This window comes from Euphorbia lathyris, chromosome 2 (genome assembly GCF_963576675.1).
Source record: "Euphorbia lathyris chromosome 2, ddEupLath1.1, whole genome shotgun sequence".
Lineage (NCBI taxonomy): Eukaryota > Viridiplantae > Streptophyta > Magnoliopsida > Malpighiales > Euphorbiaceae > Euphorbia > Euphorbia lathyris.
Genome location: NC_088911.1, coordinates 42,535,043 through 42,607,131, shown reverse-complemented (window position 1 = coordinate 42,607,131; position 72,089 = coordinate 42,535,043). Strand labels below are relative to the sequence as shown.

The 72,089-nt window shown below is 37.0% G+C and overlaps 1 protein-coding gene across 1 annotated transcript; it reads left to right on the top strand.

Annotated features, from left to right (window-relative positions):
• Positions 1-51,087: 51,087 nt before the first annotated feature.
• LOC136217937 (carbon catabolite repressor protein 4 homolog 5) lies at positions 51,088-61,621 on the top strand. Its single transcript, XM_066004642.1, has 14 exons — positions 51,088-51,481; positions 51,818-51,981; positions 53,398-53,463; positions 53,588-53,640; positions 54,357-54,438; positions 58,183-58,229; positions 58,836-58,923; positions 59,195-59,287; positions 59,397-59,429; positions 59,551-59,648; positions 60,027-60,159; positions 60,433-60,518; positions 60,608-60,692; positions 61,206-61,621. Exons 1-14 carry the CDS (start codon positions 51,160-51,162, stop codon positions 61,272-61,274), a joined length of 1,419 nt encoding a protein of 472 aa, XP_065860714.1. The 5' UTR covers positions 51,088-51,159; the 3' UTR covers positions 61,275-61,621.
• The last annotated feature ends 10,468 nt before the right edge of the window (positions 61,622-72,089 follow it).

Here is a 72,089-nt window from a genome sequence, read left to right as displayed (position 1 = left end):
AAAGATATCGAACCCACAGGGAACACTTTTTAACTAAAACTTTATTTAATTCGGTTTTAATCACGTGTTTAAGTTTAATAAAAGAAATACGTTTAATTGATGGAATTGGTTTTGGTAAATTAGGATTAGATAGAAGTATTATATCGAGTTTAGAGAACAGTTCTGTCTTGGGATTTTGATTACAAGACAGATACTTCCGTAATTGGAATAAATAGAAGGTATAAAACTTATTTTCATAAAGCAAAGAAAGCAACTTTAACTTTGTAAAGATTATAGACATGTAATAATATAAGAATTTATTCAATTAAATGGCTTTGAACCGTAGAAATTCCCCTGATGTTGAGGTGATTTCTACCTTAATCAAACTAGTATTTTATGTCTGATAAGCCGCGATCAGCGATCATGTCATCCATAAAAACTAAATCTGTCAAGTGTTCAACAAAGTTCTTATATGAATAAGATGGAATAGAACGTTTTAATAAAAACACCAATTTATCATTTTGAAAATCATTTTGTCAGAACAATATCAAAATAACAACAGTAAGAATGTGTTGAATAAATGAGTATATCATTAATGAAATGTGAATTTTCACAAGTTAACAGAGAAGTAGAAACTTGGATAGCATTTTCGCGAAACCTTTGAGATCCGGGTTGACAATCTTTCTCTCAAACTCCGCAGGTGCGTCAAACCTCATGCGCTTCAGCCGTCACTTCTTCTCGCTGGATCTTCGGAATAGAGACTGCTAGGTCCACTACCAGAATGAAAACTTGTCTCTGATCTACCTTAGAAACTAAACTAATACTGTGTTTATAACTAATCTAATAACAACTTGTGTATAGCAAGTTTGTTTACAGAAATGTAATCTAACTTTCTGACTCATTTCTGAGTCAGAGTTTCTTCAACATAACAACTCTCATAACCCTTAATCCACAACATAGATTTCTTGAAATGGATCACTTATTTATAGTTGGTGAAGGGTTGTAATTGATGGGTCGTGTCCGTTGGTGAAGGGTCGCTTTTATCCAAACGAACAAACGCATTTCTTGGATTAAAACATGTGTTTTGTGTGCAGAATAGTTCGCTGTCTCATATGAGATTCTGAAAATCTCAGTCGCGACAGGGAACGCAGAAAAAGGCTGAAAACTTCGACTTTGGCGTTTGAGATTTAGAAAGTCGTGACTGAGATTTTGAGAATCTCAGTCGCGACAGGGGCTTTTCTCCCCGTCTCTCGACTGCTTCTTGTCCTCCTTGTGCGTTCTTCTGACTGATATGCATTCTTGGTAAGTTTTTTAGGTTTTTCCTCCATTTTAGCTCCTTTTTAGCTCCGTTTTCGCTCCTATTTGGATTTAACCAAATAATTAAGTACCTTGCATCAAAGAAGTAGATAAAGACGTAAAAGTATTCCAAATGAATATAATTAGCACGATTTCAATGTAAATTTAACGTATTTATATATGATATTTTAGGTATATTTTGGGCTTAACAAACTCCCACACTTAAGCTTTTGCTAGTCCCGAGCAAAATTTCACTGACTTTATTCTTTAATCAATCTCTTTATAAATAGAACATATATCCATATATTCCTCTTTAAATTAGTTAAACCGAAAGATAAACTTTTTTATGGTAAATTTATACGCAAAGTATCAAACTAGCTAGTATAAAAGAGATATATTACTCGTCTTGTATCTCAATTTTTATATTGAAGTATTCGGGACGGTGTAAGCACGCATGTTTCCGAATCTTTTGTCTCAAGGAATTTCTAAGCACAAAATTTCCTTTCCCAAACCTAAACTATTACAATTGTAGATTTATTAAGGACTTAGGTTTAATATATTTGCTTAGTTACGCCCAAGATAAGGGTGGTCTCGATCGTAACTTTATACGCATTTTATTTGCTTTCGTGTTCGTTTAAGAGGTACCGACCATACCATGGGTGGACGCAATCGTTACTTAAAACTTTAAACACGTTTAATTTTGCTTTAATTTCTAACGTTCCTTTCATACCTCGACCGTGATAAGGGTGGTCGCAATCATGGCCAAAAGTAAACGGTACTTAATGTTCTTCCCTTTCATACCTCGATTGTGATAAGGTTGGTCTCAATCGTGGCCAAAAGTTAAGAATACGACTACTTGATTTAATTAACACAAAAATAAAATTGGGAAAGAAAAATAGCATATTCATCCTATATTGACTTGAAATTCAACATGTATTATGGCTAAAGTTTCCTTAAAAACTTCAATTGGTTTTTAATGTAAGACGAAAAATCATATCGAGCTAAAAAGCTAAAGTTGTTAGTTCGATTTATGCCTATAAACCTAATTGAAAATTGAAAATAAGATTTATATTTATCATGAATTCATGATATAAAATAGAGATTTGAAACTAAAGAAATTTTACTTATATAATTTACTCGAGACGTTTTTGATAAAATCGTATCGGAGATTTGTAAAAATATTGCCCGTATAGAAATATTATTTCTACCAATAATGATAACCTTAAAATATGCTTAACATTATTTTGAAAGTTAAAGTGTTTGAAACATGTGAAATATATACTTAACAAAAATATATGTTTATGAGAAATAGCTATTATTTTTGAAAAATGTTGCACTTTATATAACAACATGCATTTATACTTAAATAAATAGCATTCATTCTCATTCGTTGCATTCATTCGTACTTAAGATTAAAATGAATATGAAATATCTCCTCCCACACTTAATTTGGACCATGTCCTCATTGGTGCAAAAAGCGATAAAACACGAAAAATAGTACGAAATAAACCATACGAATTAGAATTGAAAATATAGTACGATAACATTCAAACATAATAATAAAGAGAATTGTACCAAACATAATTAAAAATATTGTACCAAATTGAACAAGACATAATAATAAGAACGAAAATGAGTTAAAGAAAGGAAGGATAAAACCTATCAAGGTGAACTCGTTGGAGAAGGCGTAGTCTCAACTCCTTGGCGTCGGAAGAAAGATAGCAACCGGCGACGAGTAGATTTGTGCTCACGTCTCAAAGTAGTGATATTGGCATCCACCGTGTTTATCCTCGAACTCATTTCGGCATTGTTGGCAACGACTTCATCTAACCGCAAATTCATGTGACGGTTATGCTCGTTCATTTGTGTCAAAACACGTTGCCAACCAACTTGTTCTTCAACAATCGGTTCCACATTTGCTTGCTTGGTGGCATTAACATCAACATGCTCCTCCTCCTCGTCCTCTTCATCAAATTCCTCTTCATCATCCTCTTCATCATCTTGGGCACCCAAACCTTGAGAACTCGAGGCTTCACTACCCATGGTAGTAAAAACACGTCTTGTGCGATCCGCATAAGATATAAAGGCGGGGGGTCCCATTTTTTTCAATAAATTTGCCCTTTGAAGTGCCGTGAGGTCCAATGAAGGTAAACCAACATGGGGCATATTTTGATAATCTACTAATTCACCCCGAGCACCCAAAACAATGCCGGTATTAAATTACCCATTGGCACTTGCTTATTGCGGGACTTGGAAGCTCGAACTAAATTAGTAAATATCATCTCAATACTATCAATGGTCAAACCCTTAAAAATAGCATCTAACACAACCAAATCACGAACTTGCACTTTTGAACTTTCAACCCGACCAAATAAAGAAAATGATAAAAACTTGTGAAAAAAGAAGATACAATCATCCTTAAGTAGCTTACTAGATGTATTCTTTGGACTAAAAACATCTAAACCGGTTAAAGATTGCCAAACCGTGTGTGAATCAAAAGGCTTTGGTTTGGAATAAAAATTCCGAGTAGGAAAGCCAAACCATTGGGTCATGGCCGCATACCCAACATCATAACGAACTCCATCATTCCGAAAAGAGATAACTCATTTCTTCTTGTCATAGGTTAGAGTAACCAAAAACTCAATAATATGCGATTTAAGACTTGGAAAACGCATACTAGAAAATCGTTTCCAACCAAGAACGGAAAGAAATTCATCAATACGCTCGGTAAAAGAAAGTGTGTTTACTGTATCGGTGTCAAGAAAAAGCATGTCGACGAACTCTATTTGGCTATTAGAAAATCGACGATATTTGTGTCCTTCGGCTTCTGTCGTAATATCGAACGGTGCTCCATATTGAACCCGTAATCTATTGACTTCGGTGGCCTTAGCTTTGTTAGCAATGGTCTTTTGTCTAGGCATTCTATTTGTTTGTGAAATTTGGGTGAATGAGATGAAGAAAATATGAAAGGATGAAAGTAAGAGTAAAAGATAATGGTGGTGAATTGGGGAAGAAGAAGATGAATAGGGTAAAGATTTATGGGGAAGATGAGTGAATCTTGGTATTGGGAAGAGAAAAGATGATTGATTGGTGTAAAAATAGGTGTTATAAATAGGTGTAAGTAATAGGTATTGATTAGGATAGATGAAAAGGTAAGTATATCGAGTAGGAATAGGAAAAGAATGAAAAATCCGCCCAAATCCCGTTCCTGTAAGTCGCAAGTCGCGACTGAGATTTTCAAAATCTCAGTCGCGACAGCAAGTACGTAGGGGGGTCGAAATTTCGCTGAAAGTTGTCCTCTTGCTGTCTCAACTGAGAATTCAGAATCTCAACTGAGATTCTGGAATTTTTGGGTATTTATTGGATATTTTTGACAATTTGAACATGACTAATTCAATTCCTCTTGTAAATTAAGTGACATTAATATTAAAATTAATCCCTGAAACTGAGATAAACAAAACTGAAACATTAAATTAAAGGAAAACCAAAGGTTGTTCCTTAAAGAAAACAAATTAAGGAAAGAATTAATGCATTTTTATTAATCATAATCACCTATTAATTACTTATCAAACATATGTACACAAAAACAGAAATAAATCTATATACATGAACATCAAACATATGTACAGAATTACAATCAAACATTATAAATTTAAATAGTATCCCTATGAATTAGAATATGTTTTATGCTGGCCCTTGCTAATTGTTCTTGAACAAAAACTTCTCTTTATGTGAGAGAAAGAAACTGTGGACCGACATGAAAAACTCGTTTTACGATTCCCTCACTTTCTGAGAACTCGTAATCAAGTATGGGAAAAGTCTCTTTATTAGTCCAAGAAATAGAAACTGATCCTTTGGTTCCTAGGATTATTCCACATATAATATTCTCAAACCCTATTCTCCAATTCGTCGAACGGGAAGCGGCAGCTAATCCCTCCATCAAAATTTTTGAGGAATTAACTGTGTTACCTTGGAAAATATCACCTAGCACATATAAATCAGTATTCTGGACAACACTGCTTCTGACTCGACCAAACAAACTATGACAGAGAAATTTGTGCAAAAACAGCATGGAGTTAAAAGTTATTGATTTGTTGTAGGCAAGACTTGGATTGAATCTCCAAAATCCTGTCAACATTCTCCATATATCAGTAGAAGTCATATCTCTGCCAGGATGATGCGGAGTGGTGTCCCGTGGTGGAAAACCAAACCAATTATGAAGTTCAGGATATCCAAAAGTGAATATCTTACCCTCACAACGAAAACTGAGATGAACACGCCTCTTATTGACGAAACGAACAGTAGACAGAAACTCTAATACCCAGTTTCCGATAATAGGAAACTTTACTGATGCAAACTTGGTCCATCCCAAATTTGTCAGATAGCGATTCATATCATCGCTTATCCCGAGTTCATCGTTCAGGAACTCATATACAGCATTCCACAAAACTGTGCATATCTAAACTATAAATAACGTTTCCCCTCATCATGATTGTAGATTGGAAACCATGCTCTATAGCGTGAAGAAATGTCAACACGCTTGCTATGAGCAGAAGTGTGTTTTCGAATATTTTTCAAAGACTTAGTCATGTCTGTGAGAGAGAAGAAAATGATGTCTGTAGGATTGAGAATTTGAGAAAGAAATTCAGAAAGATGAAATGAAATGTAAGAATTCTAATCCTACAGGAATATATAAGACCTATAAGTGAAACGTTGTGTCTGTTAAAAAGAAAAAGGTGCCAAAGTGATACCTCTTTGATTCAACTGACAGAAATTTTAAAATAAGAAGACTGTAATCCCTTACAGTTATTTAAATTGTAAAAGACAGAAAATCTCAACTGAGATTTTCAGAATCTCAACTGAGATTTCCAAATCCTGAAACATGGAAAATCTCAACTGAGATTTTTGCATTTTGTAATTCCTCAAGATCACTTAACACTTAATGAAATCATTTTCAAAACATGACTAGATTAAAAAATTTAATGTTGACAAACTTATTTGTACACAAAATAAAAATGAAAATAAAAACAAAAATAAAAATATATAAATTAAAAAGAAAAATAAAAATAAAAATTATGAACATAAGACAAGAAAAATTAAAAATAAAAAATATGAAAACTAAATAAATTAATTTTCATAGAACAAAAGACATCTTATTGAAAATTATGCGTGTCATGAATATCGATAGAGAATTGTAAAATCTCAGTTGAGGATTAAAAATTCTCAGTAAGTTCAGAAATTTATAAAACTTCAAATAAAAATCACTGTAGAGATTTGTTTAAAAATCTCTATACAATCAGAAAATTAAATTATGTGTGATTTTAATTCAATTGAGATTTCTTTAAATCTAAAGACACTTTCCTCATTGAGTACAAATATTTAATATACATAGCATATTTTCAATATCTTTCAAAAAAAAAAAATTATTTCTAATCTAATCATTATTGTTAAACTAAAGATGAATATAAAAATTAAACTAAAATATAATGTAAAAATTAGAATATGAAATACTAAAAACTAAAAATGTGATAAACCTTAAGAATTCTCAAGGAGAATCAAAATTATGGACAGAGTCAATTACCTAGACCGGTTCTAAATAATGGTTCTGTTTACTTACTTGGGAATGATTTCAAGCAGGAATAAAAGAAAGTAGAACTGTATCCCAAACTTTGAAATTATTATTATTATTCCTTCTATTTTTTTTCTTTTTTTTAAGCGCTTTTTTTAGCGTTTTCTCAATTTAAGGATCTACTGATTTCGGTTGAATGTCCGAACTTCTGGTTCTGGCCTCGAACAAAAACTACGCACATTAACTGAAACTTTCAAAACAATATTAAAAGTATACAATTCCTTCCTGGTGGATAAGGTAATTTCATCCTACTTCTGATATATCTTTCTTTGATTAGCTATTTCTTAGAGAGATAAATGTAGGTATTTATAAGGAAATGATAAAAAGGGAAATTATTTGGGTTTAATTAGTGTAGGAATTGAATAAATTTCTTAACAAAGAGATATGATGTTTTGGTAAAGGGCTAAGTGTATAGAAAAAAGGTAAAGGTTTCTGGGAAAAATTATATGTCATGTTCCTGATACTGTAGTTGCGGAACCCGATATGCAATTTGAAAAATTTCCATTCCCTTCTGATGTATTTGCTAGCCGAATTTCTTTTCTGTAGACTCCTTCTGTGAATTTCATTGATAATCAAATCTCCAGTCTATCTTTGAAAAAACTTGAATTTTTTTATCTGCAAACATCTAATTGCAAACATTAAATAACAACGAGGATTTAGTCCTAATGACCATCCTCAAAAATAATAAAACTATAAAATAAATAAATACATATATTATAAACCAAGGTTCAGAATTAAACACGAAAAATATAAATTTTTGTTAAAAATTTGGCGTTCCCCGGCAACGGCGCCAAAAACTTATTGATCGATTTCCGCAAGTGCACGGTATACGCTTGTAGTAATAAAAGATATCGAACCCACAGGGAACGCTTTTTAACTAAAACTTTATTTAATTCGGTTTTAATCACGTGTTTAGGTTTAATAAAAGAAATACGTTTAATTGATGGAATTGGTTTTGGTAAATTAGGATTAGATAGAAGTATTATATCGAGTTTAGAGAACAGTTCTGTCTTGGGATTTTGATTACAAGACAGATACTACCGTAATTGGAATAAATAGAAGGTATAAAACTTATTTTCATAAAGCAAAGAAAGCAACTTTAACTTTGTAAAGATTATAGACATGTAATAATATAAGGATTTATTCAATTAAATGGCTTTGAACCATAGAAATCCCCCTGATGTTGAGGTGATTTCTACCTTAATCAAACTAGTATTTTATGTCTGATAAGCCGCGATCAGCGATCATGTCATCCATAAAAACTAAATCTGTCAAGTGTTCAACAAAGTTCTTATATAATAATATGGAATAGAACGTTTTAATAAAAACACAAATTTATCATTTTGAAAATCATTTTGTCAGAACAATATCAAAATAACAACAGTAAGAATGTATTGAATAAATGAGTATATCATTAATGAAATGTGAATTTTCACAAGTTAACAGAGAAGTAGAAACTTGGATAGCATTTTAGCGAAACCTTTGAGATCCGGGTTGACAATCTTTCTCTCAAACTCCGCAGGTGCGTCAAACCTCATGCGCTTCAACCGTCATTTCTTCTCGCTGGATCTTCGGAATAGCGACTGCTAGGTCCACTACCAGAATGAAAACTTGTCTCTGATCTACCTTAGAAACTAAACTAATACTGTGTTTATAACTAATCTAATAACAACTTGTGTATAGCAAGTTTGTTTACAGAAATGTAATCTAACTTTCTGACTCATTTCTGAGTCAGAGTTTCTTCAACATAACAACTCTCATAACCCTTAATCCACAACATAGATTTCTTGAAATGGATCACTTATTTATAGTTGGTGAAGGGTTGTAATTGATGGGTCGTGTCCGTTGGTGAAGGGTCGCTTTTATCCAAACGAACGGATGCGTTTCTTGGATTAAAACATGTGTTTTGTGTGCAGAATAGTTCGCTGTCTCATATGAGATTCTGAAAATCTCATTCGCGACAGGGGGCGCAGAAAAAGGCTGAAAACTTCGACTTTGGCGTTTGAGATTTAGAAAGTCGCGACTGAGATTTTGAGAATCTCAGTCGCGACAGGGGCTTTTCTCCCCGTCTCTCGACTGCTTCTTGTCCTCCTTGTGCGTTCTTCTGACTGATATGCATTCTTGGTACGTTTTTTAGGTTTTTCCTCCATTTTAGCTCCTTTTTAGCTCTGTTTTCGCTCCTATTTGGATTTAACCAAATAATTAAGTACCTTGCATCAAAGAAGTAAATAAAGACGTAAAAGTATTCCAAATGAATATAATTAGCACGATTTCAATGTAAATTTAACGTATTTATATATGATATTTTAGGTATATTTTGGGCTTAACAACCGTATTTTTATTTTGGCCTTGGCGAGTTCGTAAAACATGACTCGAAATTGCTCGGGTGGAGCTTGAGAATGCCTTTTGCTCTTTATTATATTTTTTTATTTTTCGTTTGAGAGCGGCACAAAAACGTTTTCGAAAGCTTTTGGTGCTTACTTGTCAAGGCCTTTGGCTTATTTCGGATAATTTTGGTGCGATTTGATCTTGTTGGTATTTAATCAAGAGGAAAAAGGGTTAAATGTTAAAAAGGGTATTAACAACAAAAAGTCGGTTAATAGGCTCGAGGGGGTTTCCTAGAGGTTAATGAAAGCGAGAAAAATAATTTAAGAAAATAATAGCCTAAGTGGGTTCGTTTTGTCATCTATTGCCATTTATACCAAAATAAGTGTACTAAACCCGGTATTAGGTGCAAACTCTATGAGTCGAGTGAAGTCAAAACTCTCGAAAATTGTGAAAGAAATAAAGTTCTCATACGAACTCTTTTAGGCTCAAAAATATCTCACAAAAGATTCGGGTTATATTGTGTACTATCGAGTCTTCGCTAAATTTTCAAACATCCCGTTTTTATTGCATGATTAAGTTTCATTATGGAGATGACATGTGGGTTAGGACTCAATGCTCTTGTTTAGTATCACCTAGGCTTTGCATAAATTCTACAACTTCAAAATTAAGACTACAATTTCTTACTAAAACCGATTCTTTGTGTCGACGTCTTTTTATTTTAACGACAAATAATGGAACTTTAGATAATTTCCGAGGGAGGTAGTGTGTCGGAAAAATTTAAGAATTGATAAATTAGTTTAATTATTTTGTTGTTTATTTGATTTTTATTTTTGTTTTGTTTTTGTTAGTGCAAAACAAACTGAAAGTGTGGGGTTGCATGACCCTCCGCGTTATTAAAATAACGCCTATTCCAAGGGCGTCGCAAAAGAAAACAAAAACAAAAACAAAAATAAAGATGGAAGAATAGACCCTTGAAGGTCAGGTCCTACGCGAGGCGTGTCCAGGGGGGCGCCCTGCGTAGGAGGTGCACTTTTAGCCATTTTTGGCCAGAGACTCAAATACGCGGGGCGCACGTAGAGGGACGCCCCGCGTGTTCTGAGCTCTGGGCCATTTTATCTGGGATAAGGTGGGGCACGTGGGGCGTAAAAGGGATACACCCTGCGTGAACGTTATTAACTCACGCAAAAACAGAAATAACGAGCATGGAAATGGAAAAGAAACGCAGCTGCGCGGAGCGTACTAGTGTGTACGCTCCGCGTGCCCCCCCCCCCTTTTTTTGGATTAAAATGGGATTTGTTTTTCCAGTGGTTTTTATTTAAAAGAAACGAAATTGGAAAAGAAAATGCGGGAAATAAAAATTGGGGAAGAAAACTCCCTTATTCGAGCTTGGGTTGCCTCCCAAGAAGCGCTACGTTATAGTCGGTGAGCTCGACTTAGCATTTACTCCTAGGTGTATGCTTCCATTCGCGTTAGAAATGCAAATTCTTGACTAAACAATCCGTACCTACAAAACGGATTGTTAGCTTCAAAACAAATTAACAAAAACCTAAAACTATATTTACAGAAATTATTGAAGAGTTTAGTTTGCTCCCTCTTTGACTCCTTGGGTAGCTCAAAAAGAACGAAATAACCCGAGGTAGAAGGAACCTCAAACTCTTCTAGTTGTGGATTCATTCCCATGGGCCCGCACACAACCGGCTCATCGATTAGGACTTCCGGTTCCTCGCAGTTGAGACAACTTACACAAGTTAGGGGCTCCTCTTGAGAGAACTCAATTAATTCGAGCTCTACATTTTGATCAACCGGATTGGCGTCTCTAATCGATTCGCCCGCAGTTGAATCGATACGAGACGTCAATCTAGCGACTTGATTTCCCAAATCCCTGCAATATGCCTGATGGGCGTCGAATCCACCAAATAAATATTTATTTACTGACTGACTACTGATTCGTAGATATGGTAAATAGAGATCGTACCCTAAGGATTAATACTGATCGTCTCGTATAGTAATTAAATCGAAATGAATGTAAATGGGGGGTGAGTGATTGATTGATTGATTATCTTTAGATTAACTTTGTAAAGTTGAAATTGCAATTAAGAAAAGGGGTGTACACTTATCAGGTTAAAAACCGATTAAGGGATAACCGCAGACTTGTTAATTATTTCCTTTTGATCACTGAAAGTGCGAAAATATCATAATTAACATAACCCGGGTTGGTTATAGTCGTTCCTTATTCATTCCCGACCTAATCCTTCCTTAATTGTAAAGCAAATCCTAGAGCGCCTAAAGATAAGCTCCTATTTGACAGACAGTTCTAGCTTAGCGCTTAGAATTCAATCTGTCAAAAGCATTAGGAATTAGAAGGACCCAACCTAAGTTAACCGGATTCTCAGCGATTCCGATTCAAACCAAATTACATATTCATACGCTTGATATGAGTTAGGATTTCAGATGATTACGAATCCTAAGCCCTAACATTGTTTCAACGAATGAGGAGACCGAAGCCCGACCGAACTAAAGTCTAAACTTCCGTTGAAGGTCTGATTTTATAGATCGATGAACATGTAAACGGATAATAAAATTAGATTACTGAACTTAAGAGTGACAATCTCACAATTGGAAATAATACTAGCCTTTGATTAATCCCTTAATCGATAAAGGAAATTAGCTACTCATAGCCATGAATCGACTACGATAGCTTACAAAGACAAAAATTGATCAAAGTAAAATGAGAATGAGAAATTGTATCAGAAGCTAAAAACCCTAACAATGAAAAACTAAGCTATTCAAAAATCAAAAGTATCCTCCCAAAAGTAATGGTGGGTTTCTTTTATAGTGTTGATTCAAGAATCTTCATTCTCCTGAGTTCCCTCCTTGATTTCAGGGATTTCCTTCGTTCAAAACATGTTGTTGAAACTGTGGAGATACGTTAGTTTCTGATTCTGCTGACTTGGCGATCTGAATAAGTCGACCCTCTTAGTCTTGGGCAAGACTAAGCCTGTTACGTCCGCAAAGCTGAACTTGAGTGAAAAAGGTCCAAAACAGCCTTCCAAGCCTTCTTTTCTCCAATTTGATCCCTGAAATCACTTATGCAACAAAACAAGTAAAAAGGTCCTAAAACGACACAATTAAGAGCGGAATATTCACAAAATGAACATAATAAACTTGTCGTTTTGGACACTTATCAAATTACCTCACACTTGCCAAATGCTTGTCCCTAAGCATGTCTATGTCTAAGTCAATATCCCTCCTTTTCAAATGAGACGCTCTTACTAATTTTTCCAATCCCCCTAGCGTTATGAAGATCACAAACCATCGACTCTAGTAGAATGGGACTTTTGCTATCCCAAACATGCTTGCTTTATGTATGATAAGGAATAAAGTAGTCAACCCTTATTGAAAAACAGTTTGAAAAACGTACCACTCTCGCCGGATTTCACTCATGTCGCTCAAGTGTTTGGGCAATGATTTTTGGGAATCACTCGATTCACAATTCTAGAATGAAATTACCATAAGCTTGCCAATATATCAAATCTTCACCACTTAGCATGAACTCAAGACACTAAATCAAAAGGACTTAAAACAGGGTGTAATGTTGGCTTGGGGTAAGGTTTGGAAAGGAATCGAGAAGGGTAATTGACGAAAACTGAAATGGCCAAAAATGAAAACCAAAGCACAAATATATATGAATTACTCACAATTCTCAGACTTCAGAGAACGGATGAATGAATGAGTGAGGAAGATTTCATTGACTATGAACAAACTGAAGTGAACAGGCAAAAATATGTTCTGTTCTTTTGATTTTTTTTTTTTTTTTTTTTGGAAATAGAATAAGAAGGCTACTGCTTTCCAAGCTAATATTCACTTAGACATCTTTGAAGCACAACCACCTATATATATCTAAAGGATCACACATTTGAATCCTCATACTTTGACGAACTTGTGGTTGATTCGAGTGTGGAGATTGCTCGAAGCAATAACTAAACACTAAGATAAATAATGCACCAAGATGAATGAGAGAATGTACAGACTCTGATGGCTAGTATATCCCTGGCCAAGGGACTTGAATATGGGTATGTCAAGAAGGGGGAAAGGCTCGAATGTGGCTAACTAAGGGCTGGTACTGTTGTTTTCGTTAGTCTTGGGCAAGACTAGGGGTTCAAAATTTATTTGGGGTGGCTGAAAGAAAGAAAACCTAATGCTTTTATCATGTTTAATACTTGGATTCATCAATGTGGTCTCGAAATGCATAACATGGCAAGTTCTAGAATTTCAAACTAGAATTGGACAACACTCAGAAAAATAGAGCAAAGTGTAATGTTTTTGCTCTGGCAATTCGGCTCAAAAACTTTCCATAAATTGGGGTAAAAGTAGTGGTACAGGTTTCAAAACGTTTTTCAGGTCCGGGTTAAAAGACTTCATAAGCTATTAAACAATTTAAACAAGGCATGATGGGTTATCTACTCATCCTCGACCTTTTCAAACCAAAAGTTGTGAATTTTCATAAAACAAGGGGGGCCTGTACTAAACTAGCTTCGGTTGTCAACAATTCCAAGTGTAGAATAGGGACTACAGAGACACTTAGGAACATGCATTTGGGTGCCCACCTCCCACTTAGTCAATACTCTACTTATGCACAAAATTTGGTGGGCACCTCACACTTAGTCAAAAACAAAAATCTGCACAAGTTTAGCACATGAAATTCACAAGACTCAGTAAAGGACAAAAATAAAATGAGACTCCTAATGACTAGCCAACCCTTCCAATAAGACTCAATTGTCCCTCCCCCACTATTAAGATGCATCGTCTCGATGTAGAAAACGGAATAATGAAAACAGAAGGCAGCAATGAAAATGGAAGGGAGAGAGGATAAGAACTACTGCCCTGTGGAGGAGTGAATCCAACTAACTCAAGGAGCGAAGGGGTGTGGAGGAGTGAATCCAACCTCCTTGAAATAAGCTGCCTGGTTCTGATTAATTTTCTGGATTATCTCAGCCATCGTGCCAACAGTGGCTGTCAAGGAAGTTAATTGCTCGGCTGGGTCATCAGGATGGGTAGGGGCTGAAGTTTGTCCCTGATCTGGATGAGGAGGTGCTGGAGTGGCAAACTTCCTGGGGATCTGTCCTGGGTGAGAGGGTAAGTCTCATGCAGGGATAAAAGAAACAGAACCTCCTTCCTCGGTCTGGATTAGCTTCATGGCTTTCAACAATTTTAAATCAAAAGGGAGCATACGACAGGCAACATTCAGAGAGCATTCATCCACATCAAGTTCACATAAGTTTACAGCTAAGCACGTGATGATATGCCCTAAGTGAAACTTAGCTACCTTTTTCATCATTTCGAAATTTTTTAAGGCTAGCCAATAGCCTAAATTGACTTTTCTTTCAGTTATCATGCACCATAGGAAAAATAACTCCTGTTTTGACACGACAGTGGGGTCCTCATTCCTAGCTGAGTAGTTAATAGCCAAAAATCGATGCATAAAACGTAAAGGTTCACTCAAAATTAAGTTGGCTTTGGACTTGGAGGGGCTAAAAATAGTGTTAGCCAACCCAGTTAGCTCGGAGTAGATTCTTATGGCATTAAACTCAGCAGGATAATCACATAGCATGTCAGAATATGCATCAGTGGAGCAAAATTCGTCATCAAACAGACCTAAAGCGACATTGAACTCAGCTACAGACAGGTTATGCATTTTATCACACAATTGAAATTGGATGCATGAAGCTTGTGATTTTTTCATTTTCTTCTTGTCTACAGTGAATGTGCTAAAGAACTCATGCATCAGACAGTTATAAACATGGTAATTTAACAGTAAAAACGGCTTCCAGCCAATGTTATCCATTAAATCACGCACATCAGACTTGATATTTAGAGCAACCAAGGTGGGTTCATGCAACCAACGACCCGCAACAAAAGTTTTAAGTTTCAGAGAATTATACCTCTGTTGATTTGCCGGTAAGTTGAAGGTCATCTCTGTGTCGACGACTACGGGCTTGGATCGTTGTGGTCCTTTCTCTAAGCGAGCCCGAGTCGTTTTCCTTGGTTGTACTGGAGGTTCGGATTGTCCGGCTTGATCACTGTGAGCTTCGGAGGACTCCGAATCTGCTTGCTCAAAGGAATTGTTGTGTGAGCTGGAATCTGTCTCAATCGAATCAGTTGAGCTTGATTCGGAGAGTTCAAGGGAGATGGTCTTCTTTGGGGGAGAAGCCAGTCGTCGGGACTTCCGGGTAGGGGCTGGCTTCTTTGACGGTGGTGGCTTTCTCTTCTTTTGTGTTTTTGGTGGTGGAGAGTGGTGATCGGACTCCTGAGGTGAGAGTGCCGGACCGGTAGAGATTGGGGGATCGTTACTCGCCATTGGTGCTGGGGAGTTCGACTTTCCAGGGATTGGTGAGTGATGTTCCACCGTTGGTGAGGAAGGTGTCGAACCGGTCAGGAGTGGAGAATGATGGCTCTCCGTTTGTGGCGACTCGTTCGGATTTTGCGGAACTAGAGAATGGTGGCTCACCGTTGGAGACGGAGGTGCTGGACTGATTGGGGATGGAGAACGGTGGCTCACCGGAGCTGGTGAGTTTTGGGAATCTGTTTCCTACATCCTTTTTAGCATTGCTTCTATCTCGGAAGCGGAGGGGGAGTGGAACCGGTATGGTGAAGGCGGCGAGGGTTCCGTTGGAGGCGGCGACTGGTTGTCGGAGGGTTCTTTTGGCTGAGGAGTTTCGGCTACCATCGGCTCCTTTGGTGAAGAAGTTTCGGCTGCCATCGGAGCCTTACCCTTCCTCTTTCTCGAGTAACTACGAAGGTCTGCCGGCGGTGACGGAGACTCGGTGTCTGTGCGGTACTGGCGGGGAGGAGACGGAGGTTGATGGTGGCGGCTGCGTCTGGGGATATCACTGAAGTAGCCGTCCATCGAGTTAGGGGGAGATGAGGGGTTTAGGGTTTTGGTCCTTTGGTGAAGATGAGGGGTTTAGGTAGAATGGGTTAAAAGGGGTTTAAATTGTAACGGGGTAAAAAAAGAAAAAGGGAAGAGCAAATGTATCCTTCTTTTTACCTCTCATTTAAATTTTTTTTAACCTTTTCAGGGCCCATTATGACTATCTTGCTCAATTCCTTAGCCCAACTCCATGGAAAGCCATTACTTCAACCTGCAAACATCAAAATGAAATCCAGAAATCATCCAATGAAGGGATGAAGTTAGTTAAGTTAGTTGAAGATTAAAAACAGTGACATAAAAACTGTAATGAAAGAGTGACTGGTCTTGGGCAAGACTAGTCTCAGGGCTGCCTCCCTGTAGCGCTGCTATTTTACGTCTGTAGCCAGACATAACTGAACGTCAGTATTCAGTTTATGGGAAGTTCAAGGCAAACTTCTTCAGTCCCATGAGCTTGGAATCCTTCGTAAAACGGCTTAAGGCGGTGTCCATTTACTTTGAAACGATTGTTATTCTTCACACTTTCAATTTCCACTGCACCATGTGGGAACACATGTTTTACTATGAAAGGGCCAATCCATTTAGCGCGTAATTTTCCTGCAAAAATCTTGAGTCGTGAATGGTACAAAAGGACTTTTTGCCCAACTTGGAACTGCTTTCGTGAGAGTAGGCTGTCGTGGTAATTTTTTGACTTCTGTTTATAGATCCTTGAACTCTCGTAGGCTTCGGTTCTGAGTTCCTCTAACTCCTGTAGCTGTAATTTCCTTTCTTCCCCTGCTTCATCGTAGGCCATGTTGCATTTTTTAACTGCCCAAAATGCTCTATGCTCCAATTCCATGGGAAGATGACATGGTTTTCCATAAATCATCCGGTAGGGAGACATCCCAATAGGAGTTTTGTACGCTGTCCTGTATGCCCATAGGGCATCCTCGAGCCTGACGCTCCAATCTTTTCTTGTGACGTTTACCGTTTTCTCCAGTATAGATTTGATTTCACTATTCGAGACTTCAGCCTGACCATTGGTCTATGGGTGATAAGCTGTGGATGTACGGTGGTTAACTCCATATTTTTTAAGCAGGGACACCATTATTCGGTTTCAGAAATGAGTTCCTCTATCACTGATTAATACCCTGGGCATGCCAAACCTGCTGAATATGTTTCCCTGCAAAAACTTAACAACTGTTTGGGCATCGTCAGTCTTGGTGGCAATGGCTTCCACCCATTTCGACACATAATCAACTGCCAATAAAATGTACAGGTAACCAAAAGAGCTTGGAAATGGGCCCATGAAGTCAATGCCCCATACGTCGAAAATTTCACAAGTTAAAATTGACGTAAGCGGCATTTGACTCCGCTGGCTTAAATTTCCAGTTCTCTGACAGTTGGCACAAGATTTGCAAAACAAATATGAATCACGAAAAATATTGGGCCAAAACAAACCACATTCGATTACTTTTCGTGCTGTTCGCTTGGGTCCAAAATGGCCTCCGTAGGCACTTGAGTGGCTGAACTGGAGTATGGACTCGACTTCGGTTTCTGGAACGCATCGCCGAATCATTTGATCAAAACAGTGTTTCCACAAATAGGGCTCATCCCAGACGTAATATTTGGCTTCCTTCCTCAATTTATCTTTTTCGTTCCTGGTGAAGTCTTCCGGCATTACCCCTGTAACCATATAATTAACCAAGTCAGCATACCAAGGCTCGATTGTATTGATGCTAAACAAGTGTTCATCGGGAAACTCGTCTTTGAGCTCTCCATTGTCACTGTCCGATGAGAGGAGCCGGCTAAGATGATCTGCCACTAAGTTTTCAGACCCTTTTTTGTCACGTATTTCAAGGTCGAATTCCTGTAGCAGAAGTATCCACCGAATTAAGCGAGGTTTCACGTCTTTCTTCTTCATTGGGTACCGCAACGCTGCATGGTCAGAAAACACAATGACTTTAGTACCGAGTAAATAGGAACGAAATTTTTCCAAAGCAAAAACAATAGCTAAAAGTTCTCTCTCAGTGGTCGAATAGTTGCTTTGTGCACTGTCAAGTGTTCTCGATGCATAATAGATAACGTGAGGTAGCTTATCCATTCGCTGTCCCAGAATAGCGTCGATTGCGTAGTTGCTGGCGTCACACATAATCTCGAAGGGGTGGTTCCAATTTGGTGGTTGGATGATGGGTGCTGATACTAGCTTCCCTTTTAATTCATCAAACGCATCTTTGCAAGTCTGATTGAACTCAAATACGACTTCTTTTTGCAGCAATTTACACATGGGCTGTGTTATCTTGGAGAAGTCTTTAATGAAACGCCGGTAAAAACCTGCATGGCCAAGAAAAGAACGAACTTCCCGGACACTTCCGGGGTAAGGTAAAGACTGAATTACATCTATCTTTGCTTTATCTACCTCAATTCCCCTAGCTGAAACCACATGTCCTAGAATTATACTCTGATTTACCATAAAATGACATTTTTCATAATTTAGGACCAGATTAAACTTTAAGCATCGTTTCAGTATTTTACCAAGGTTGATTAAGCATTCATCAAAGGAGTCACCGTAAACAGTGAAATCATCCATGAATACTTCGATAATTTGCTCGACATAATCAGAAAAAATACTTACCATACACCGTTGAAATGTCGCCGGTGCGTTGCATAATCCAAACGGCATTCGTCGGTAGGAAAATGTACCGAAGGGACATGTGAACGTCGTCTTTTCCTGATCTTCGGGTGCCACCGGGATTTGGTAAAAACCTGAATAACCATCCATGTTGCAATAAAATTTCTTCCCGGCCAATCTTTCCAACATTTGATCAATAAAGGGAAGTGGGAAATGGTCTTTCCTCGTAGAGGCATTTAGCTTCCTGTAGTCTATACAGACGCGCCATCCATTTTGCACACGAGTTGGAACCATCTCACCCTTCTCATTTTGAACTACCGTAATCCCGGTTTTCTTTGGTACCACATGGACCGGGCTTACCCATTTGCTGTCTGAAATTGCAATTATTATGTTGGCGTCTAACATCTTTTGGACTTCTTTCTTCACTACTTCCATCATGGGCGGATTCAGTCGTCGTTGAGCCTCACGTTTTGGTGTCGCTTGATAGGGGTATTTTACCCCTATCTTTTAGCATGATTTACGGGATGATTTCGGATAAAATAAATAAGTTTAATTGCAAAAATAAAGTGTTTTGAATAAATAAAGAAATAAAAATAAATCTCGTACTTTCAGTTTATTTCCCTCATTTTTTATTAAGTTTAGGGAATAAAAACGTCAAGCTAACTCGGCTCTCAAGTGTTGTATTTCAGGTACGAGAAAGGAGCAAAAACTCACTTCATACGCGGGGCGTGAAACATGATGCCAGAAATAATTGCCTTATCCACAGGCACCATGTGGAACTGACTCAGCATACGCGGGGCGTATGCCATTTTACGCGGGGCGTATGACACATGTCGGCAATAATGGGCCTAATCCTGAAAGTCAGACTGCATTGTCTCCTAGAGTCAACTATCCATACGCGGGGCGTATCATTATGTACGCGGGGCGTAAAAGGCAGTTCTTCAACGTAAAAAGATCAGAGACACATTTACGCGGGGCGTACTTCAGCTACGCACGGCGTAAATACTCCAATTCTAGCAATAAAACTTCAGAGATTCAAACACGCGGGGCGTACTTCAGCTACGCAGGGCGTGTTTGAGACAATTAAACACGTAATTGGTCCACATGTAGGAGATTTCTGACGGAATGGGCACTTACGCAGGGTGTGAACAACCTTACGCGGGGTGTATCATGGGTTTTCTGCACCAAATAATGTTGCTCCATGCTTGTGCTTGTGAATTTACAAACTTGCCCCTGCTTGATGTCTATAAATAGATAGCTTTTGAACTTCATTAGACACCAATTGCATACTAGAGAGCTATAATATACTCTTTTCTTTCTTTGTAATTTAGATTCAGATTTTGTAGTTAAACTCTCCCCCTCGAGAGCTCGTTCGGTTGTTCCGGCGTTCCATCGAAGTTCCGCTCCATCATTCATCACCAAGCTCGAGAGTTCCACCTCCACGACCTAGGAGACGGCTTTGAGTCCGGTTAGCTAGTTCCAAGGGCGGATTCTCCCTTTTTACTTGCTAATTAGCTTGTACTCTTCCTATGTACTAGGCTTGGTTGTATTTCATCTATACACTTTCCATATTTATAATTTATGATTCATAATCTCTATTTCCCTTTACGTGTTAATGTTTATTACTTGTTTTGATATTGATAATTGACTATTGTGTAGGAACACGCGATTACCGCCGCCATCCGGGCTATCTTTAGGGAATTATATAGGTGTTGCCTCACCGGAAGTGACAAACCGGAAACCGTAGGAATTGACAAGCCACGGAACTTACGGGCCCTAATTTCTAGTTCCCCCGCATTAGACACGCCTTGACTAGGAATCACGTAGTCTAAGTACTTCACGAGTCGGTCTTACTACACTTGGTCGTCTTTGCAAGAATAAACCATTATCCGTATACATTTAGAGTCGTTATTTATCGTGGTTATAACTTATCATACACGCCCCACTTCATAGAGTTTTTAGCTACACGATTCTGTGTCGCCAATAGTTAGGAATAGTGTGTAGTTGTGTCTTACTTTACCCCAAAGTAATCATCGCTTAAATAACATACGAAACCGAGTCGTCTAATACATGTAATTATAAATCCTGTGGATTCGATACCCGGTCTTAACCGGATTATTACTTGATACGACGGGGTACACTTGCCCCTAAGTAGTGACGTCTAGTGAATTTAGAGCAATTAGAAAGACCACATCCATAGTCTCATAGCACACTCATATCACACTACATCCGTAAACACACACCTAGACGAACCACGCACATCAAGTTTTTGGTGCCGTTGCCGGGGATTTATAATCTCCTACAATATTAGACAAAAACGTTTTATTGTTAGTTTAAGCATTCTTTTTGTATAAATTGTTTATATATACGTTTGCTAACATTATTCTTTTTTGTTGATAATTCTTTTATACTTGTTCTACTTTATGCACACCCGATCTAAAAGTGATTCTCTCGTACCTATTGATCTCGAAATTGAACGTACTCTTTGTAGGTTACGTAAAGAGGAAATGGCAAATCTCAACGATGAAGCTAACCAGCCCGAGCTCAACCAACGGGGGCCGGAACAACCCGTGAATAACGACCGTAATGGTGAAGGCAACGACACGCGTTCGATGTTGGAGATTCTTGCTCCACATCGTCCTCAAATCCGCCATGGAATCGTTGCCCCCACCATTCTGGCCGACACATTTGAAATAAAGCCTAGCATGATCCAATTAATCCAACAATTCGGTCAATTCGGAGGGGAACCCCATGAAAACCCTAACGAACACCTTGATAAATTTCTTATGTGTGCCGAAACTTCACGGCAAAATAATGTTCCGGTAGAGGCCGTCCAACTAAAACTTTTTCCTTTTTCCTTGACAGGACAAGCGTTGGAATGGTTGCGCTCATTAGAGGCGGGATCGATCACATCATGGAAGGAACTCGAGAAGGAATTCCTATCTTACTACTTCCCGCCCTCTAAAACGGTTAAATTGAGAAAAGATATCACTTCCTTTCGGCAACTTAGATACGAGGCCCTTCACTCATCTTGGGCTAGGTTCCGAAAGCTGCTCCGAAACTGTCCCCATCATGACATCCCTAAGCATGATTTAGTAAGTACCTTTTATCATGGTCTAACACCAACTAATCGTGCAACTGTTGATTCCGCCGCAGGTGGGGATTTGTTTTGCAAATCGGCAAGCGAGGCATATGAGCTCATTCACGAATTAGCTAGGAAAAGCGTCCAATGGCAAGAAGATCGGCTTGCCGGATCCTCGCAACACCAAACCTTTGCCGTAGAAGACGAGGCTCCCACCACCTTCATGATCGCAATGAACAAAAAACTGGACGCCTTAATGGCGCGAATGAGCCTCCAAAACTCAGCACAAGTCTTAATGTGCTCCCACTGTGGTGGTGGCCACCAAGGTAAGGATTGTCAAGCCGGTAGCCCTTTTGCCGGTGACTTCGAAAGCGTAAGCTATGTAGGGGGGCAACAAAGGTATAATTCTCATCATAACTCTTATCCTAACATGCACGCCTTTCACCACCATCACAATAACAATAACGGAAGGAGGCTTCAACACATGTCATCTTACGATAACGGGCGGAATGTGTTGAAGCCCCCGTCTGAACCCCATGGTAAATTTGTGGGACAAGGGTTGGGCCAATTCCCTCTTGACCAAGAAGAAAAAAATTCACATCCTCCCAGCAATGCGCAAGACACAATGGTAATTGATCTTCTTAAAGAAATATCTTCCCGTCTTGCTAACAACGAAGCATTTTGCAGGGACTTGGGACAGCAAGTGGCCCAATTAGGCCGCCAACAACAAGGGGGACAACATGGGTCTTCCCCGACTAGCACCAAACTAAACCCGAGACCAAAAGAATGGGAGACCGTACAAGCAATAACTCTCCATAGTGGTAAGGGTTTGGAACCACCGGTTCCAAAGGCGACCCCACAAGCTCCACAGGTAAGTAATGAACCGGAAGTGGTAAGCAACCCCGGTTCGGATCCAAAACACTCAACTTCCTCGGATAAGAATAAAAACATGTGTGACCTAATTAGAGCTTACGTACCAAAGCTCCCTTTTCCACAATGACTTAAAAAGGAAAAATTGGACCACCAATACGGCAAGTTTTTGGAAATCTTTAAGAAACTTCATATTAACATTCCCCTTGCGGAAGCATTGGAGCAAATGCCCACATATGCGAAGTTTCTTAAAGAGATCCTCGCCAAAAAGAGGAAGTTGGATTATAATGAAACGGTAGCGCTCACGGAGGAATGCTCCGCAATTATAACAAACAAACTCCCCCCTAAACTCAAGGATTTAGGTAGTTTTTCTATCCCTTGCACGATTGGAAATGTCGAGTTTAGAAGAGCTTTATGTGATTTAGGTGCTAGCATCAATCTAATGCCTTTATCTATATTCAGGAAGCTCGGTTTAGGAGAACCAAAGCCTACCAATATGACGCTCCAGTTGGCCGATAGATCCATTGCCTGGCCAAAAGGAATAGTGGAGGATGTCTTAGTGAAAGTGGACAAGTTCATTTTCCCCGCCGATTTCGTAGTGCTCGATATAACGGAAGACGACTCGGTACCAATCCTCCTAGGACGACCATTTCTTGCAACCGGTAGGACTCTCATTGATGTCCACGAAGGTAAGCTCATCCTACGGTTGCAAGACGAAGAGGTAGAATTTAACGTGTACAATTCCATGAAATTTCCATCTAATACCTTGGCGGATTGTAACTTTTTAAATTTCGTAGACTCTATTGATCTTTTTGTTGGAGAATTTTGTGGTAGGGCTTTTGCAGAAACCTGTTCGGGAATAGGTGATAATGAGCATTTGGATGAGGAGCCATTGAACAAGTCATTTGAGTACTCCTGTAATGTAGGGCATTCGTCCGTAGCATGTCCGGTCATCGTGCATATCCCGCATGCCTTTACATGCACTGCTTTCCCTAAAACCAAATTTTGTACAAGAGAGGTCAGAGAATTAAGCTTTTCTTCAATTGATGAAGTATTTACCTCATATGCTTTCCTTGAACTCTCTTGTTGTCTCCCGAATTGTTGCGATGTCGTTGCCATGCTCCGGATTAGCTCTTTAGCTGCTGCTGGAGTTTTATCTATGAGGTTTCCCCCACTAGCGGCATCTACCATTCTTCTTTCCATGCTCAACATTCCCTCATAAAAGTATTGAACGAGGGAGTGTTCAGTTATACCGTGTTGTAGACAGCTTGCACAAAGTCTTTTAAACCTCTCCCAATAATCATGGAGCGTCTCTATGTCCTTCTGTTTGATGCCGCTGATTTCTCTACGGATCATTGCCGCTCTAGAGGCTGGGAAATATTTTTCCAGAAATGCTTGGGTCATCTCTACCCATGTTGTGATAGATCCTGAAGGTAGATTTAGGAACCAGTCCTTGGCCGCATCCTGCAAAGAAAAAGGGAAGGCTCTCAATTTAACTTGTTCTTCAGTAATTCCTTGTGGGCTCATACCTGAACAAACATCATGGAATTCTTTCAGATGGTTGTGTGGATTTTCACTCTCCATCCCATGGAACTTCGGTAAATAATGAATCAGTCCCGATTTGAGCTCGAAGGCTGCGTCCAGATTTGGATATGTCACGCACAGAGGCTGTTGGTCAGCTTGAGGGGCGTGTAATTGCCTGAGGGTTGCCATGGTTTCTGTTTCAGTTGCAATTATCTCTACTTCCTCGTTTGAGATTTCCTCTTCTGCGCTGGAGCTAGGGATTCCAAATGCTTGTGATTTTTGTAGCCTTATCTCTTTGCGAATTCTTCTTGTCAACAACTCTATTTCTGATTCGAAAAGGAGTTCTTTAGACGGTTCAAACCTGGTCATATACGAAACAAAATCAAGTTAGATTAATCCCCGGCAACGGTGCCAAAATTTGATGGGCGTCGAATCCACCAAATAAATATTTATTTACTGACTGACTATTGATTCGTAGATATGGTAAATAGAGATCGTACCCTAAGGATTAATACTGATCGTTTCGTATAGTAATTAAATCGAAATGAATGTAAATGGGGGGTGAATGATTGATTGATTGATTATCTTTAGATTAACTTTGTAAAGTTGAAATTGCAATTAAGAAAAGGGGTGTACACTTATCAGGTTAAAAACCGATTAAGGGATAACCGCAGACTTGGTAATTATTTCCTTTTGATCACTGAAAGTGCGAAAATATCATAATTAACATAACCCGGGTTGGTTATAGTCGTTCCTTATTCATCCCCGACCTAATCCTTCCTTAATTGTAAAGCAAATCCTAGAGCGCCTAAAGATAAGCTCCTATTTGACAGACAGTTCTAGCTTAGCGCTTAGAATTCAATCTGTTAAAAGCATTAGGAATTAGAAGGACCCAACCTAAGTTAACCGGATTCTTAGCGATTCCGATTCAAACCAAATTACATATTCATACGCTTGATATGAGTTAGGATTTCAGATGATTACGAATCCTAAGCCCTAACATTGTTTCAACGAATGAGGAGACCGAAGCCCGGCCGAACTAAAGTCTAAACTTCCGTTGAAGGTCTGATTTTATAGATCGATGAACATGTAAACGGATAATAAAATTAGATTACTGAACTTAAGAGTGACAATCTCACAATTGGAAATAATACTAGCCTTTGATTAATCCCTTAATCGATAAAGGAAATTAGCTACTTATAGCCATGAATCGACTACGATAGCTTACAAAGACAAAAATTGATCAAAGTAAAATGAGAATGAGAAATTGTATCAGAAGCTAAAAACCCTAACAATGAAAAACTAAGCTATTCAAAAATCAAAAGTATCCTCCCAAAAGTAATGGTGGGTTTCTTTTATAGTGTTGATTCAATAATCTTCAATCTCCTGAGTTCCCTCCTTGATTTCAGGGATTTCCTTCGTTCAAAACATGTTGTTGAAACTGTGGAGATAAGTTAGTTTCTGATTCTGCTGACTTGGCGATCTGAATAAGTCGACCCTCTTAGTCTTGGGCAAGACTAAGCCTGTTACGTCCGCAAAGCTGAACTTGAGTGAAAAAGGTCCAAAACAGCTTTCCAAGCCTTCTTTTCTCCAATTTGATCCCTGAAATCACTTATGCAACAAAACAAGTAAAAAGGTCCTAAAACGACACAATTAAGAGCGGAATATTCATAAAATGAACATAATAAACTTGTCGTTTTGGACACTTATCAATGCCTCATTGTTAGATAATCCTTGAATATCTTTAAGCATAGAGATTACCACATTGAATTGCGAGGTTGAGTGTTGGTGCGAATATTCGTCCTCCATGTGGTCATCCCACATATGACGAATATGAGGCATCATACCATGGATAAAATCATTAGTAACAACAAGAAATAAAATAAATTATTCACAAAAAGAAAGTAATATCTACAAATGCTTAGACTAACAATAAAACGTTTTTGTCTAATATTGCAAGAAATTATAAATCCCCGGCAACGGCGCCAAAAACTTGATAGCGTGTCTTCTAGTAGTGTTTTCTACGACGAAATGTATATACGATGATTCTGCTATGACTATGGATGTGGTCTTTCTAAGTGCTTTGTATCTACTAGACGTCACTACTTAAGGGCAAGTGTACCCCGTCGTATCAAGTAATAATCCGGTTAAGACCGGGTATCGAATCCACTGGATTTATAATTGCAAGTATTAGACGACTCGGTTTTATACGTTATCTAAGCGGTGAATACTTTGAGGTTGATGTGGGAACTGACTACAAACTACTCCTAACTATTGGTGAGACAGATTTATGTAGCGAAACTCTACGAAGTGATATGGAATGCGATAAGTTATAAATATAATAGGCAATGACTCCGAATATATTCGGTTGACGATTTACTCTTGCAAAGACGACTATATGTAGTTCGACCGACCCGTGAAGTACTTAGACTACGTGGTTCCTAGTCAAGGCGTGTCTAATGTTGGGGATCAGAAACTAGGACCCGTAAGTTCCGTGGTGTGTCAATTCCTACGGTTTCCGGTTTGTCACTTCCGGTAAGGCAACACCTGTATGAATCCCTAAAGATAGCCCGAATGGCACCGGAAATCGCGTTCCCCTACACAACAGTCAATTATGAGTATCAAAACAAGCAATAAACATCAACACGTATATAGAAACGGAAATTGCAAATCATAAATTATAACTATGGAGAATAAAAATATAGAATACAACCAAACCTAGTACATAGGATGAGATCAAGCTAATTAGCGAGTAGAGAGGGAAGAATCGGCCCTCGGGACTAGCTAACCGGACTCAAGGCCGTCTCTTAGGACTTGGAGGTGGAACTTGTCGCACCCTGGGTATCTACAGAACTCTCGAGCTTGGTGGACAAGGATGGAACGGAACTTTGACGGAGTGACGGATCAAATGAACAAGCTCTCAAGGTGGTAGAGTTTTATTACATAAAAACTGAATCTAAAACTATATATCAAAATCTCTATCTACAAAAGTATATAAGAAGAAATATACAAGGTATGTTAAGTGATAGAAGGTTGAAGGTGTGAGCTCCTTAAATGAGTGCTAGTCACTCTTATTTATAGATCAAGCTAGGGCCAAGATTGTAATTCCATAAGGTGCAAGCATGGAGGAACATCATTTTATGCAGAAATCCCATAATACGCCCCGCGTATGGTGGTGTACGCCCTGCGTGTATGCCCATTCCGTCAGAAATCTCCTGCATGTGGACCAATTCGGATCTTGTTGTCTCAAACACGCCCCGCACATAGTGATATACACCGCGCGTGTTTGAGCTCTTGGCATTTTATTGCTTGAAATACATCATGTACGCCCTGCGTATCCCAAAACACACCTCACGTACCGATAGTTGACCTAGGAGACAATGCAGTCTGACTTTCAGGATTGGGCTGATCATTTCTGACATGTGTCATACGCCTCGCGTAGGATGGCATACGCCTCGCGTATGCTGACTAGATTCCACATGGTGCTCATGGATAGGACAATTATTTCTGACTCCATGTTTCACGCCTCGCGTGAAGGGAAATACGCCTTGCGTATTGAGTGGATTTTCACTCCTTGCTCGTACCTGAAATACAAATCTTAGGGGCCGAGTTAGATTGACGTTTTATTTCATAAATTCAACCAAAAACAAAGATAATTAACTAACACTACGAATTTTATTCTTACTACGTTATTTTATTAAAACACTCTTTTTTTTGTAATTAAACTTATTTATTTAGTCTCAAATTAAACCGTAAATCACGCTAAAAGATATGGGTAAAATACCCCTATCAGTAAACAGACCGCAGATTAGTTCCACGTCCCATCCTCCATCATCCTCAGTCCGTAACTCGTCGACTGTGTTTAACTCCACCCCTTGCATTTGTTGGCTTTCGATAAACAGATCCATAGTGTCGGGGAGCCAGGGATCTTCTTAGATTTGGACAGTTCTTCCCGGGCCAATTAGACGGCGCGCCCCCAAACATACTAGATCTTGAGCAGCCAGCACACTTCGCCAAATATAACTTAGGCAATGAGGCAGGTCTGCCTCAAGGAAGGAACAATCAGGGTAGTAGCAAGCTTTGTAGACCCGAGCCAAAAGCGAGTCCGGGTTAGTAAGCAGGCGCCAACCCTGCTTAGCCAACAAGGCCTTGTTAAAAGAGTGCAGCTTCCGGAACCCCATACCACCACACTTCTTAGGTACACATAGCTTGTCCCATGCTTGCCAATGGATACTACTCTTCCCTGCTCCCGGGGTTCCCCACCAGAAAGAGTTCATAGTTTTCTCTAATTCTGAACATAGACCACTTGGGATCAAAAATAAGCTCATTGCATACGCTGGTAGGGCCTGAATAACCGATTTAATCATCACTTCCTTACCCGCTCTCGAGAGAAAACGAGCCTTCCAACTTCTCACTTTATTCTGAACCATACCATTGATATAACCAAAAACCTGAGACTTGCTTCTTCCGATAAGAGAGGGGAGGCCTAAGTACTTATCTGGCAATTCCACAGAAGATACTCCAAGGATAGAACTAACCATCACGCTATCCCCAACTGGGCAATTCTTACTGAAAGATATAGATGATTTGGAGAAGTTTACCTGTTGACCCGAGGCTTGTTCGTATTCTGCCAGACACTGTTTTATTGCTTCTGCTTCCGCCCTGTTTCCCTTAAAAAATAAGTAACTGTCATCGGCAAAGAACAAGTGGGAGATGGATGGAGCGGAGCGTGCAACAGACCAGCCATGTATGACTCCATCATCCTCCAGCTGTGTTAATGCAAGGGACAGCCCTTCGGTGCAAAGAATAAACAGATAAGGTGAAATAGGGTCTCCTTGTCTCAGTCCCCGCTGTGGGATAATAGGCCCAACTGAATGACTCCCACTTACGACTGTATATGAAGCCTTGCTCACACATTGCATAATAATATCCACCCAACCCGCAGGGAAACCCATCTTTAGCATTATCTGTTTCAAAAACTCCCACTCCACTCTATCATAAGCCTTAGCCATATCCAATTTAAGTGAAGCAATACCCGATTTTTGTTGGGATCGTTGGTGGAGATAGTGGTTAACCTCAAATGCAAGCATGACGTTGTCAGTGATCAGCCTTCCTGGGATAAAGGCGCTCTACGATGGTGAGATGACCAAATATAGCACCTGTTTTAGCCTGTTTGCTAACACCTTGGACACAATATTGTAGATGACGTTGCACAATGCTATGGGTCTTAGATCTGAGACCAATTCTGGCTTTGATTTTTTTGGGATAAGTATAAGCTGTGTCTCATGTATGTTATCGGGTAGAATCCACGAATTCAGCCATTGCAGACATGATGATGTAACATGAGGCCCCACTATATCCCAGTGCTTCTGGTAAAAGCCAGGGTTGTAGCTATCTGGACCAGGGCTCTTGTCAGGCCCCATAGAGAATACGGCATTTTTAACTTCTATGGCTGTAAAAGTACTTATTAGTATCTCGCAAGCTCCCGTGGTTAGCTTGGGAGTGATATTCTCGAGAATGCTGTTTGTGGCGCTGCCTTCGGAAGTGAATAGCTGCTGAAAGTAGCCCTGGATAAGCTCACTGAGACCATTAGCCCAGTCGTACCACATACCTGCTTCATTCTGAATCTGCTGTATCAAGTTTTTTATTTTTCTGCTCCTCACGGCAGCGTGAAAGAATCGTGAGTTAAGATCCCCACCCTGAAGCCAATCTTTTTTGGCCCTCTGGCGCCAGAACTCTTCTTGTTGGAGCAGCAGATTATCGAGTTGAGTTCTTACCAAAATAAATTGTTGTTGTGAGGACTGGTCTGTTCTCTCCTTCAATCTGCGCAATGACGCCCGACAGTCCGCTATTCTCCCCTTAAAGCGTCTTCGCAAAGCCTCGCCCCATTCAAACAATTCCGAACTGCATCTTTGTTGCCTCTCCACCACATCCACACATACATTACTCTGCCAGGCCTTAAAAATTATATCTCGGCAATCGCTTTCAAGGAGCCACGTACTTTCGAAGCGAAAACGATGCTTCCATGTTACACCAACCTGATTAACAGACAGGAATAATGCAGAATGGTCCGAGCAAGATGCCTCCTCGTTCAATACCTTTGCGTTCGGGAAGAGGTTTAGCCATCCCGGAGAAGTTAGTGCTCGATCAAGCTTTTCCTCCATACAGTGATCCGTCCCTCTACTCTTCTCCCATGTAAAGCCATGCCCTTGCATAATAACTTCATGAAGATCACAGTACTGAACGGTGTCTGAAAAACCCTGTATAAGGCTCTGGGGGTGTTTACGGCCTCCACGTTTTTCAGCATGAGAGAGGATGTCGTTGAAGTCGCCAATCACAACCCAAGGAAGGGAACTACTACCATGGAGAAGCTTCAACATATCCCACGAATCAGACCTCCTACTCCGTTCTGGGTACCCATAGAATCCGGTTAATCGATACTCCGGCAAACCTGTAACTGAGATCCTGGCATCAATATAATTCCTGGAGTAGCTCAATAAGTTAACACAATTTTTAGACTTCCATAATAAGGCCAAACCACCACCAAAATTGACAAGATCAACAAAGAAGAATCCTGAAAACGAGAGCTTGCGCTTGAGCACTTCAATTTTATTCCTGCAACACTTTACCTCCATTAGAAAAACAAAGTCTGGATGGAGTCTGGACACGAGCTCAAGCAACATACGAACTGACCGAGGGTTGCCCATGCCCCGGTAGTTCCAACTCAGTATGCTCATTGCATCAGGCGGGCCTGAGGTCCAGCACCCGCGTTGTTAGTGGAATTTTGAATAGCTGCCACCATAGCCATAACTTCTGAGTCACACTCTATTTCCCCACTGACACCTTCTGTAACATTAGGATTACTCTCCCCCTGTCTTCTTCTCTTCACATCCGTGACTATCATGCCATCCCCATCCTCAATATTACCGGCTGCCCCCTGTGTTTGTGGGCTGTTCGTAGAGGCCAACGCAATGGTCTGTTCTCCTGCTGGTCCTTTCCCTTTCACTACTGTAGAATGCCCAATATTAGTATTCGTAATATTCATCAGAGGAGGCCGAGACGATCCTCCCATCACGGCACTAGAGGACTCCAGATGGCCAGGGCCTTTGGTTATCGATTGAATTGGTAACACTGGCGGTGGACCAGCTAGCAGAAACTTGGACTGAGTAGGCAAAGTGTTTCGGCGATTTGTGGCCCTCAAAGCGCTACTGTATGGCATTACCGCTTTTGTCGGACCCTCTAAGTCGAGAAGGGCACCACAAAACCTGTCCGGATGTCCAATTTTACCACAGTAGAAACTTAACAAGGGAAGACATTCGTACTGGAAGTATACCCACGAAAACTCCCCTCCTGCCTTAGCAATCTTCATTTTCCTCTTGAAAGGGATTGTGACATCTATAGCGACTCGAATCCGCATAAAAGTCCGCCCAAGGCCCGAGAAATTATTGGTGTCTGCTTCCACATATTTTCCCAGAAAATTACCAATACTCACAGTGACTCTCTCAGACATAAAACCCGGGGGTAGCTCGTAAATTTGGACCCAGAATTCTGCCTCATTGAGCAGCACTTCAGCCGGATTTTGCCCTTCTTCCAGCTTATGGGTGATCAGTAGATTCTGCTCAAATGTCCACGGGCCTCCTTTCACAACTCTTTCTCTTTCAAAAGGATGGTAAAAGACAAACCGGAATAAGTTTGGTCCTAAGTCCTCAATGAACAACCCCTTGGACGGCCTCCACAAATCTGCCAAAGTGTTCTTCATAAATAAGGGTTTAAAGCTTCGATCGGTTAAGAGGCGCCCCACCAAACTCCAAGACGGAATCTGATTTGCCCCCTCCAATTCTGCCGGGTGTATAATAAGACCATTATTTGTTTCGTCGGCTAAGGTAATACCGTCCAAAAACGCGGCGGCGAGATCCATATTAGTGAGATTGATGAAGTAGAGACGAAGATACCTAGATTTGTTATAGAACTTGTCAACAGCAAGAGAACGGCGGCTCGTCAATAGCGAGACCTAGCAACTCGTCAATAGCGAGACTTATGTTCTTGTTTTTTTATCAAAAAAAAAAAGTTAAAGAGATACTCTTGTTTCAAAAAAAAGACTTTCACATTACTTTAATCCATCATCAAATCATGTTGACTTAATCGGTAGAAATTCATAATGGTGACTTTATTTTTTTTTTTTTTGAGAAATTATTTTAATAATCTAAATTGAAGTTCATAATATGCGGATGGTACAGGCTGATTGTTGCTGGCGGTGTGCTCCGGAGCGAGGCAGAGGAATGGGTGGTAGGTGTTTAACACCGAATTAGGAGTGGTAGCTCATTTGAAGCTGAAGTCTAGAGGGTTTATTTCGGGCTCCTTCTTGCTAAGGATTTTAATATCCGCTTTCTTGCAGTGGAATTGGACAACCAAGAGGTAATTCAATGTATTACAGCTACGGGGCAATTGTAGGGATACATCGTAATCTCATCCATGATCTCAATGAAACGCACGTAGTGGTCATTATAGCGGTTCTTTTTTATCTTAGAAAACATCGGAAAAAACTTGCCCGTAGGCTTCTCCAATCCTTTAAAGGGATTGAAGTTTGCCATATCTACAGAGAACAAAATCGTGTGACGGATTTTCTTGCTTCTCTCGTGCTTATGGTTCGGCCTTTGGTTTTGTTATGCTTCCTCTGCCCCGCTGCTCCTGTTGCAATTTCTCTTAGATGATATTGTTGGTTCTTATTTCCCGCGGCCTATCCCGTGCTAGTTTATTCTTCTATTCGTGTTGACCTTTCTTTATAAAAAAATTGATTTTTTTAGAAAAAAATGGTAAATATATATATATATTGTTAAAAAAAATGTAAAGGTAAAAATAGAATTATTTTTTTTTGATAGCAAAGGTAAAAATAGAATTGTTTACTTTTAAAGTAACGTTGGATAAAGATATAGTACAAAACTGGATATTGTCTGAACATATATACTATGCTATAGTAAAGTAATTAATGTGGAGTCCTTTTGGAAGTCGAAAGATACCTATTCAAAAAAAAAAAATGAGGCCAATGTTAAATTTGCTGGGCTAGATATTTTTAAATAAGATAATGTTATAGAGTAAGTACTTATATAAGGTAACTGTCTAAATATCAAAGGACATCAATGGTCGAGTTTTTTCATCTTCATTTATGACTCTTCTAAATCTTTCAATACTTACTCCATTCCACTTTCGACGCGTGTTACATTCAAGTACTAAGTCTTTAAGCATTATTTGAAGGATCCAAATTTAGACTTGTTCATCATGAGCACGGGCTGGACCAGACTTGGACCGGACTAGTGGATTTTTATGTTCATCTCAAATCCAATCCATTATGCGGTTAATTTAGATGGATTCGAATCAGGCTGGATTCGAATTCAAAAATTAAATCCTAAATTCTGCTTATATAAGTCCATCTAATTATATATGTATGATTTTTACTAATAAAAATTGTACTGCAAAATAAATATTAATATATAAATTTATTAATTAATATTAATAGACGGACCCCACTAGACCGTGCTTTTTATAAATCCCAAGTCCGCCTAAAATATAGACGGGCTGGATCTAAGTACATTTTTTTTTGTCCAAGTCTGATCCAGAGGATACGGGTCGGTCGGGTATCTAAACCCGTGAACAAGTCTAGTTCAATTTAGGACCGATTAGATTTGTTCATAGTTCAGATTAAATCAAACTGGACTCATCAGACTTTTGTCTAAAATTGGTCAATTCAAACACAATACGGTCTTTTGTTAATTTAGATAAGTTTGGCTTGAGTCGAATTTGAATTTAAAAATCAAATGTGAAGCTAAATCAAAATAAATTTATATATATAGTAAAATAAATTTAGGGAAAGAGCATCATTAGAGCATCTCCAAGAGACTCTTAGTGAGCTCTTTAAAAATAATATAAATAATTGACTCTTAGTGATTTAAGAGTGGTTAAGATATATCATCTCCAACAATACTGCTTATATTCACTCCTTATTTATTATTTTATTATTAAGATTATTTTTTATTGTTACATTACCAATAGTGTGAGGAGAGAGACTTATCAATAATAAATTATTAATAAAAAATGAAGTTAGGAGGCACTAAGAGGTGGAGAGAGGCTCTCTATTAATAGAGATGATGGAGAGACTCTTAGGTGCCGTTTGGTTCGCGAAATAGAATGGAATGAAATAGAATGGTTATTCTAAAGGAATAGAATAGCAAAGAATGGAATAGAAATTCTTAGGAATTACTATTCTTATGTTTGGTTGGTGGAATAAGGTAGAATGGAATAGATAATTTTTTTATTAAAAAGACAATATTATCCTCAAATGTAATTTCTTATTTCTTTTAAAATTTAAATTTTTTACTATAAATTGTTCAAATATTTAATATATATTATTTTAAAAAATATATAAAAAATAGAAAAATAGGAAACACGAAAGACGAAAAAAACACGAAAAATACATTAAAAACGAAAAAACAATAAGAACATGAAAACGGAAAAATTGTAAAAACACGAAAAAAGAGAGGTAAAAAAACAAAATGTAAAAGCGCAAAAAAAAAACATTAAAAACACAAAAACAAAAGAAAAAAATGAGATAAAAGTGGAAAATAGTGAAAACGCGAAAACATATAAACGTGTTAACAAAAAAAAAACACACACACGCAAAATATGAAAAAACACAAAAAATGTGCAAACTGTAAAAAACACAAAAAATGTGCAAACCGTAAAAAACACAAAAACATGAAAAAAGTGGAAAACACGAAAATGTGAAAAAATGAAAAACGTGAAAAAATCGAAAAACACGAAAACATGAAAAAGTGTTAAAAACACGAAAAATGCGTTTATAACGTTTTTTTTTATGTTTTTTCGTGTTTCCCAAGTTTTCTTGTTTTTTTCCGTTTGTTCACGTTTTGTCATGTTATTGTGTTTTATTTTGCATTTTTTCGATTTTTCACGTTTTAATTTTTCGGTTTTTCCCCTTTTTGTTTTTTTTCGCGTTTTTGTATTTTTCGTATTATTCACGTTTTTCCATGTTTTTCATATTTTTTCATATTTTTGTGTTTTTAACGTTTTCGTGTTTTGTTTGCGTTTTTCGCATTTTCATGTTTTTCACATATTGTCACGTTTTTGTGTTTTAGCATTTTTCGTATTTTTTCGCATTTTTATTTTTCACGTTTTTTAATATTTCATGTTTTGTCACTTTTTCGCGCTATTCCTATTTTGTGTTTTTCGTGTGTTTGCTTTTTTTTTGCGTCTTCGTGTTTTTCGCATTTGTTCACGTTTTCATGTTTTTCGCGTTTTTTATTTTTTGCATATTCTTGTGTTTGTAACATTTTCACATTTTTCGTGTTTCATATTTTTCGTATTTTTACATTTTTTAACGTTTTCGTCATTTTTCCATTTTTCACGTTTTATATGATATAAATTATGGATTGACCAAAATTTATAAGATTTGGGAAAGTGATTAGAGAGAAGATTGAGGATTTAATGGAGGATAATTTTGTAAATTACAAAAATATAATATTAGAAATAGGCTATTCCTAACTCAAATTGAAGAATAGCTATTACATGAAATCAAGGAATAGGGATTCCATGGAATAGCTATTCCATAAAAAAAAATCAACCAAAGGTGGGAATAGCTATTCTTTAGGAATATGCTATTCTATTCCCCCTCTGTTCCGCGAACCAAACGAGCCCTTAGTGATTTGAGGAGCCACTAAGAGGCTGTTGGAGATGAATTTTCATTCTCCCTCAAATTTTAACTTAAGAGTCAACTTAAGAGGCTGTTGGAGATGCTCTTAGGACCTTGATCTTTTATTTTGATGGTTCATTAAATTTTTTATCTTTTATTTGGAGACATTAAGCTTCTTATCATTTATTTTTCTTCTCATTAAGCCCTTGATGACCAAATTAGTAAGTTGTGAACATCTAATTCTATTAAAAATATGTTATTAATTTCATCTGTATTTGAAATTATTAAAAAAAATTACTTTTTTACAATTTGAATTAAGGTTTTTGTAATTTTTCTATAGTTACATTACACATTTAAAAACACTTCAAAATGTGAAAAAAAAGACAAATTTTGAATGCAGGTACAATGAATAACAGTCTGTTAATCGAATTATGTAAAAATTACTTTTTTTTTTTTTTTTTTATCATCAAGTAAATACACATCCCATTAGACCCATGTCATTTAAGTGTTGGAGCTCATAAACAGGTCTAGGATCCATTAATCGAATTTGAATTTTAATGCATGCAGATATTTTATTTTTCTAAATTAAATAAAATGACTAAATTTTACCTTTGCATTACTAAATGTTTAATTTATTTATTGTTAGAATTTTTTTTTTTTTGGCCTTGTTTGTTAAAAAGCTTTTTGGGATAAAATTAGAGGTTTGAGCCATATTAAAGGTTTTGAATAGTCAAACTTCTAATTGTGGTGTTTAGTGAAAAGAGATTTGAAATAGCTTATTGCGTCCAAAAAGCTCATTTTATGAGCCTTTTCAATTAGCTTACTGCTCTATTTCTTTTGATGGACATTTTTACCCCTAATTACTACCATTTAATCTCAAATAAAGACTTTATCATGTCCTTATATGTTATTTTACACAAATAGCTATTAGCAATCAACTAAATTTTACTAAACAAGTTTACACAATCGGCTAGTCAAATCAGCTAATAAAAAAAGTAATCAGCTAACAGCTAATGTAATCAGCTATCAACTAACAGTTATTTGCCAATCAGGGCCTTTAATTATTTTTATTTAGCTCTTTTCGTGAATATATGAATGTGATAAAGAATTATAGTCTTTTCAAATTGTGAAAGTAAATTGAACTTTTGAAATCAAAATATTACAATAAATAAAGAGATAGTAAAATTTATGTGATTCTGATTATCAAGTCGATACCAACTCTAAAGAGAAAATGAAGAATAAAAATTAATAACATTGGGCAACTTGAAAAGAGAAAACGAAGAACGAAATTAATAACGACAAATATTACAAAATATTACAAGGAAATAAGTTGGAAAACTAAATTTATATAGTCGGAGGAAAAATTGTTGAAACCTAGATTTGCTTGATTTATTTGGAGTTGGTGTGTGTAGTTTTTTCGCCATGACATTTTTTTTCTCTCATTGATGTTGGTGGTGATAATTTCCAGATCCCTAATTACAATACATTCTCCACCATTAGAAAATATCTCATCTTGCATAATTGTTTCACGTTCTTGTGATCCACGACCTTTAAGAGATTCTGAATAATTTCTTATAAAGGTATATCAATAAAATGCATCAATAAGTAAAAAGGGTGCATCGCGGAAGGTATATTAGGAAAGTGTATAATGGTGGATCAAGAAAAGTTACCCACTAGAACTTTTATAAAATGTTCTCATCATAAATAGTTGGGAAAATTAAAAAATTTGATCAAATGGGAGACCCATTTACTCAACCTATTACATATCTAGACTATGTTTATGTGACTTTTCCATAATACCCCTAACCATTCCTCTTTCCCCTTCTCATTGGTGGTTACACGAACGGTTGGTTGCTCTTCCATTAATGATTCCCAGACTTTTGATCTTCCTATCTTCCTTTAAATTGCACGAAATCTGCATCATCTCTCCAAATCACCATGTATTTCTTTTCTTCGTCTCTTCCTCTCTTGATTCTTCATCTTTCTAATCCTAGAAAACGAAGCCATGGTTCTTCATCTTCCATTTTCTGCCCGTTTCTTGGTTTTTTTTCTTCTTGTGACCGTCGAAGAAATGGCGAGTCTACGTTATTTTCATCGTTTTTCCCAGTTTATCATATTGTTTTTGTCGAAAAATGTAAGTATATATAGTTTTCTCTGCGTTTTTTTCCCAGAAATTCACTTAGCATATGCCATTTTCACGAAGTCTGCGAGGAGAAATTTATCGATTTAACTTCGCGAAATGATGATTACGTGAAGTTTGCGAGGTAATTTGATAAATTTCTCCCGCAGACTCCGCGTAATCATCGTTTCACGAAGTCAGAGCGTCACATTTCTCCTCGCAGACGTCGCGAAATCGTCATTTCGCTAAATAAAATCACACTTTCCTTGCACATTTATTTTCGCATACTTAGCGAATCCTCATTTCGTGAAGCAAAATCTTCTTTTTTTCTGACTAACATGATTAAATTTTCTGAAGGTGGTTGAATACATAACATCCCGCAAGAAAGCGGTGTCCTCGGATGCAGATGTGATGACTTTCCTTCTGATACAGGGAGAAATTCTCATCAAGCTTGGTCACATTCAACTTTAAAGTGATTAGTTAAGAGTTATTGTGTCAATCTTGTTCTGTACCGTGAGTGTAACATCCCCAAAACTCTAACATATGAGTGATTGAGTATGTTGCAGTGTTATGAGTAAATGTGGCATGTTGAGCCTTGTGCACATACTTGAACTGGATAATGGTTGGATAAGAAATGAATATGAGCTTGCTTAGATGGATATGTGAAATGGTCTAAGTTGAGAGTGTTAGTCCATTCTCATCTAGGCATTTTGGAGTCTTGTGATGTACTTTTGTTTTGTAAATCCTCTATGTAGGATAATGACTTAAAGGTGTATTGTAAATTATAAATGTTTTCTCTTATGTATAATATGTAAAGTTTATATGAGATTGAAGTTTATATGATTAAGAATTGAAAGCTTGTCTATAACTGACATTGTGTGAGATATCATGTGATCCTAGTGAGGGGGTTACAGTGAGACACATGCATCCCAAAAAGTCTAGACTTCCATTTCTCATCCCAAAAGATCTGGACTTCCAATACATGGAGAAATTTCCATCCACATTCGTTACGTTCACTTTGAAATGATTTGTTAGGAGTTTATTGTGACAATCTTGTTGTAAATTTTGATAATGTTTTGATTTTAATATTGTTATTGTGGCAATCTTGTTGTAAATTTTGATAATGTTATGATTTTAATGTTAGAATCCGTTGTTGTTTGTCATTTTTTGTTATATACCACTTAGGGAATTTTGTTAAAAACACATCCACACTTCGTATATGCTAATTAAAATTATCAACTAAACCAAACATTAGCTTCGTAGTCTTCGCATATGCTAATTAAAATCATCAACTAAACCAAACATTAGCTTCGCATATGCTAGAATCTGCGAAGTCAGACGGGAGAGAGACAGTCGCGCCGTAAAATTACAAACATATTGAGGGTATTATGGGAAAGTCATACAAACATAGTCTAGATATGTAGTAGATTGAGTAAATGGGTTAAAAAAATTATTTGTCTAAAAAATTATTTTCTATCTCTTAACTAAATAATACTTAAAGGACCTCAAAATAAATAAGTTTAAAATTAAAATTATTTCGACTATTATTTTTATTAACTCTATAATGGAACTATATATTAGAGTAGTTAAAGTTAAGTAACTTTTATTAGTATATGAAAATGTTGTGAATCTTTTATCTACGGTTTTGAAGTTAAGTACTATAGATAGGGAAAATTACAAAATTGGGTTAAATGGGAGACCCATTTATATATTTAACCTACTTACTCAACATACTGCATATCTAGACTATGTTTGTGTGACTTTTCTAAAATACCCTTAATATGTTTGTAATTTTACGGTGCGGCCGTCTACCTCCCGTCTGACTTCGCGAATCGACGCTTTCACGACGTATGAGAAGCTAATATTTGGTTTAGTTGATGATTTTAATTCGCATTGTTGGTGTGCCCTAGTTCGTAGGCATTGGTCCTGCAATATGTATTAGACATTTTGTATATTGTTTGAATACATTGTATATGTGTTATATGAATAAAGGCAATAATTCATAATGTTTACATCTTGTGCAATGAAACATGTATGAAGTATCTGTTGATTGATAATCATAAAATGTCCAAGGCCTGTTCAATTTGTAGGAACGAATATAACTAAAGTTCTATGTATCCAGTATCTGTGTAGTTGTGTAGGAAGCACTACTACAACACTTGTATAGTCAGATATGGATGTAGGTATGCATTGATGTAGCTCAATGTGGGACTGGACCGATCCGCTCTAGAAAGATTCATGGTGAATGTGTCATTGATCTTTCTAAGTGTAGAACTATATTATCTCCAGACCTATTTCATTATAGTAAATGATGTGGGATGCAGTTCACGTTGATATGCACCTAACAGGTTAGTAACAGGATGCCAAATACGGGTATGTTGGGTGGGTCGTTGAACACGTTGTTGCAGATTGATGAAGTGATGAGATTACCACTCACCTAACAGTGAGCCGATATCACCGGCCACTTGAGAAGTGGAACTGAAAAAGAGTGTGGTCACACCCTGATAAGTAGTTTAGTATCTGATTCATCAGTTCACTTTAGATCAAGAAATATAATAAACCGTATAGAGAATGACAGCCACCATGTCTCTGGTTTATAATATGGATATGCAAATGGTAAGAGATACTGAGAGATCATCTACTGGGTTTCACCTGTCTTTTATAGACGGTTGAAGAAATTCGTATCAGCCAGGGGCCTTAATGGTTTGCTAGAACCCACTTATGGTCATTAGGCTTTAGGCTCATGTCTAGTTGAGGGCGAATCCTTAGGATCGTGCACACACAACTCGTGGAATTGAATAATAGTATAATATTAAATACATGTTATGTATTTAATGAGAATGAAATATGTTAATTAATTGTTAATTAATTAACGAAGGGATAAATTGATTAATTGTTATTTAACAAGTTAATCAATTTGATATTTAATTTGGTTATGGTTAATTAATTAAATTTCCAAATATAATTAATTAATCAATTGATTAATTAGGTTGCATAGGATAAATTATTAATTGAACCATAATGCAATTAAATTCTATAAGGCTATAAATATATATGTGAGATTATTTAATTAAACCTATTTGATCCTAATTGAATTAAATATAATCTATAGGGTTATATTTATATTAGGGGATCAAGGAGGGACTAATTAGAAATTAGCCAATTAAAGTGGGGTAATTAATTGGGCCTATTTGGACCTAATTGAATTAAATATAATCTATAGGGTTATATTTATGGTTAGGGACCAATTGGACATTAGCCACTTAACCTAAACCTAATTGATACATTATTTCATAAGGTTTAGAAGCTAATTATGACTTGCCTCCTCCCTAGAAATTTCGGCCCACTCAGTCCCTGCACATAGTTCTTCGTGCTCTTCGTGCTCAGATCATTCTGAATCGATTACGGCTAGCACCGGTTTAGTTCATATACGGTTGGTGTATGTGATTAAGGAGATTCGCTCGACTTGTGGATTCCTGCAGCCATCTCTAGAAGAGACATCACCCGTAAGTTTCTGGATCTTTGTTTTAATTTTGTTTTTAAATTCACTTTGTGGCAGTATGACATGATCTTAACTGGATTATAGAAAATCTAACCGTAGTTTTTCGATGCACTTGGTTAATTTTTTATGACTAATCCCCAACACGCATATGTGAAATCTGGACCTGTTTTTAAGAGTATTCGCGAAGTGGTATATAACAAAAAAGGTCAAACAACAAGGGATTCTAACATTAAAATCATAACATTATCAAACTTTACAACAAGATTGCCATAATAAACTCCTAATAAATCACTTGAAAGTGAACCTGACGAATCTGGATGGAAATTTCTCCATGTACTGGAAATCCAGACTTTTTGGGATGGACGTTTCCTATGGTGCACACCGAAATTGGCAAATCTCTCCCAACGAATCATTTTAAAGTGAATGTGGCTAATCTTGAGGGAAATTTCTCCCTATATAGGAAGCAAAGTCATCTCCCCTGCACCCTAGTACGTCGCCTTCCAGAAAGGACGTTATGTATTCAACCACCTTCAGAAAAAATTAATCGTGTTAGGCAGAAAAAATGACGATTTGGCTTCACGAAATGAGGATTAGTGAAGCATGTGAATATAAATGTGCATGAAAGAAGATGCTTTTACTTAGCGAATCAATGTTTTCGTGAAGTCTGCGAGGTCTGAAACGTAACGATCTACGTCACATATCGATGCTTTCGCGAAGTCTACGAGTGAAATCATGAACTTTCCTACTTGCAGATTTTGCGAAATAATCGATTCACTAAGTAGATCATTACGTTTCAGCCTCTTTCTCATCGCAGATCTTCATGAAATCATCGACTACGCGAAGTAATTTTCTGGAAAAACACAGAGAAAACAGTAGATACTTACATTTTTCGCGCCTTTCACCCTTAAAATCGACAATAACAGAATGATAAACTGGGAAAAACTATGAAAATAACGTAGAATAACCATTTCTTCGATGGTCACAAGAAGAAAGAAACCAAGGAACGAGCATGAACAGGAAGATGAAGAACCATGACTTCGTTTTCTAGGATTAGGAAGATGAAGAATCAAGAGATGAAGAGAGGAAGAAGAGAAATACACGGTGACATGGAGAAATGGTGCAGATTTCGCGAAATTTAAAGGAAGAGAGGAAGATCAAACGTCTAGGAATCATTTGGGGAAGAGCAACGTTCGTGTAACCAGCACGGGGAAGGGGGAAAATGAAAAGGTAAGGGTATTTTGGAAAAATCACACAAACATAGTTTAGATATGTAGTATGTTGAGTAAGTGGATTAAATATATAAACGAGTCTTTCATTTGACACAATTTTATAATTTTCCCTTTTTAATAAGGATAAAATTAGTGAATTACTATACACAGCCTTGAATTCCCACCCCTAGCCCAGTGAAAAGACGAAATACCCTTTAGATAATTTTTAGAATTTTCAAATCCTCTCAAACAACTTAAAATCTCTTTAATCTAATCCGGACTAATTTATCAACGAAAACATGGATCCGGACTAATTTATCAACGAAAGGGACCTATGATATGTATTCCCGTTTGATTTTGATGTTTTTTGGACATTTTTTGCATCGGATTTTTCTGTTATTCGAAACCAGAATCGGGACATGGGGGCATGTGGAGATCACGCCGTCACCTCTGGTGCGGCGTATGAACATCACGCCGCACCACAGGTGACGGCGTATGAATATCACGCCTCACCATAGGCGACAACGTGATATTCATACGCCGTCACCTGTGGTATGGCGTGATGTTCATATGCCGCACCAGAGGTGACAACGTGATGTTCATACGTCCGTGTGGCGTATTAATTAAATTTTTATAATTTTTAGATTGTTTAATTTAGTTTAACTACATTTTTATGTTGTAAATTTTAGTTAAGTGTAGTTGTTGTAAATTTTATTTTGTTTAATTTAGTTTAACTAAATCTTTATTTTGTTAATTTATTTAAATTTTTATTTTGTTAATTCAGGTATTTACGGGTTTAATTCAATAGCGGACTAATTTTTTTTACGGGTTTAATTCAATAGCGGACTAATTTTTTTTGTCCTCCCGACACGCGGGGGTGTGGCTATCATGCCCCACCGTGAGGTCAGGCATGAGGCTATCACGCCTCACCGTGTGGTTGGACGTGATAGCTACACGCCTCACCGTGTGATCGGGCGTGATAGCTGATGCGCCTCCGTAAGAAGGCTCACTAAGGGATAAGTGTACCTCGTCGTTATCAAGTAATAAAATCTGGAAAGTCCAGGTATCGAATCCACAGGATTTATTCCTGCAAGTATCGAGCTACTTGGTCTCAGGTGTTATCTAGGCTGTATGAGTTTTGAGTTGGTTTTGTTTAAGTTAATCTACTCCTAGTTGAATTATGCTACTCCTAGCTAAGTTATACTAATTCGAACTAAGTTATTCTACTCCTAATTAAATTAAGCTACTCCTAGGTGATCTTTCACTAGTGCAATTCCCCGAAGAAATATGGTATGAACGATAATAATGAAGTTAGTTTATTAGGTCAATTGATTAAAAACCTAATATAAGTCACTTGTATTCAAGGCGATTAACCCTACTTACCCTCCTGAAGTCCCTAGTGCGTGATTCCCTTGTAAGGCCGAAACTAGGTCTAAGGTTCAGCAATTTGGGCTTAATCAACTAAGAGGTCGTCAATCTCCTAAGCTCTGACCAGGTCAGATTCAGCTCACAATATGTGCCAACTAGATTTTGGGGCTTTTGAATGAGTTAAACCAATTGAATAAAGCGTAAGACAAACATTAAACAAATAAATCATAGAACAAAATAAGAGCTAAAATATTATTAAAGGCGAAGAATATTGTCACGGATACAATTAGTCTACGATTCATAGACTGTATCAAAGGGTACAAACATAATTAGATGAAAGGAGATAAGAAAATCCCTTTCAGGGAACCTGTCTACCCTGCAGCCGGCTTCCTAGGACTTAAGGACGGACCTTGAATAATCCTCGGTGGATGGAGCTTCGAAAGTTCTTCAATTGAGGTTGAAGGAGATGGAGGAGGTGGAGAGGATTTTTCAAGGGGGAAAGCTAAGAAAATTACAATAATGAAAGATCTCTAATTTATAATTGGAAATTACTATTTATAGACGCGGTTCGGGCCCTCTTTCTGACCTAATTCGTATCCTTTTGCAGGTGGAAAGTTGTGGGGTCAATCGTGTCTTCGTGGGGCCGTGAATCAGTCTTGTGACTGATTCCAGCAGGGCAACTCGCCGAGCTGGACGAGCTGGCCTCTAGCTCGCTCGAGCTGGCCTATGAGGGGCAGCTCGATGCGAGTTGGCCCCTGAAAGGCCTGCTCGACGGGCTGGCAGTGCCAGCTCGCCGATCCGGCCCCAAAAGGCCATTTCGACGAGCAGATTGCCCAGAACGCCTTGCGCGACTGCTGGATGTCCCGAAATGCAACTTTCACCCGAACTCGTTCATGTTTTAGCCTGCACATGCACGAAAACTCCAAATAACATTAGTTCCGAGGTTAAATTGACCCGCCAATCACTCATTTTGAGTGAACACTCCGTTTGGTGCGACTTTTGGCGGATCAATTAGCTATAAAAGATAATGAAAATTTAACGTACGTGCTAATTTGGCCATATTTGTCTAAAATAACCAGAAAACGAGCCTAAACAACGAAAAGTAAATAGAACATATCCAATTTCTAACTAACTCACACAAAAACATATAAATGCGAGAATTGCTCGCTTATTCATGAAATAACGCTAAAACCCGTCCTAAAACCGAACCCAAAGATAGGGATTTTTGACCCCTATCAATAGCCACACGCCCGACCACACGGTGAGGCGTGGGGCTATCACGCCCGACCACACGGTGAGGCGTGATAGCCACACGCCCGCGCGTCGGGAGAGCAAAAAAAATAGCATTTTTCCACCCTTAACCCATGAAAGGGCATTTTCGTCCTTTCACAGGACTAGGGTGGGAAGTTGAGACCTGGTATAACAACACCGAAAAATTAAGTAGGCATAAGTGTAAATTAGCTGTTATGGTGAAGATGAGGTCAAAGAGTAGTTAGCCACTTGGGCATAAGCAAAAACAAAGACATTGTAAGTTGTAAGAAAAGGTTGATTTTCTTATAATCAAAGAGATAAGAAGAAGAAAACAGAGAACGTGGATTAGGATAACTCCTTTTTTCTATCCACAAGATACCAATTAACCTAAAATCATTATTTTTCATTTTAAAATGAAAACAACAAAAATCCATTCTGCAATTTCAATTTTTCCTTTTAATTTTTATTCTCAATTTCATTCCCCAATTAATTTTGATGGATAAGATAAGAGGAACATAATAATAATAATAATAATAATAATAATAATAATAATAATGGGTTTTATTGCAAGTGGACTTAGAAAAATAGGGTCTCTTCGGTTTACTTGGAAAAAGCTGTTTTAAGCAGATATTCCTGCTTTTATAAAAAAACTAATTTTCATATATAAAAGTTAAACATAAAATCACTAATTAAATACTTGAAATTTTATATTTTAAAGTGAAAAGGTAAATAACAGAAAAAGAGAGAGTAAATAACACTATATAATATCGCAGAACCAATTTGTTTAGATTTGATTATAATTATATGTAATTTGAATTTGTGAAAAAATAAATAAAGGAGGCTCGTAATTATTAAATATATTAGTAAGAACAGTGCGTGATCCATATATTAAATAAAAAAATATGGTAATTAACTAAATAAACATTTTCAGTTGCTATTTGATTTAGACATTAAAATTCTGAAAATTACTATGTGTTTTTTTTTTTTTGAAAATTACTATAGGTTATACTATGTGTTTCTTGCCTTTTTCGAATTAGATTGAACATATAAAGAAATCTCAAAATTGTTTTTTAAAAAGATAAAAAAGCTAAGTCTGTAATTAATATTGTAAACGAAGTGATGACAAATTGAAAATAAACTTAGAGACTCGATTTGAAATTGAAATTAAAATTACAAAATTACAAACTTAGAAATGGAAAATACAAGGCACTAAAAAGAAAACTGTAAAAGATTGAAAACTATGAATTAAAATCCACATAGATTTGATATTGAATTGCCGTTGGTTTTGAAATTGAAAATACATGGCACTAAAAAGAAAATTGTATAAGCCCTCTATCAAACTAAATGTCAAATTAATCTTCCAAAACCTAGAATCAATCAATTGATCAATTAATCAATTTAACTAACCAAAATCAACTACTCAATTAATTTGGTCAATGAATTAATTAAGCTAGAAAATATTGGCAATTTATTCCTTATTAATTTAGGCATGCTCATTATTTGGTCCCTGCAAAATTTTGTCATTTGGTTCTAACCTATTATTTGATCATATTTGGCTCATGATCTATCCCAATTGGTGAAATTTCACCCAGTTTATATAAATACTTAATAAAATCATTATCGCATTGACAAGTAACGATATTTTGACACTTAAACTTGACACGTGATATCTTTTAAAGTTTTTTTTGCCACATTATGTGGAAATAATTAATTTGATTAAAAGATAAAAAAAATAAAAAAAAATCCTAAAATTTATTAGGTTCCAGTGTCAAAATATCGTTACTTATCAATTAGATAACAATTCGGTTAAGTTTTAATACAAATTAGGTGAAATTTTACCAATTGGGATAGAGCATGGACCAAATATGACCAAATAATAGATCATGGGTCAAATGATAAAATTTTAGATAGATCGGATGCCAAATAGTGCTTTAAACCTATTAACGAGTGAAACACTGTGATTATGTCTAAAAGTAGTTTCTCAATATATATGTAGTTTATACACAAAAGATAATAAAAGATAAATAACATATACTATGTTATGTTTTAATGAAAAATTCTCATATAGAAGAGTACACTGCGGTCTTCATCTGTTCCTAGTCGAAGCAATCTCGTGCCGTGAGACACTAAGTTGGCTGAAGGAAACTGGAAGACAAAACGTGTTAATAGAATCGAATTCCCAATTGCTAGTATATGTCATCTAGGGAGAAACTAGCACGAATTCGACTCTAGATCTAATAATTGAAGATTGCAAACTCATGCTTAAGGATATTGTGAATGTGTCAATTTCATTTATTCGTAAATCAGCAAACTTTGCTGCTCATTTTGTAGCTCGGGCAGCTTCATCTGCCACTAATAGAAAGGTCTCGCTTTCAACGCCTACTGCACTTGATGCAGATTTATAAAGATTCGATTCATTCTTAAAAAAAACGTCATCTCTGCAGTAAACCACTAAACAATTTTGGTATCTTAAAGCGTAAGCTCTATCTATAATAATTCTATGGGGGTGTTTGGTTGCTCCTTTTCATGCTCATGTTTACTTTTCACTTCAAAATGGAGAGTTTTAGATGTTTAATTAGTGACCTTATGTTTGCATTTTACATCTGAAAAAGCAACATTGGGCGTGTCACGTCCGTGTCTAAATTTCTAGCTGAAAATCAGTTTTTTACAAAAGCAGATTTTTGGAAAAGTAGTTTTTTCCCAACAGCAAACCGTAACAGCAACAATAAATAGCAAGAGCAAACAACAATAACAAATAGCATACCGTAACATCAAACAATAGGTAAAACAAACGGGCCCTATGTTTCATACCTAAAACTATCAATTCCTAATTTACTAATTGCTTAAACCACTATTTAGTTCTCGACCTATTTAAAATTATGTTATTTGGCCTCTGACCTATTATTTGATTACATTTGGTCCCCGTCTATCCCAATTGGTGCAATTTGACCCAATTTAAGTGGAGGCTTGACATACTTGTTATTTTATTAGCACGTGACGATATTTTGACACTTAAATTTGATAAATTTTAGTTTAAAGATTTTTTTATTTGTTTTTCTTTTATAATCTAATTACTTATTTTGATATAAGAGAGTTCATGTGACAAATAAACTTTAAAACGTGTGATATGTCAAGTTCATATGTCAAAATATCATTACATGTGAGGAGGGATAACCGTTTTGTCAAGTTTCCATAAATTGGGTGAAATTTCACCAATTGGGATAGTTCATGCACCAAATATTACCGAATAATTGATCAGAGGCCAAATGACAAAATTTAGGCCAGAAGTTCAAATGTCACCAAATAATATGATTTAAAAAAATTAAAATTAAAATATAATTAATTGAAATGGTAATGATTAAATTTAGAAATATAAATTCATCTTTGTGTTTATATATTTTTTTATTTACTTTTTATTTCAATTTTTTTAAATAGTGGATATATATATATATATTCAAAATTTTGAAAAATAAAAACTTTTGTCTTTTAAAAATAATAAAAATGACTAGGTAAATAGTATAAAAAAATATAATTAAGTTAGTAAACTTTTTTTTTTTTTTGAAACAAAGGTAACTCATTCATTGAATCAAATCAAAAGAAATAATTCCCTGCAACCAATCCGGAGCAGAGAATGACACAAACTCGTTAACATTGGACAGAACATGTTGTGCAACAACATGGACCCCCTATTTACTAGACGTGGAGAAAAGGACAATGTAAAATCTTGTCGGCTACTTAAAAGGATCTTACAGTCCTAAATAATGAAACAAAAAACAGACAAATCTTAAGTTAGTAAACTTTTAATATTTTATGGATTGAGTTCTTCATTTTTAACTTTTATTAGATTTATTTATGGTTGGGCCAGGCCGATTCGGGCCGGATTTGTCAAATTTTATACTAAAATATTTTACCAAACCTAGCTAAGTCAGCATTATTATTTACATTTAGGTGAGCCAAAGTAAGAAAATTGATTCCTAAATCTACAATACGCTCAACTAATATATACTTTTTCCATTTCATATTAGATGTCTTTTTAGAGAGTTATACATAAATTAAGAATATTAGGAAAAAAATTTTATTGACCCCTATTTATTGATTCTACTGTTTATTTATTATATAATAAGTCCATTATTTTAATTAACCTCCATAAACCCACGTTTTACAGCACATAGAATATGACTTAATGTGTTGATCATATAATATGACATGTAATATAAAATAATTCCATATAACTAAAAACATTTAACCAAGTAATAAAATCAAATAAAGTAATGAATACACGTATGAAATGTATATAATATAAAAACGATTGGGCTCAAGCTTTTGAGAGATCTCAAGCCCACTTCACTTTATGTATAGATTTGAGCGGGTTTGGGTTGGACCGTATCAATTCTAATATATTTATCTAAACCCACTCTAGAGAGACTTTGATGGTTATAGACAATCTACTTTCTATATATATTCAATCATTGACTAACAATTTAGTTAAATGTATTAAAATTTAAGAATTTATATCAAAGTTATAGAGCCTGTTTCATTCACCGGTCTGTTAATAGTTGATATAGTTAGTTTTTCTTCTACAGCGCCAGTTTTGAAAGTTTACCAAACAGTTAAAGCTAAAACTAGTTGCAAACAAAAGGCAACTCCTCTTTGCATATTTCATACTATGTATGGGTAGAGCTGTAAATAAGCCGCTCATGAACGGTTTGGTGGTCGGCTCGATAAAAGCCTATGATGCATAGGACTGTAAACGAGCAGAGCCGCTCATGAGCAGTTCGGCGCTCGGCTCGATAAAAGCTCGGCTCGGCTCGATTTCTAAACGAGCCGCTCGTGAACACGATTTTTAGGCTCGATTCGTAAACGAGCCGAGCTTGAGCAGACCAAAGCTTGGCTCGGCTTTGGTATTCGAATAGGTTTTACAGAATTGAGATTTGGAAACATGTTTCTAATTTTCCTTATTTACAGACGTGCCCGGAAACGGTTCGTTTCCGTTTCCGGACGTTTCCGTTTCCCACATCTTGTGGAAACGTAGAAACGTTGATCAATCAACGTTTCCGTGCTTCATAGATAAAAGCTTGGTTTGATTTGTAAACGAGCCGCTCGTGAGCACGATTTACTGGCTCGGTTCGTAAACGGGTCGAGCTTGAGCAGACCAAAGCTCGACTCGAAAGCTTGCGAGTAGGCCTGATTAGAACATTTATGAACAAATTTTAGTTTTGTAGAAAACTATATAATTTTGTGTTAGTTTACAAATATCTAAACTTAATATTATTTCATTTGTTATTAGATGAGTTTGTTTACAAACATAATGAATGAGTGATATACGAACTATTTGTAAGCATCTTGTTGATTTATTCACGAACTTTGTTTGTGAGCTTGTTTATGTATACAATTAAAGAGTTATTCGCGAGCAAACTTCACAAATATAATTTACTATTTACTCACAAACAATTCATGGTTAGATAATTTTCTTACTGAATCAAATCCAAAGAAGATTTTGGGCTTGAAACAAGATCGAAGCTCGGCTCTAGCTCGTTGAGCAATCCAAAACTCGGTTCGAGCTCGAGCTCGAGTTCGTTAATTTTATAACAAGCTCGGTCCGGGCTCGATCTAGTTAATTTTATAACGAGCCCAGCTTTTGAGCGGATGCTTTTTCCCCTATGGTTAACTGTTATTGAGCGCGATATAAATCTTCACCTGCCAGTGCCGTGCCGCCACCGGACCAACCTGTAAGTGCCGCCACTTGTTGAAATTCGTCGCAACATGAGAGAACACGAATGGCGAGCTTCCTCCTGGAAAAACTCCGGCGCCACCCCTATTGCCAAGCGCAAACAAAGTGATAACACCGAAAAATGTGATCCCGAAACTAAACCAAAGAGGCAAAGGTTATTATCCAGGAATGAAACCCTAACTATTAAACCTCACAGGTTGCATCCAATTTCTACCTTTCCCAACAGGTTTGAGGCAATTAGTTCTTCATCTGCTCGCCAGCCTAATGATAAGCATTCTCATGGCACAAGTTCGATTATTGCAGAGTGTAATCGCAGATGGGTCTTCTCTGACGGTGATTACTCTGCTCTTAAAGGTACAAATGCCCACTTACATGCCCCTTTTATATTTGTGAATTTGTATAATTTGCATTGGAACACATAATAATTTTGCTGCTAATTGGGAGTATCTTTTCACTGGTCTGAATCCTTTTATGTTTTTGTAAGCAAGTTTAAATTTGGAAGATTTTGTGTTAGTTTAGTAATATATTTGAATCCAAAGATATGAGACTTTTGAATGTTCTTCATTTGTAATAATGTAGCCTTCATACCTTAACAGAGCATACAGCTTCTACAATTGCTTCTTGAAACTTCTAAAACCAGAATATAATACTCTAGTTTTATTCTAAGTATCCATCTTTTTCTCTCTGCAGATAGAGTGGTTGTAGTGTCCTACAATATACTAGGTGTTGAAAATGCATCAAATCATCCAGATTTGTATTACAAAATCCCTCCACAGTTCCTGGAATGGAACCGACGAAAGGAGCTCATAGGGCACGAGATCAACCGTTATAATGCAGGCATCATATGTTTCCAGGCAGGTTCACTTAGTTGTCATTAGCATTGCATATTATTTTGTATTATCTATGACTTGAGGAATAGACACTTTTCTATGAACTTGTAGTTTAGTTGGTGTTTAAAAGCATCATGGGTATTTGCTTGGCTATATTTTCTCCAGAAATTTTGTAGTTTTACACCGGGCTCAGAGCCTCTAAGTTCTGGTGCATCAAGCAAACGGGAGATCTGCAGCAAATTCTAGTTATTTATCCTGTTGTGTACAATATGCTAGTACAGTTTTTCACTTGTTTCTTTTATTATACTCTAGTTATTTATCCTGTGTACGATTCGATTTGATTCAGCTCTATTTCAAGCCCAATCTATAGGGTGAATCTAAATTGTAAGAGAATCTTACGATTTGCAATTCATATCATATGATTAGATTCAGCTCCATTTCGAGTCGGATCTTCATCACTGTTCATCAAAAACTTATCCTTTAGTCCGATTGTTATTTATCAAGTTATCAACTCAAACTAGTTTCATGACAACAAGGAAAATAAAAAAAAGAGTCAGAAGCTCAAACTCTCAATCTTTACTAAGTTATTACACAGAGTCCGATTTGTGAATTAGTTTTATTAGGATTGCATTTGCATTAGATTTGAATTGTAAGTACTTGATTGACATTGAAATTGCATTTCTAGACTAATATTTGATAATATTTTGAGTTCATCATGGTAAATATTTTATTTTTTTTATAGTATTATGAATTTGAACTGAATCTTACTAGTGGATTCACGAGTCACGATTCACTAGTCGAATCTCGATTTGACAACTATGCTCTTAACAAGTGCATCACTATCAGGAAAATTATATGAGCTTTTAATGCATGAATTTTGTCATGGAACCAATTGAACCAAAAGCTTAACCTTATAGTTAAAGTCCCAATTCATATATATTAATATCTGCGAATGCCCACTAGACTTGAAGCTTGCACAACACAGGCTCATATTATGATGTCCTGCGATTTAATCAACAAATGAGGTTGCAAGGAATTGAACCTTCAATCACTTGGTCAAACAGGCTCTGATACCATGTCATGGATCCAATTGAACCAAAAGGTTAAGGTGATGGTTAAAGTCCCCATTCATATTAATATCTAACAACTTTGAAATTGTTGAATTAGTTAGCATACTATTTATAATCTGAGAATGGTACCTGAGATTAGGCAAACAACAAAAGAAAGAGAGGTGTACAGATGCTTTTTTAAAATTCTCCAACCTATATATCATGTTGTTTAGGACTTGACGTGTAGACTTGCTTCTGTCCCATATTTTTTCCCTCAAATATATTTTATTTATTTGTACATTTTCTCATCTTACCAGAAGATGTAAAATAAAGCAGAATACAAGATTTTTCAATGTAAGCTGTATCTCTTAATCCATTTTTCTGGTTTTAGGAGGTGGATCGTTTCAATGATCTAAATTTTCTGCTCAAGAAGGATGGCTTTAGTGGTGTCCACAAGGTATGCTAAAATATTGTTTGTAATGTCTCCCAGTTATAATGATTTATTGTCCTTCCAGTTACAATCCCAATCACTTAATTATGACTAATATGGTTCTACTTATGATGATTTATTGTCCTTCCAGGCTCGTACGGGTGACGCATCTGATGGCTGTGCTATATTTTGGAAAGAAACAATGTAAGATTTCTCTGGATAATTTTGTTGCTCTCACTTGCTCATTTGATTTATATTTCCCACTTTCGCAGGTTAATTGTATAAAGTGAAAATTATTCTGCTAGCGTCATTGATTTGCAATAGCTAAATATTAAAGTAAATGTGATAGGATCTAGCAAATTGTTCAATAGAGAACTTCAATCTCCTTTTCCTCTATCATAGGAAACAAGTTTCCATTTGTTGTTTTTGGTAATAAATAGGGTAAATAATTTATTAGTCCCTAAGTTTTTACCTAACACACTGTTTAGTCCCCCTATTTTGAAAAACACATTTTAAGTTCCCTATCTTTTGACAATATTAACCTTGTGGTCCTTTTATCTAATTTTTTAGATTTTTAACCGAACATATCTTAGCTTTTAGGACAACCATAGTATAATACAAGTTGATCATGTTACTCTGTTATTTTATATATATATATATATATATATATATCTGTTTATGCTAAAATATAACGATTACGAATCTGAAAAAACTAGACAAAATGACCAAAGTGTTAATATTGGCAAAAGCTAGAGACTTTATAATGTGTTTTTCAAAATAGGGGGGACTAAACAGTGTGTTAGGTAAAAAGTAGGGGACTAATAAATTATTTACCCTAATAAATAATGTCTGGATTTCTTTCTTCTTTTCTCTGTTTTCTCTTTGTATCCAGATTTTAGTTTGTCATATTTTCAATACAGGTTTACCCTTTTGCATGAAGAAAATATTGAGTTCCAGAGTTATGGCCTGTGTAACAACGTTGCACAACTTTGTGTTTTAAAGGTATCTAGGAAGTTGACTGTTCATTTATAACTATTTTTTCTTTTATTTCTGAATTCTGAGGATCCAAGTAGTTAAAAACTGTATGCAATACAACAACAACAAAGCCTTAGTCCCGAAATGATTCGGGGTCGGCTAACATGAACCATCATATAAAACCGTGAAAATCAAGTCGTGTCAGCGACACAGATTCGCTCCCTCCACTCCGTCCTATCCACTACCATATTTTCCTCAATTCCCAATAAACTCATATCACTCTCGATCACCCTCCTCCAAGTTTGCTTAGGTCTTCCCCTTCCCCTCACCACTACATCCCTTTGCCACTCTTCGGTTCTCCTAACCGGCGCATCAAGCGCTCTACGTCTCACATGGCCAAACCACCTTAGTCGGTTTTCTCTCATTTTATTCTCAATAGATGTGACCCCTACTTTTGTCCTAATTATTTCATTACGCACCCGGTCCTTTCTCGTGTGACCACACATCCATCTCAACATACGCATCTCCGCCACCGACATCTTATGGATGTGGCAGTGTTTCACTGCCCAACACTCCGTACCATATAACAATGCTGGTCTAATTGCCGTCCGGTAGAATTTTCCCTTCAATCTATTAGGCATGCCGGGATCACAAAGGAAACCCGTAGCACTCTTCCACTTCGACCAACCAGCTTTAATCCTATGAGCAACATCTCCATCTACTTCTCCATCCGTTTGGATAATAGATCCTAAATACCGGAAGCAATCCGAGGCCTGAACAACTCTCCCATCTAGGGTGATTGTCCCTACCTCCCTACTCCTACGGCCGCTAAACTTACACTCCAAATATTCTGTCTTACTTCGACTCAACTTAAAGCCTCTAGATTCTAGAGTTTGCCTCCATAGTTCCAACTTCATCTCCACTCCTTTCGTCTCATCAACCAACACAATATCATCTGCAAACAGCATGCACCATGGTATACCATCTTGAAGTGAACTTGTTAGTTCATCCATAACGATGGCAAAAAGAAATGGGCTTAGTGCGGAACCTTGATGCACTCCAATCGTAATAGGAAACTCTTCAGTCTTCCCAACACTAGTACGTACACTCGTGCATACTCCCTCATACATGTCCTTTATGATGTCAATATATTTCCGCGAAATGCCTTTCCTTGTCAAGGCCCACCAAAGTACTTCCCTTGGTACCTTATCATATGCTTTCTCCAAGTCAATGAAAACCATATGCAAGTCTTTCTTCTTATTTCGATAGTGCTCCATTAATTGTCTCATTAGATGGATGGCTTCCATAGTTGATCTTCCCGGCATAAAGCCAAACTGGTTTTCCGAGATCTTCACCGTCCTCCTTAGCCTTTGTTCAATCACTCGCTCCCAAAGTTTCATAGTGTGACTCATTAATTTGATTCCCCGATAGTTGGCACAATCTTGGACATCGCCTTTGTTCTTATACAAAGGGATTAAGGTACTTTTCCTCCATTCTGATGGCATCTTATTGTTTCTCCAAATTTTGTTGAAGAACGTCGTCAACCATTCGATTCCTCTTTCTCCCAAACATCTCCAAATCTCAATAGGGATGCCATCAGGTCCTACTGCTTTCTTCAACTTCATCTTACTTAATGTCATTTTGACTTCACCCTTTTGAATTCTCCGCAGGCATTCATGATTTATCATATCGTGATGGATACTTATATCTCCAACATCTTGTTGGCGATCTCCATTAAATAAGTCATCAAAATAGGACCTCCATCGTTCCTTGATATCCTTATCTCCAACTAGGACTTTCTGGTCCACATCCTTCACACATTTAACTTTTCCGAGATCTCGCGTCTTCCTATCTCTCATCCGAGCAATTCTATATATGTCTCTTTCCCCTTCTTTCGTATCCAATCTTGTATACAGATCCCGATTCACCTTTGCTCTAGCATCTCGTATGACCTTCTTTACTTCCCTTTTAGCCTCTTTGTATTTTTCGTAGTTCTCGTCACTCCTACATTTCCCCAATAGTTTATAGGATTCTCTCTTACTCTTTACTGCTTGTCGTACTTCTTCTGTCCACCAAGATGTGTCCTTACCCGGTGGCATGCTACCTTTAGATTCCCCTAGAACTTCCTTCGCTACTTCCCTTATACTATGCTCCATCTTATTCCATATCGAATCTATATCTGAATCCATATTGCAAGTCCAAATATCTTTTTTGGTCATCTCATCCACAAATTTTTGTTGATTCTCCCCTTGCAATTTCCACCACTTAATCTTAGTCTCTACTTGAGGTGTTTGTTTTCTTATACATTTCCTACTTCGAAAATCTAGCACCACTACTCTATGTTGGGTTGTCGTACTCTCACCAGGGATCACCTTACAATCAATATAACTCTTTCTCCAAGCACTCCTTACTAAGAAGAAGTCAATTTGGCTCGCATTACCGCCACTCCGATAAGTCACTAAGTGGGATGTTCTCTTCATAAACCATGTGTTCATGATACTCAAGTCATAGGCTGATGCGAATTCCAAAATATCATTTCCTGCTTCATTCTTATCTCCAAAGCCATACCCTCCATGAACACTCTCAAACCCATCTCGCCTAGAACCCACGTGTCCATTGAGATCACCCCCTAGTACCATTTTTTCATCCCTAGGAACCTGTTGCACCACTTCCTCTAAGTCATCCCAAAAAGCTTGTCTTATAGACACATCTAATCCTATTTGTGGCGCATATGCACTAATGACATTCACAACCTCATCCCCTATCACTAGCTTAACACTCATAATTCTATCGCTCTTCCTAGACACCGCTACTACCTCATCAATATACTCCCTATCAATAAGAATACCTACTCCATTTCTACCCTTATCCTTTCCTGAGTACCAAAGCTTATAACCCCAAGGAGCTATCTCTCTAGCCTTGGCTCCAACCCACTTGGTTTCTTGTAGGCATAATATATTTATTCTCCTCCTCTTCATAACATCTACAATTTCAGCTAATCTTCCTGTCAAAGAACCTATGTTCCATGTCCCAAAGCGTAACCTACTACCCTTACCCCTACCCCTACCATTACCGTGGACTAGCTTATTTACCCGCAACCCTTGCATATTTGACACCACCCCCGGGTCCTGGGGTGGCGCGCCGCTTCGGGGCGACGACCTAGCAACCCTTGCACATTTATCACTACACCCGGGTCTAGGAAGTGCAGCGCGTCGCTGAGTAGGGAACGCCCCAACGGTATTTATATTATGGTTCATGTCATAAGATGTGGCTAAGTTTTACGCTGGCCGCCACAAACCTACCGCAACCCTCCTCCTTTGTCCGGGCTTGGGACCGGCTGTAAAGGCCACCAAGTGACCCTCACAGGCGGAGTTAAAAAAATCATAACTCAACGCTACATGTTGCTGCTTGCAGCATTCAGGAATATTGGTTTCCCATGGAGAGTATGTAAGTTTACATAATTGGGGTATAAAACTGCTAAGATAACTTACTCATAAATCTTAAATTCTTGTAGGGTATAAAATTTAAATGCTAAGATATCTTACATTTCTGTAAATCAAATTATTGCATCCACAGTCTAAACAAACAAGAGGATATACTGTATTGCATGACAGTAATATCCAGTGAAACAAAAATATCTTTATCCAATAACTTATGTGTAACTAGTAGGTTATCTCATGGTATATGTGCGTTGCAAATTTGATTTATCACAGTTTATTTTACACGATTTACCTCATAATTTATTCTTTGGCTTTTCACCTGGATATGCAGATGAATGATAGTGAATCAAAGCCCAACCCTTGTATGCAATCATCAAAGTGAGTTCACTTGTTTTGCAGTCTTCAGTGTATGGTTTTCAATATTATATAAGAAACCAAAAAGATTTGAATCTGACAGGAAATAAAAATGCAAATGAAATTGAAAGATCTGGATAGTTTCCATAACATTCTCTTTGCAATTCTCAAATCATACTAATGATGGCAACATCAGGTCCATGACATGAGCCTTTAATACATAGTTGCTTGCACAATTAGATCAATTTAGTTTTTGTTTTTCCCTCCTCTGTTTTGACACTTGAAGTTTTCATGATTAATGTAACTTTCCCTATACTTACAGTTATAAGACACCTGAGCTTGTAAATTAGATAACTGTCATACACCAAAACTTATGAATTTTGTAGATCCTAGATATTTAAACTTTGAAATGATCATAATAAAGATATAGCATGAATTCAAAGTACTTGAAGCTGCTGAAGGAGTTTTTGAATCTACTAGTTCAGTTTTTCCCGTAGATTCAGTATTAGGTTGGCCAATGAACTTCTCTTAACTAGTTCAGGTGTGTTTATTTATTAAGACTACTTTGCTCCCTTGAAACTTGGGAAAAGAAATTAACTGGCCAATGACCACATTCAAGAATTTGTTTAGGGCAGCAGCTACCAATAGTCGAAAGTTAGTGGTTGGAAACGTGCATGTTCTGTTCAACCCAAAACGCGGAGACATCAAGTTGGGCCAGGTATTTGCTCGTCTTGCTGCTATATTTGTAAAATAGGCCGAGTTCTCTTTTAGAGAACAAATCTGAGCTATTCCACCCTCTTTATGTTACCTTCAAATGCTTTTTCTTTTTTTGCCTCCCTTACTGGGGCAGCAGTTGGTCTGGAATTCCAGGAATGATAATGCAAGCTCATATTTTCAATTTTAAAACAAAAGTCAAAGGAGTAATATCTCTGTTTTCAATATCATCATTCCTAGCGACATTGTAGTAAAACTTTTTTCCTCTGATATAGGTCCGACTATTTATTGAGAGAGCTTATGAGTTATCACAAGAATGGGGCAATGTACCTGTTATTATTGGTGGAGATCTAAATAGCCTTCCGCAGGTGAGAACTAGTTTTGAACTTAATTGGGCATTATAAATAAGGCATATGCCATGTCATTTTACTCTCAAAGCAGCCTTGTGACTGTACTTCTGTTTTTTCTCATGTATAGAGTGCTATTTATCAGTTTTTGGCTTCATCAAAGGTGAGTTTGGTTATTGTAAATTGTCACAACCTTACAGAGTTTTGCTTTATTCGGCGTTTCTTTGACTTGCACCTAATATCCTCCCTTTTCTCCCTTTGTCTTGTTTGGTGTATATTTGAAGTTGGACATCCTGGTACATGAGCGGAGAAACATTTCAGGGCAGCTAAACCATCAACCCTGTCGCAAATACTTCAGATCTCATAACAGTAATGTGAAGAGGTTACAAAATTTTATGAGTTATTTCACGTAATTGCAAGGCATGTCAAGAGGATGTAAGCATGATAAAATTATTCATATGTAATCATCATTGCATTTGGATTAGTAGAATTTAGTAAATCTGCAATTGATTCCTTAACATGGTATTTTAAGGAGTAAGCGTCAGTTTCTAAATCCCCTCTCCCAATTACACAAAAGCAACAAAATAGAGTTGGATCAATTGGGATCATGTCACACTTTTAACATATGAGGGGAGACAAGACAAGACGCACACATGCACCCCCCCCCCCCCCCCCCCATGATTTGCTATTACCTTTTGAATAATCTTCTTATGGTGGCAAATTCTGTCTTTATTTGATTGTGTAGTCTATATGAATGCAGCAATTGTATAGCTATCTCAAGGCCATTGACACATGTATGGAGTGATGAAGAAGTGATGCTTGCTACGGGTAGCAAAGGACTCACTCATCTTAGTCACCCATTAAAGCTCAGTAGCGCATATCTTGGAGTTCCTGTAAGTTTAATCATATAATTATTTACTTGAGCTATTTATTTATTCACTTGTATTTTTCGATACTCCATGATTCCTTTTATGATATGATATGCGGCTTCTTTGTTGTATTCTTGTATTCAACTTACTCAGTAAATTGCTACTATCTGACTGAAGTCATCTGTGGGAATGTCTATTCTCATATTTTAAGACTTTTTCATTTTTGGATAGTCCAAAAATTTATCTGGTTTGTTTTTGCTCCCTTTTTGTCCAAATTAACATAGTTATGTTCTCCAGGGTAGTGGTAGATCCAGAGACAGCTGTGGAGAACCATTGGCAACTTCATATCACTCCAAATTTATGGGAACAGTTGATTATATTTGGTAACTAGTTACTTAAAAATATGCAGGGTTAATACTGCTTTTATTTTTAAATTTTGAGTATTGATTGCTTTAAATTTTAATTTGTTCAGGCACACAGCAGAACTCTTTCCTGTTAGAGTTCTTGAAACCGTACCTGTTGATGTTTTGAGAAGAAGTGCAGGTCTTCCTAATGAGGTGATTTTCATTTTTGAAAATGAATGTTGGTTCACAGTTGCTATTTAGATGTGGGATATTTAACAGTGCTTTCCCTTCTGGGGTAATAGCTATCTGTTTCCTAATTTCTTGAACTCTCAAATCGTATTACTATTATAACATGAAGACTAAAAAAACATGTTAACAAATGAAACAATAAATAATATAATGATAATAATAATTATCAAACAGAAAGGCTCGCTGAAAATGTTTTAGTCAATGCCGAATACTTATAAGCCTGATGAAAAACAATCTGTTGTGATTCCACATTCTGGAGATGCATGTTAACTTTTCTAGTGTAATAGATGTCATATATTTAATGATTTTAAATCTCTGACACGGCTCTTTAGTCATTGAAAGAAGGCATGAGAAATTTCTGTCATTCATCTTGTGTATCATCTTTGTGACTGAAATAAGTTAATCAATCATTTTACATATAGCTCATTATGCTATAAATTATCTGCATCCATATGCAATTCTTCTGTTGACTTGCAGGTATGGGGAAGCGATCATCTTGCTCTTGTATGTGAACTAGCCTTCTCAGAGAACGATAACAGGACCTGATTGTTGTAAGAAACTCAAATCCTTCTGAGAAATATCAGCATTATGAGAAGTTTGGGTTCCTGTGAACATTAGATGCACAATTCGCCAACTCTGAAAGATTCCTGTGAAGTTCTACACAGTAATTGATGACTTTCCCTCTTGAAGAGAAAGGTGTGCTTGGAATCTGATGATTATATACTAGTAAAATTTCTTATCTTTAGCAAAATGGGCTTGAAATTGTTCAATAATTGTGATTTTAGCTTATTAGATAATTCCCTGATCATAATTTATCCTAGGCTTTGCTGGAAACCTTCATCTCTAATCTTTTACAGTGGAATGATGCAGAAATGTAGACTTAGTTGTTACCACTGGCTGAGTCGTTATAACAATTAACAAAATCATTAAAATGGGGCCGAGTTGCACTACTCACTTGAATTAAATGGCTGCCACCATAATTTATATATGTTTAACAGTATGAAAAGATAGGAAAAGTCAGAAGCAGAACATGTTAGATTGAAGAAAAGTAAAAGCAATCAGAATGGCTTTTGGTAGAAGAAAAGTGGTGCAAAAAGTTAAATAATTGGATTGGAGAAGATCCGAGTAAAGTCAATTTGGGTGCTTAGAAATTGTGGTTAACAGAGAGAAGCTGTTTCCACCATTTGTAATGGGAATTAAAGATTTAGTTGGGCAAAATGTGTACCACAGAAATTGTCAAAATATACTAGCTGAGACAAGACCTTTTGTTGCACTTTGAAACTTATACTTGGTCCCTACTATAGTCTTTCTGTAGATTATTACTCAAAACACAGGATAATAAATAATCTACAGTAAGTTCTGTCTTCTTCAAGACATTGAGATATGTTGATATTCCCGGTTTCTAACCTCTAAAATGTCTAGGGGAGTAGAGATATAAAAAGTTAGGGATAAAATACAAAGATGGTCATTGAAGTTTAGAGTATTTTTCTACAAAGATTATTTAACTTTATTTCCTTTGTTTTCAATATAGTCATTTTGGCAATTTGTGCACTAAAACTCACTGGAATTTTGAATTGAATACAAAAGACTATTGACCACATGCCAACCCAGTGATATATGTATTAGACATATTTGACTTTTTAGGTGACGTGACAGAAACGTGGCATATATTAGCCACATTTTTTTTTTTATAAATCACACCCTTATCCAACATGGCATTTACTAGTTTGTATATATTCAAATGTTTTTATCTTATGAAGCACTGATACTTCTAAGAGGTTGATGTACGCGTATCGGATACTTCGAGGAGATGAATACGCCGGGGATACATGGGGATGCGTATGGGATACACGGGGATACGACAAAATAAGTATTCGTTTTTTCTTTTTTCTCTTAATTATGGGGATATGCAGAGAAACGTTTCAGAGTTAATTAGGTAAAATGTAGGATTTTTTTTAAAAAATAAATTTACAAAAATAACGGTTAATATATCTTTGTTGTAGTCATATCTTGTATTTTTTAAAAATGTCGTTTGTCGCATCCGTATGGATACACGTATCAGTGCTTCATTTATCTCAAAGTCAATATTTCAAATGTCTTTTATCTGACGTCAAATTTTTGGTATTTGTGAAACAAATTCCGAACTTTATTGATGGTGGATGTAATTTATCCAAAAAAATTTTTTTATCTAAATCTCAAATCTCATATGAACAAATACATAAATAATTAATTTTTGGATGTATATATACTCAATTATTTGATTCAGTTCGTATGCTTCTTGTTTTCCTTCTTTTATTGGAAACTACTCATCTCAGAAAAAGAGGTAATCTGAGCATTTTATTCAGGGATAAATTATACTTATAGCCACTGAAATTTACTTCAATTAATATTATGATCGCTAAATTTGAAAATGTAATCATTCAATTTTATGATTGCTAAATTCAATTAGTGCTTTAAAGTAATGGTTGATCTCAAAGTAGAAAATTTAAGAATTGATTCCCATTAAATTTATATTTCTTAAGCCAATAAAAACTTGCAATATGGTTTGAAGTGATTGGCATATGAGATATTGTATGATGTTTGTTTATTAAGGTTTATAGTACTGAAGAACAATGATGTTTGTTTATTAAGGTTTATACTGGAGAGCAAAGAATGATAGTGAAATTGATGGCACTAAATAAAAGAAAAGATATGAATATGAAACATGAGGGAGGGGGTATGAAAAGTACATATAACTACCCAATTCAGAGAGAGCCTACCAATTGCTTTGAAAACAAGTGATACGAGATGAGCCGCCAAATCCAATTAATTGCTAATTAATCATTTCAATTATAAAAGGTGTTGCTTACAAACATGCCATCTCTATAAAGTAGCACTAGACTGGACTCCCCCACAATTATAACTTGGACACACCCATTATCTATCTAATACACCAATTTCATAATATTTAAGGATAGAGGATAATAATGGAATTTTTTTTTTCTGACTACGAGCTTAATCCCTCCGCTCGCTCGTGCATCATTTCACATCTGAGAGCACGAACCCAATCCCATGAGCCAGAGCAGCCAAATTGGCGAAGGCACCAAATAAATAACCTATGCAATCTCATCCGTCGATTAAGAAAAATATAGTGGAGAATAAGGTTATCAATGGAGCAAGCATCTCATTCCCACCGATCAGAATGGGGAATCCCTGAAAAAGTTTCCAAGGGATCGGATTGAAAGTTTTTTATTCTCTTAGTTGGAATTAGGACGAATATGGAGAATGTCCTCTCTAGTCCTTAAGCCATAGGGAATCACCGGTCTTCGGCTTAATGAAAATTCCAAAAATTATCAATAAAATTATATTTATATTTGAAAATATTGATTTTAGTTTTTATACTTAAAATCTAATTCTGCCACTAATAAAAAATAAAACTAATTAAAAGATTTATGCATGTCATTTATACTTAATTAAAAAATAAAAAATTATAATTATTTTTATTAATTTGATATTTTATTTTATATAAATTTATTTTTAATTAATATTTAAAATAAAAAAATTCCGCATGACAAGGATCAAGGGAGATTTTTCTCCAACTCGTATATGAGAATTAAAATTTTCAATATTTCGAGATGATGACAGAAATGCTTAATTGGTTACAACCATAATAGGAAAAAAAAACTCATATGATAATGATTATAGAGATAAAGTTCAAAAATTTATCTTTTATCGTCTTTTAGAAAAGTACAAATTTATCTAATGTATAAAATGATACAAATTTGTTTTTAATGTTTTCAAGTAATATTTGTTTCTTTCATGCATTTGGGATAAATTATATCTTTTTACACGTTAAATTTAAACCTTATTCAATGATTATATTAATCATTACATTAATAAAAAAAAGGGACATAAAGAAAAATATGCTATCTTCCACTATCTTTCCACATAATCAAACAACATGATGAAAGATTATACACTTTTCAAGACTTTAAACCTTAATTTTGTTCCCAATCAATAGAATGATTCTTGGTCTTATAAAAGCAATAAAAATAGCATTTTAGGCAAAGCAAATAAACAGTCACTTATTTAATAATAATAAATAAATATTCATTTCACTAAGAGAGTTACAAAACTCTTGGATAGAGTACAAAACCACAGTCAAAAACTCCAAGACCTCTCTCTTAACCTAACAAAAACTCCAACTCTTCCTCTACAACAATGCAGTAAAACTGTGAAAACACTTGAAATTTACCCTCTTCCCCAATACAGTAAAAACTGATGGACCTAAACAAAACTCCAACTTTTCCTCTTCAACAATCTAGTAAAACTGTCCACACACTTGAAATTTACCCTCTTCCCCAATACAGTAAAAACTGATGGACCTAACAAAATTTCCAACTTTTCCTCTTCAACAATCTAGCAAAACTGTGTCAAAACATTTGAAATTTACCCTCTTTCCCAATGCAGTAAAAACCGATGGACCTAACAAAACTCCAACTTTTCCTCCACAACAATGTACCAAAACTGTCCAAACACTTGAAATTTACCCTCCTCCCCAATACAGTAAAAAACCGATGGACCTAACCAAAACTCCAACTTTTCCTCTTCAACAATGTACCAAAACTGTGAAAACACTTGAAAATTTACCCTCTCCCCCAATTTCCCTATCTGAAATTCTCCTCAAAAAATGCAAGATTCTCAATCTCAAGTTCAATATTCGGAAGATCCATCACTCCATCCATGGAGGGTAAACTAAAAAAATCAGTGCTTTCTTTCATAAAAAACTCATCAGTTTCATTGAAACTATCAAAAACCTCCCCAAAATCATTCCCAAAACCCAACAATTCATCCCCAATCCATAAATTAGAATCAAATTTTTCTTGTTTCTCTGAATTGGTGTGAAATTGTTGTTTGATTTTACTCTGAGCTGTAGTGGAGATGTCAAGCACTGAAGATGGCGACGGATGCGAAAACAAACAATTGTTTGATTTGGATTCTTCTTCTGTTTCGGGTATAGATACAGACAAACTCTTGAGTTTATCTGCTGACATTTTAGTTTCAAACTCTTCCTTCTTTTTCCTGTAAGCAGCAGCAGCTTCTTCTTCTGTCTTGTAAGTACCAAGCCACACCCGAGTTTTTCTAAAAGGATCTCTTATCTCTGCTGAATAATTCCCCCATGGCCTTCTTCGAACACCTTTGTGACACTCAGACAACCTCCTCCGACTGTTCTTCCTCGTCACACATGATTTTGTCTCATCATTGCTGCTATTCCCTTTTATTGGAACACTAATTTCTCTTACTACAAACTGCTTTGCGACCGATCTGTGTCGTCCTTCATCTTCGTCGCTAGATGAGTCTGTGGCATCTGGATCGTCCCAGATTATGCGGATTTTTCTTTTAGTTCGATCGAAAATTGGGCCTGGCATTGTTTGTAAAAATTGAAAAAGACTCGATTTTTGGATCAAAATCTAAAACCCCTGTAAAACCCCAAATCGAAATTGGATTAGGATGTTTTTTCTGAGACGATCCTTGAAGAAGATCATAAAGTAAAAAGATCATCTAATCTATTGAATTCAGATAATTGAAATAGAAAAAGAAGAGAGAGAGAGAGAGAGAGAGAGAGAGAGAGATACCTTGTGATTGTCTTGTCGGGAAAGAATGTTTATGTTTATGTTGGAGGAGAAAGTGGAGACATAGATGAAACCCAGACGACATATATCTATCGACTGTGTCTGTGTGAGAAAATCTTGACTCTTGAAATTGAGTATTTAAATATAGAATAAAAATCTGCAACTGGAGGAAAAGAAATGAAAAAGAAAAAGAAACCCAAAAATCTCGAGCATGAAAATGAAAATCAAAGGTTGTTTGGGAGTCAAAGGTATAATGATGGTATCTGCAACAGGTTTTTCTGATCTGTATATGGAATAGGAAATGTAGGAAATTAGGACAGGACAACTCTCTGCTCTCTTTTGGGTTGTGAAACGAAGGGAAGGGAAGGATGACTGAACTTCGTATAAAATCTTAACTTTCTGTGGGACCCTTTGTCCAAACAGGACCACTTCACCTTCTTCCTTTTCTGTTAAATAAATTCATTTTTAATCACTTAATTCTATTTTAAAAAAACAAGCTTCCTAATTAAGTGATTAAGCTAAATGCAATTTTTTTTTTATTGGTGGAATTCAGTGTACCCTATAGGTACTACTCCACCTTTTATTAAGTGATTTGCTTCATACCACCCTTTATTTCTCACCTACCGTCCTCAAATTACAATTTTACCATTTTCCTTATATTTGAAAAATTAAGTTCAAATTCACATTCTAATTCCCAAACACATTAATTCAAACCCGAAAAAGAACCCGAACTAATTATGGCTGGACGTGGAGGTAAAGGAAAAGTAGTAGGGATCATTCCGGTATGTGTTTGAATTTAATAGTTTTTGGACATTGTTTTTAAATTTTTTTTTTTAAGTTTTCTGTCCCGAAAATCGGGACAGAAATTGGTTTGAATCTACTCATGGCGGGGGCTGGACCCGCCATAAGTAGAAGCATGGCGGGTCCAGGACCCGCCATGAGTAAAACCATGGCGAGTCCAGGACCCGCCATGCTTAGATTGAGGGCGGGTCCTGGACCCGCCCGTCAAGAGATAGCGGCGGGTCCTGGACCCGCCGCTACGAATTTGTTTCGGTTTTCTGTCCCGATTTTCGGGACAGAAAACTAACAACTAAAAACAAAAAAAAATAAAATAATTTAGCGTATTTTTTTGTAGAACTTTAACGTGTTGTTTTTAGAAATATTTAGCGTATTTTTTTTTGTAGAACTTTAACGTGTTGTTTTTAGAAATATTTAGCGGATTATATTTATAAATTTAGCTTGCTTTTAGTAACTGTTGAATGTTTATTTTCCAGCGTGACATTGAAGAGGGTTCCGGACCTCGCCATCCTTCTAGACGTGGCGTCACAGCCTCTGTTCGGAGGGAACGAGGAGCAGAGAAGCTCATAGCGGATGCTCAAAGGGCACACGTGACAGTGCAGCGGCCCATGAGTGATGATGAGGATTATGTTACCATGGATGATGGTGAGGATTTTCCCGAGAGCGACCCTAGCCCAGTTCGTCGGGCGGCGAAGGGGAAGGGTGGTCGTGCCGAGTCATCTGGTAAATAATTTACATTTTTCTCATAATTTTTTTTATTAATTTACTTTACTATAGAAAAATGGTTTAAATGTTATACGTTTAATACTATTGTAGGAAGTAGTAAGCGCTCGAGGAATGTTGTAGAGGATGACTGGGTTGTGACGGATCCGGTCCCCGGTGGACCAATTGATGGTACTGTGATTCCCAGCTTCTTGGGACATGTCGCTTCTACCATATGGATCAGACAGCTGAGGTCGGAGCTCAGGGGCCACACTAGAGGGACATTTTGTAGGAAATTGAATGACTGGTATAAGAGCGCTCGTCCAGAGGTCAAGGCGCTTATACGGGGATCGCAACTATCACACCTCCCATCTACCATGTACACACATATTGATATTCCCCTTATATGTGCTTTTGTGGAGCGGTGGCAGCTAGATACGTCATCATTTCACATGCCATTTGGGGAGATGACGATTATGCTGCATGACGTCTGGAAGATTCTACGTATCCCACTTGAGGGGCGACTGGTGTCTGCTAGCATTAGTGGGGAACAGCTTCAGTCGGTAGTGATGGAGTTGTTTGTGGTGACTAGAAATGAGCTGCTGGCTACCCATTGGAAAGGTGGCGGGGTATTCTGCACTTCAGTTGTCTCTTTATGCTCTGTAGGTCGGATGTCTGAGTTTGAGGCTATCAGGTGGATGTTTTTGATGTTCGGTTCCACCTTGTTTATAGACAAGAGTGGCGACCGAATCCGACCCGCGTGCGTACTAGAGGTGCAGTATGGGGTAGAGGATGTGGCTGGCTACTCCTAGGGCACAGCTACACTAGCATACCTATACCGGAAGCTAGGTGTTGCTAGTAGAGGAGATTGTGGACAGATAGCGGGTTGTCTGACTCTTTTACAGGCGTGGATATACGAGTATTTCCCATGTTTCAAACCTCAGCGAGAGGGACTCACACCCCATCCGGATGCTCCCCGAGCTCGTATCTGGATCCCGACACAGCAGCCCAGGACAGAGCGCCGTTTGAGAGATTTACGTCGCCGTCTTGATAGATTGACAGCGGCGGAGGTACGATTTCTACTTGTACAGCAATAAACTTTTTAAACTATATTAATTTAATTTTATAATAATTAACTTGTTACATTTGTAGGTGATGTGGATGCCATACGATCCTGACATATTGACCCGCACTCCTAGGACTATCTATAGAGGATGGATATGATACCGGGATGTCATGGAGCCGTATATGCCTGATAGATGTCTCCGTCAGTTGGGGTATATCCAGATTGTACCCATGCCGGCTTCAGGGGAACGAAGGTTGTACGTCCTTAGAATAGCAGTCGGTATCGATTAGAGCATCCAGTTGTGGTTGCTGACGATAGTTGGGCATTTTTCCCAGCAACATCGACACTCATGCTGATGATATACACTATTGCTCAGATTCCATCAGCATGTGATGAGATGTACATGGAGTGGTACACTAGATATTCACATCCACACATCATGCCCGATATGGATGCACACCCACAGACGGTTCTCACTCGTTCGAACAGTGAGCTTGTAAGTAATTTTGATTTTATCTGTTAATACGAGTTTCTAACAGTAATATTAATTAATAACATTTTGTTTTGTTTTTTGTTTTTGTAGTGGGTTAATCGGTGGGCTACTGTGGGCACTGGCATGTTAGCAGCTCTTCGACGCGTAGATGAAGATACGTCAGAGGTGTGGGCGGAGGAAGTGGATAAGCTTATGCATGATTGGCATTTGGCCAAATGATTAGTGATGTTTAAACAGTATTACTAGTATGTTTATTTTAGTTATTTCATTTGTACTAAACAGTAATATCAGTATGTACTAAACAATATTTTTAGTATGTTTATTTTAGTTATTTCAGTTTTACTAGAAACCGTAATTCCAATTAAACAGTAATCTGCAGTTCAGTAAGTTGAATAAACAGTAATTTGAATAAACAGTAATTCCAATTAAACAATAATCTGAAGTTCAGTAATTTGAATAAACAGTAATTCCAATGTTTGAATAAACAGTACTTTCACTTAAACAGTAAGTTCAGTAAAAAGTAATAACACTAAACACCATATCCTGCAGCTCTTGATAATCTATCCCACTGTGCTCGCCGATCTGCATACAAAAGGTCCCATCCTTCGACGCTACTGTCACGATATATGTTCCAGTTAATTAATATCAGCGGCACTGGAAAATCTCTGGATAAATCCAGCCGAATATAATGTTCGTACCGATGACCTAAATGAGCAATAACAATTTCTCGTTGTGGTCGTGTAGCAGTTGCGGGTGCATACATCGGTAGCACAGTACCACACGAAAATAAGCTCCCTCCATGACCATATCCGAAAAAAAATACATCAGCATTGTATAATGACACAATCGGATACAGGTCATCAAAAGTTAGCATCCAATGTTCCATTGTACAATTCCCACCATCCTAAGCAATTTGCTTAACTGCCGCTGCAATCCCATCATAGTAAATTGGCTCGTATAAAGTATGTTTCGCAATTATTTCATTCACTATAGCCGTTCTAACAAAATACCAACTCTTTTCATCAACGACTACTCGGTCTGCCACAACACGGAACCCACAGTTACCATCACCCTTGACATCGAGATAGGATTCAATATAAGGCTTTATGATTTCAACGATTTTGTCATAATTATGGTAATCAGTAATATCACATTCAGTGGCAGCAGTACCTATAATAATATAACTCTGGACTTAATAAACATTTAATAGTAAAAGGAACACAATTGATTCTATACACAATTATTACGTAAATTAAAAATAATAGTAAAAAATACCTGCTGATCGGTTAGAAGAGCGCCCACGACTCCGACCCGAACTGGAAGATCGAGCCCGTCCACGACGACTGTCACGATACTCCCACACACTGGGCATATATTTGGTTGATGATCCTTTCGGTCGTCCTCGAACATCGGCTTTGACTTCCGATTCACAATATCTAGCTTCGTCTGGATGAAGTTGCCGGTGAATAAATTGAGAAACATTGCGTATAAAGGTTGGATTGCTTTTATCGACCTCGTCAACAAGAGAGTGAAAGTATTACCGCTCCTCGGTCCCATGAACATACTCCAAATTGCCACTGGTATCAGGTTGACAAATGACAAGTGTTTTTCAAAATGGATGTATCTTGGAAATACTTACCGATTTACGTGAACGACACGCTCGGCTAAGCTCGCATGCACACGGAATCTGGTAAGAGGTCCTTGTTGGTCCCTTATAACGTAACAAGTTAGTTCCAAGGGGGGGGGGGAGGGATAGGAACTATTTAAAATTTTAGTAAGTTAAGGCTGACTTCTTTTTCTTTGAAAAAGGATTACACAGCGCGCTGAGTAAATTAAGACACTAGCTTAGTCAACTGGTGACTAAGTCAGCTTTTTTCTTTGAGTCAGGAGATAGCACTTGAGTCTATTCCTAAACTCAGACACTCAATACACACAACTCAGCATGACCTCTTTACTTGGTCAGTTTTGTTTAAGCAAGCAATATATATATTAAGGAGTTTAAGGTTAGAAAGATGTTACTCAGCAGATTTATCCAGGTTCGACCTCTAAGCCTACGTCATGTCCCCAGAACACGTTCTGAGCTTTCGAATTCTTTACTGAGCTCTTTAACGGTAGAGCATCAAACCTTTTACAACTTAGAAGCTGAGTATAACAAGAGTACCTTCCTTTATACCTCTACTCACTCCCAATCTCTCGCTGAGTACTATAACCGAGTACTCAGCCTCTCCTTTCCAATCTCTAGAAATGATAAAGATTTGTCCTAAACAACAATTGCTAAGACACCTTAGATGATTGAATAATCACTCTAGACTTTTACACAAAAGATATAGAATTTGGTGTAAGTATTTGCTTTGCTTTTTCTCACGGAACTTTGAGTAGAATTTTGGTCAGCGTAATCGCTTGATAAAGTTCTGTGTTGAATGAAGCAACTGAAAGGCCCTATTTATAGAGACGTCTGAGGCATCAGTCATTTCGAATTTCAAAATAACCGTTGGAGGGAAACGGCTTCCTGTCGTTGTCACTCAGTTCTGCTCAGTGCTCTCGGCCAATCAGATTCAAGTATCTTCTGTCTTCAGTCAGTGCTGAGCAGCTTTTAGTCAGTCCAGCAGAATGTCTCTCCATTTATGGTAAGGTCAACTAGACAGCTTTCTGTGTCTTCTGAACTTTACCTAAAGTAGAAATACTTTGTC

Bases quoted from the DNA above. Each gene is read 5' to 3' on its own strand.
- LOC136217937 (XM_066004642.1), top strand. From the start codon at position 51,160: ATGAGAGAACACGAATGGCGAGCTTCCTCCTGGAAAAACTCCGGCGCC. The intron at 59,288-59,396 runs GTGAGAACTAGT...TCTCATGTATAG, and splicing joins ATCTAAATAGCCTTCCGCAG to AGTGCTATTTATCAGTTTTT. The intron at 60,160-60,432 runs GTAAGTTTAATC...TATGTTCTCCAG, and splicing joins GCGCATATCTTGGAGTTCCT to GGTAGTGGTAGATCCAGAGA.